The sequence below is a fragment of the Porites lutea genome, chromosome 2, assembly GCF_958299795.1.
Source record: "Porites lutea chromosome 2, jaPorLute2.1, whole genome shotgun sequence".
Lineage (NCBI taxonomy): Eukaryota > Metazoa > Cnidaria > Anthozoa > Scleractinia > Poritidae > Porites > Porites lutea.
In genome coordinates, this window is record NC_133202.1 from 2,632,220 (window position 1) to 2,693,167 (window position 60,948).

Here is a 60,948-nt window from a genome sequence, read left to right on the forward strand (position 1 = left end):
CCAGTTTTTGTGGAACTTGTCGCGAAATCGAATCAGAAACGGCATTGGGAGCTTTACGGAGAGGCAAACAATATTGAAGAGGCTCTCAGTTTCCTTGAGGAGGAAGGAGTTGAAATAAACAGGGGAAGAGAAGACGAAAAAGGAGGACACAAAAAAGCAAAAGACGTTGAAGTTGGTATGGAAGTTGCCACGCCTGAGACCTCCAGACGGGGTATAGAACATAAATAATTTAATATTTCCGTGGTTATTTTCCTGTCTGTAAACAAATCGGAAATTATCTCTTCTTATTTTTTTTGCCCTCTATTCGTTTCAATGTATAGAAGTTAAATTTGGAGGAAAATTTGTACTTATACTTTTATTGAACTTTTGAATGGGTGCCAGCCTGAGTCAGATGGTTAGATCGTTATAGCTTGTTTCTCGGGACGAGCATTGTCTCTCATCCGTACCGCCCTAATTTTGCTTGTTTTCTTTCCTTTGGCCAAGAGTCTTCACTGATTTTGTTGGTCAGTTTGATGGATGACACAAGGTGGTGAGCGGAGGGGGAAGGGAAACCTTACAAAGCGTAAAACTGCAATTCAAACCCTTTCTTTTTAATATAACAAACAACAGAGAATGGTACCCCCTTTATAATTCTAAAAGCGTTTCCGGTTGATAGCTGAGCTACAAATAGACAAAATCTAAAGAGAAAAAAACACATTTCTATTTATTATTGACAAAAAATTTATATATAAATGTAAAGGTAGACGAGAGAAAAAAACATAAGCCTTTACAAAAAGGTACAAAGATTAAAGTTAACAGTGCAAAGCTACTTTGAAACTCTAGAATCGGATGGCCATTTATGTTTTATCCAATTCAATTATAGATAAACAATACGCTTCCAGGTGACTCATTTTTCCTATCCCTAGCAGTTCTTTCGCTTCAGAAGTGCAAAATTCATATTTAATTGTGGTCTTAACTTTTATTTTTCACAGAGGTCTGTCCTATTTGTCTTCATCAAAAATCAAAGCCACGAAGTCTGAATTGCAAACACAGTTTTTGTTCAGAATGCATTCAAGCTGCTTTAAAAGCGTGTAACAAGTGCCCGGTATGTCAACAGCCTCAAGGTATCATTCAAGGGAACCAGCCTTGTGGACAGATGACATTTCATGCTGGTCGTTTCAGTGTTCCAGGCTATGAAGGTAAAATTCCAAACCGAGAAAAAACAACTCTACGCACTTCTATAGCTATTACTACATTTCTGTTCAGCGTAAAATTAAAAACAACAACAACAAGAAGACAACCGCATCTAAAGTTGCTAAAATTGGTTCTGGACGTGGCAAATGCATGTCCTCGTGTATTTAATAATATACGTGATATGCATTGCCAATGTAGGTACTGTTTCAAATGTACCACAGATGACCACGTATACTTCAATTCTGCTGCTTATTCTCATTCGGTGTCAATTTATATTCTAATGCTGCCATTATATGAAACTTTTGTAGGCTATGACACAATCGTCATCGATTATCAGTTTCCTTCGGGATTACAAGGTCCAGAACATCCAAATCCTGGTCGGAATTATGAGGGCACTTCACGTACTGCTTATCTTCTGGACAATCGTTAAGGACGAGAGGTGCTTCAGCTTCTGAGGAGAGCCTTTGACGCTCGACTGGTGTTTACAATCGGTACCTCAAATACAACAGGACGTTCAAATCAAGTGATATGGAATGATATTCATCACAAGACTAGCATATTTGGGGGTCCTCTCGGGTAAGGAGAAAATCTGGATAAGCAACATATATAGTCCATACATCTCCCAATGTCAGGGAATCCCGGAAAATTTTGCTTATGGATTCCGGAAATGTGGGTTTTGGAATCCGGAATACAGCTCAAGGAATCCGGAATCCCATTAACAATTGGATCCGGAATCCAATTCTACTGACAAATACTGGAATATAGTACCTGGAATCCGGAGTCCCCAAAGGGGAATCCAGAATTCAAGACTGTAATGGATTCCATTACATGGGGCGACATATATGCTTTCCTGGTATGTCTCGTACTAGTCCCTTGTGGGCCAATTTAGCCTCACGTCAAGCAGACTTGCAGACTTACACTATATACTACGAGTATACCACTGCAAGGTTCTGTAACTATAAGTGAAGCAAAGGTTTTGCAAAATAAATATCGCGATTATAGAATCGAACCTTAATTAAGGGAGTCTTTCTTTGTGGGTTACTCGTTATTACTGTGATAATAATTACAATAATACAGTTGTTTATTTGTTTTGCTTTTACCTAGTGTCCAGTATCAGGGGCGGATCCAGGATTTTTTTTAAGAGGGGTTGCACTCGTCTCTTGCTCTAGTTCAACACCAATAAACCACATAGTTCTTTTTTTTTGCAGAATACTAGTTGTATTAGAAAAACGCATCTCAGGGGGGGGGGGGGGGGGGGGGTGCGCACCCCCTGCACCCTCTCCCTAGATCCGCCCCCTGAGTATCCTTGTATCCTTTTATCTACCTATTCATCCATCCATCCATCACTCCCTCTCTGCTTCCTTGTCATTTATTGATGCATCAGTTCGTCCGTCGCTTTATTTAGTTTTTCTTGAATTCATTCATCCATGCATCCAACCATGTTTTGTACTGTCCTACTAGTACCTTATTACTAACAGGAATTGTGTTAGCTTAATGCAGTCCTCTTTACCCATTAAGTTAATGTGATTTTGTCTTTGTTTAAGGTTTGGCTATCCCGATCCACACTATTTTCGAAGGGTCAAAGAAGAATTGGCTGCTAAAGGAATCCAATGAATGATGAGGTTCTACATGCGGTGTAATCTTCACTGTTATTTTCAATTTTTTTCCATTAAGATGGAGTTTCAGAAATGACGAAATCGTGCATTGAACATGAGAAAGAAGCTACTATTAGGAAAATTTATGTCGAAACACAAACAGTATTTCCTCGTGCATGTGGCCAGTTTAAAATGGTTATAACGTTAACTAGATCAAGCTTTAAATCACGAAAGAAGGACTGTAATTACTCAAACAATTCTCGAAGAAAGATACTAACAGAATGGTCGATGAGAAGGTTTTGTCGATTTCACAGTACATATGCCAGTTAGTGGTCATGGTCGGTACGTTCATTGTCGTTTTCTGTTTTATTTTATCTTTCTTTTGATAAGCTCAGAAGCTTGTTAATAAAGAAGATAGCAGTTAGCTTGTTTTCAATTTCCATAGTTTTACATTTTTGCCTCTTGCTGCTAGTTATCGCTGGCGACAGGAACTTACCTACTATAATCAGGTCAGTGAACAAGAAAACATTTCGGATGAGTGTCAGTTTGATATGTTAAAGTTCTTCCAATCATCAACTTGTAGACAAAAAGAATTAAAACTGAAATGCTTTTTAAGCTTTCAACTCTGAATTCAAATCTCGCACTAACCCTGGTTTATCTTAACCCAGCTTTGAACAACTCGGCCCAGGGCCGTGTTATTCAAGGCAAGATATAATCCAGGATTCACGCAAAATTAAAACACAGATCTGAACGCCTGCAAGGAAAATCCAGGTTAATAATTTTTGCCAACAATTCCTTGTTTGGATGCTCTAAAATGACAAGTTAAAATAAACAGAAAACTGATCTGGAATAAAATTTTGCACGCCCTCAGTGGCTAGCAAGTATCGGCCGTCAAAGCAACTGGGCCCAGGAGACCATGCAGCTGCTGCTAGATAGACTGCTGTCAGTTGTCAATTACCTGAAAAAGACATTACCTTGATTTGTGTTTTTGCATGGCATGGAGTGCTGTATCATTTTGTTGTTAGTCATATAGCAAGAGATCATCGTTCTTTTTCGCTCTAGATAAACTACTGTTCATAAATTTCCTTTGATAGTTAAAATTCGCTTAAGATAAATCAGGTATGATCAAGTACGGCTTGCAATGCTTATGTCATATTATTGTAAACAGAAAATTAAAATAGGTATGTGTGATGGATAAAAGGCTTTCTTTCTTTACGTTCGTATGTTCTCGGACCTTGAATGGTGACTCGGTCCACCACACCCTTGAAAAAAAAAAACATATTTACCGTGTCCTAAACAGGGTGTATAATTTTGTGCGAGTCAGTGTCCTAATTATGAACGGGGTATTGCCAGCAGGATTGATATCATTTGCTTGATAAGATTTGTTTGTACTCCAAGTATACAATGCAGTCGTAAATGGCTTTAAAACAAGACAGCGTGCATTTTGCCTTTCTCATAAGGTATGAGCTATTGTCCTTAACTGTAGCATGTGTTTCAAGAATTTTTTTTTGTCTTAAAGAGGGTCAGGTTTTCAAACCGAGAGAGAAATTGTGTTTCAAACCTATACCCAAATATTGGTCGAGTACCCCCCCCCCCCCCACCCCCCACACACACCCCTCGGGATAACAATGGATAAAAAACGGAGTTTGACTAACAATGACGAAACCGTCTAAACGCGCCGGCCTGCGTGAGAGGCTATAGTAGGCAGTATAGTAGGCTAGACTAGCTACAAAACCAAGTATTCAGTCCCTTTTTGTGTGACCATTTTTAAACAGTGACTTCAGAATTCACTGGGTGCTTACTAGTTTCTTTTGAAATCACTTTTGCCCTACAGAAGTGTAAGGCTTTTATTATACAATTTTGTTCATTCTCCAGCGTAGGTCGAGAAAAAACATGTGAAGGGAGAAAGGGGAGAAAGTACCCATGAAGTTCCTTAAGACTGTCTGTTGCATACCGTTGAACTAGCAATATTAATTAATTAACTCATTTCCCGATTTTAATACGTGAGAGGAACCTGGGGACAAGCTGTAAAGTTACACATGGAACTTCCGCTAATTCTCGGAAAGATCGTTGTTTCTTTAATTTGTATCCCCACACTTCGCACCGGTTTTCACTTGGCAAAGATGGCGCAAAGTAAGATATTTATCCCGTATAATGTTAAAGTAAAATGCTTGGAGGAGTATGACAAAGTTAACAGCAAAAAGTGCTGAACTGCCGCAAGTATCTTGTGAAACGCCTGTCAGTAGAAGTTTCGGTTTTGGTAATGGGGAGTCCGGTTGTCTGCATGTGTTACTACCTTGACACTTTGACTTATGATTATGAAACAGGCTGCGAGTCCCTCGTCTCATCGGTGAAAGTGGGAAATGAACGTCTTTTCAAGAAATACAGCCAGTTACCGATTCCTTTCATTTAAGAAACTTAAGGAGAGGAAGGAAGACCCATGCTAGCTATAACCTAGCTAACATTTATTTTATCGTCTATCTTCAATCCGGCGTTGTATCATATTTTTCCACAGAGAGCTGTCCTATTTGTCTTGATCCTATGTCACGTCCAAGAAGTTTAAAGTGCAAGCACAGTTTTTGTCCAGAGTGTATCCAAACTGCTTTAAATGTGTGCAACAGGTGCCCGGTCTGTCAACAGCCTCAAGGTGTTATCACAGGAAACCAGCCTCGTGGACAGATGACTTTCTATACTGATCGTAACGGCGTTCCAGGCTACGAAGGTAAAACTCTTTAGAGCCAGAATTTAAGCAATAAATTTGCATAGCTGCTAGCCAGGTTAGTGAAAACGAGAGCGAAACTGAGTAGCGTCTTTGCAAATTTCTTGGAACAAAGGAAAGTTTTTACATATTAAGAAAAAGGTGCCTAACATAGCGGCCTTTTTATTTTTTTGCAACAGCATTATGGCCGGCCGCTTTGACAGTTCCATGTTTGGATGCTCTAAAATGATAAATTAAAATAAACGGAAAACTGATTTAGAACAGGAACCTGGGATAAAATTTTGCACGCCCTCAGTGACTAGCGATTAAATCGGCCGTCAAAGCAACTGGGCCCAGGAGACAAGCCGCTGATAGATAGGCTGCCACCTGTGACGTGATGTTTAAACGCTCTATTGAATGTAACATTTGCAGGCTACGGGAAAATCGTCATCAGTTATCAGTTTCCCTCTGGAGTACAAGGCTCGGAACATCCAAACCCTGGTCAGCATTACCAAGGCACATCACGCACTGCTTATCTCCCAGACAATCATGAAGGGCGACAGGTGCTGCAGTTTTTGAGGAGAGCGTTTGATGCTCGACTGGTGTTTACAGTGGGTACATCAAATACAACAGGGCTTTCAAATCAAGTGATATGGAATGATATTCATCACAAGACCAGCATATCTGGAGGTCCTTATGGGTAAGGAATTAATTATAGGTTCGCTTAGTGCCATTCAAGGCACCCTTTAGTAATTTTGTATCAAAAGACTTAAAATTACCCATATCTTGTTATTTTCGACTACTGTGTTCAATGTTAAGTGACTCAAGTCTTGTGAACATATTCAGTTCACAGAAAAGAAATCGTGCTTATTATAAAATCGCCCAGTCACTAGGACAAGTATTCAACTAAATGATGCTCGCCTAAAACTGGGATGAAGAAGGATCTGGATTTGATTCACAGTTCAATAATAGAGCTGTAATTTGTCCATTCATCTATTCTTGCTTCCTACTGTCTCCTTGTCTAACTATTGTGTTCGATTAACACTGAGAGGAACTAATCCCCATTTCAGTTCAACACCGATAGACTGAAGCAACCGTTTTAAGTCTCAGATTCATAATTGCGAATTTGTATTTTCAAGGTTTGGATATCCCGATCCAGGCTACCTACAGAGAGTCAAAGAAGAGTTGGCTGCAAAAGGAATTCGATGAATGCGTCATCTTCAGTCTTGTACTACAACCACATGCAATGTGCAATGTGCTATTTAGACCGTTTTGAGATGTTATACAGTACACACCTCCTTTTGAAGCTGTTGAAACAGGAATTATAACAATCAACATTCCCTTTTGCTTTTTAGTTGGTTTAATATTTACCATTAGAATGCAAAAAAGAAACTGATTCAATAAATGATTCGCCAAAAGAAACGTAAAAGACATGCATGTAGGAGTAGAAGATTCTGTAGAGTACTTCATACTTTCAATGTATTATAGGACATCAGTTTTCAGCGTAAGGCAAAACAAACAAACAAACACAATAAAAACAAAATATTCCTGCGGCACTAAAAGCTGTGGGAGATGACTTTAGACGTTGTTGACCATCAGTTTACATGGTCTACATGGGGAAACTATTTGGTCCATGGTTTTTCGGTAACATGCGATAAATTTTTGAAATTGGCGCGTTTGATATTCGCAATCTGTTCAATTGACTGTATATAGTGAAACCTGGGAGGGCACAGGGGCAGAGTCAAATGTCCTAGAATAGAATTAGAAATTGTATGAAGGTTGCAGCACTTTTTGCGACTACGGTGAAAGTTCAGGAGTCTGTAATATAGAGGTGTACTCTTTACCAGAAAACGTTCATCTTATTCACAGTCGTTATACATAGTACAAGGATTAAGAATTAAGCCTGTGTCGGGATTAGCCTTCCACGCAGACGTTCTTACGGGTTCGTCACGCAATCATTCCTCTCCCACGAACGTTCGTGGGGTAGGAACGCGTGACGAACCCCTAAGAACGTTTGCGTGGGAGGCTAGTGTGGGATATAGAGTGGTTTTCGTTTGAGTGTCGTAAAACCAAAACCAAAGTAATTACTCTGGCCAATCACAAAGGACACAGACAATACATTGAACCAATCAAAACTCGAAGTAATTACATGTGGCTGACGCAAAGCGCGGGTAAATGCGTGCGAGCGCGTCACAATTGGCTTTGGTTTTACTTCTGATTGGATGAAAAGGTGGCGCGAATCTTTTAAGCCAATCGCATCGTGTAGAAAGTGCAAAACCAATTACTTTTCGACACTCAAATGAAAACCGCTCTAATGAGTGGAGTATTGACTCTTCCCTCCCTTGGATATTTGCCATGTATGTTATTCACTATGAGGGGCGGATCTGGATTGATTGGGGGAGTCCAAAATTTGGATCAGAAAGGACTGTTAAACTTTTTTGTGGAAAATTACTTCGACAGAGACGACCACGTGTTTCTCTATCTGTGAACACTAGTCGCCGTTGGTGCGGGGAATGCTTTGCGAGCAGAGGCGAACAGATCATACTGGAGGGTACTCAACAACAATTAGATTTTGGAATATCCTTGGAATTTAGTTTAGTGGGAAAATGCAACGCGCGTTTCATTAAAAAGATCAGCCAGTTAAAAAGTGATATACGATCCTGTCGATGTAAGGACACCCCGGACCCTCCTCCTGGATCTGCCACTGGTATTTTGCAAGTATATCAAAACAAAATAAACAGGTAAAGCAGTCACGGGCTGATTGATCAAGAGCTATTGAGGATAGCGCATGATTCGTGCTTACTCAGTGTTTATTGAGGAGGACCTGGGATCGAGAACCAGATTAATTGGGCGGATGGTCCACTTGGTAGTCACTTGAAGGGATAGACGAGAGGGCCCTTCCTCGATCCTGAGACTGGGACCAAGTTTTACGATCGCCGAGTTTAATCGCCGAGTAAATCTTCGCTTCTGCATCGATCACCGCATCGCAATAGCCAAAAAATGGCGCGTAAAGGAGTCAGAATGAATACTCGCGGGCGTATTCAAAAAGGTGCGATGTGATTTATTTTGTTTCTTTTTTTTTCGTCTAAAATATACTTAACATTGACTTATTCGTACTTCGAAAAATAATATATAGATTTAGCCAGGGCTAAAAGCGAAGCTCCCATTAATAAATTTATATTTTAAATCAAACAATAAACTTGTAATCCACAAATCAGTTAACTTAAGGGCACATTCAGGTGACTTTTGAGGGAAAGGATAAGTTATTTTAGAGTGAAACATCTTACATCGAGTTGATAGCCTAAATATATGTACACCCAAAAAATAGCAAATATCTTCTATCACATTCAAGAGCCATAATGGCTCTTGATCACAGTAGATTAGGCCTCGAAAACAAATTCTTGGAAAACAAATCAGGCCGCATTTTTTTGCGTTCGACAGGTTTACTTTACAAATTCTTGCCAACAAATCTGAGGGTGTGTAAACCAACTTTTTATACTTTTTATACATCACATCTGAGGTGAAACAGTACTTTTTATCATACAGACCTCGGACAGAATACGGCATTTCACAATTTTTCAATGTTCAGGACGATCAATCGTGGGCTTTTAGCGAAACCGTTCAAAAAATTTCCAAAATGACCCATGCGGCCAGCCGGTTCTCATTTTTAGTGCGAGCTGTCAGTGTGGTCGAGTGTTTGAATGAACTTTAATGGAGATACGCTTCAACATAATAACGAATTTATTATCATTATTTTTTGTTATTTAATGGTTCCAGTCATAACGATGTGTAATCTTATAAAGCGTTTGATACGCGCAACATTTCTAAGTACTCCTGCAAGCGATGTTCATGAACGATGAAAACAAAAACCACGGACAAGCGATTAAAATTGCAAGAGAGACTACTAACAATCAATAAGAGAAATATAATTCGGTAAAACATTTACAGAGACTGAAATTTTCATTCACGAAGACAAGTATTAAAGTGTCTCTAAAAATCCTGAGTGTTTAAGCTTAAAGCTTAAGCTTAAGTTTATTTTGTTTTACTTTCAGCCGGCCTCCCGGTGTTTGTTTTTGTTCAAAGATGAACTCCTCGAAACAAGAAAATCACTCAAAAGGTTTTCTTTCTACAGCCAAATTTATAACTAAATATTCTTCGGAACGTTTTTTTTCTATTTGCCGTGAGAAAATATATATGAAGGCCTTTTAAAGTTCTGTAAGCTTATATCAAACCTGATACTAGATCAGATCATTGACTCAAATCTCAACAAACGTGCAAAACCTTGTCGCATAAACTGTGCTCGACTTCATGAAATTAGATATAACAAAAACAAACATCAAATACAATAATTACTCAGGCTTACCATTCGAGATTCAGTTCCTGAAAGATATCAAGGAAGGCCATAGTTGCTTGAGACTTTTAAACCCTCTTACGCATTGAGCAAGGTGAAAGACGAAAGCGATGCCATCCGAAATCAGATTACCCAATTTTGACAAGCGACGCTTTTCTTAACCAAAAACCCAATAAACAAACCAGCCATGGATAACAGAAGACTCTTGATAGCAGCTGTATTTCATTTTGTACATCCAGTGGAAAAAGATTTAGACAGTTAAAAACATCACAAGTTGACACAAAACTCTGTCAGCTTTTGCTGTCAAAGTAAACAACTTTCAAGATGCTGCATAAATTTTCCGCATGAACTCACCTGTCACATTTTGCCCAATCAGAAGACAAAAATTGGACGTAGAGCGTGACCAACGCGTGACCATGGTAAGAAAAGGTCTTCCCCGCCTTTATGTTTAAAAAAGTGGCTGAATTTTTGCGTCTGACGTCAGTTTGAAATCAAAATCTTGACAGTGCGGGGCCATAGTGACATAAACACAACATATTTCATATGAATCATTGGAAAAACTAGACTTGAGCCTGCGATCATTTGAAACTGGTAATTGTCAGCGGATAACTTCAAAAAAGTACTCGACCTCGATGGGTCGACACTTGAGCCCGCGGTACGGTCAGGTGATACTGGTCAGCGGATATCCTGTTTTGACAGCTGTCAATTGATCACAATATTGATGTGCAATTAGTTTTCTATTGGGCTCCCAAACTAGCTAGAAAGTGTGAGAGTAAACATTGGTTTCCCTGTGGTGCGGACGGACGGTCGGGCGTACGGTCACGTGATTACCAAATTTTCTCGGATGGGTAGATTATCACATTTCCTTAGCTATGGGGCTCCGTCCACGCGCGCGCTTCGCGCGCGGGTGGAGCTCCGCTAAAACAGATGGATTTGAGACTTATGACAAGGTGCTGTTGAAATAAACGAATATACCCCCTCAAAGCCAAAAATGGAAATTATTTTTGTCTTCCTTATCTCTAAGCAGACTAGGGTTCCCTGACCTATCCCTACAAGGGATAGACGACAAGTACCTCTCCGGGATTGGACGGGCGGTCCTGTACTCTGAAAAACATTAACCAAACGCGTCCGAAAGAGCGGGAAAAATAAAATCCAAACAAGAGTAGGCGTACTGCAGTAGCTGTTTAGGGACTTGTCAGAAATTAGCAGCGGGGGAGGGGGGTGGAAATTTTAAATTTGGGTTCGGAAATGAGGTGACCCATCCCTGCAATCGGAGTGAAATATGCTAACCCTCCCCTTGACCTTGGCCTAAAATATCATGACCCTCCCCCTCTTGTATAAATTATAAAATCTAGGGCTTGCAATACACTAGGGTGAGTCAGTAGGTATTATGAAAGCTCAAAATATATTTCTAATCTGTTCTTTGTAATGCCATATACATAGATTTTACATGACATCATTAAGAGTCCCACTCTGATTCTGACAGCTGATCACTCGACTGTCCTATTTCTCCCAAGTTTTTTTACAAAATAAAGAACTTCTTTTTTCTTCTGTGGGTGAACCTCTACATGATCAGGGACACATATTTGCATGACCCTCCCCCTTTTAACAGCCCATTTTTCATGACTCCTCCCTTTTCGGTAGTCTCAAAAAGTTGTGACTCTCCCTCTGTTTCAACCCCCTTCCCCCCCTGCTAATTCAGGGGCAGATCTAGGGGGAGGGTGCAGGGGGTGCGCCCCCCCCCCCGAGATGACCTGCGGTTTTCTAATACAAGTGGTATTCTGCAAAAAAAAAACTATGTGCTTTATTGGTGTTGAAGTAGAGCAAGAGACGAGTGCTCCCCCTCATAAAAAAAATCCTGGATCCGCTACTGTAATTTCTGACTAGTCCCTTAGACATGTCTTCTGAAAACAGACCTGGAAGTTTTTTGTTCGTACCAGATGTAAAATCAGCATGAGTTGGATACGACAACAAGTTTTGTTATGTACAATATATATAACAACGGTTTAGGCAAAGTTAAGCTTAAATGTACGGTCAGTGTATTCTGTGACTTTACTAATTATTGGTTTGTGTACGCCAAAATGGAATATCCGGATGCAGAATATTGCACGTGGCACAGAAGAACCCTTTTTTTGGGGGGGGGGGGGGGAGGGGGGAACAAACAAAAAAATTCCTGGCAATACCATAATAGGTTTTTGAATACAAAACAAACTATCAGAATAATAATGATGATAATAACAACAATGTTAATTGAATAATGCATTAAATGAACAATAAACTTAATATCCAAATAAAAGACAAAAAAATGGAAGAAAGGTTCGAATAAGAAACAGAAATATCTTGACAAAAGAGGTTGTGATTGTAGGTGCCCTGGGCCAAAAAAATGTTGTGCAGCCATATAAAATTCAAAGGGACGAGGAAAGTTGCCTTCACTCTTCATGCCTCCTGCCTGCTGAAAATGGCTACAGGACATTGATAAAATCTATACCAGGGTCAGTTCAGAGCAGAAACATAAACTTACAGAAAAAGATGAACTGTGAAAGTTTATATATATGTACAATATTATATTAAGATTAGGCCTTGCTTTGTTCCACAAAATGAGCAAATGAAGGGGAAGAAGGTGTTTTTTGAAGATCCTCAGTCTGTAACCTCCCAATCAAGGATCAAATATGATGGAATTCCATTCATCATAACAGGAAAACGAGTATATAATTGCCATCAGGGCATTGACAGACATGCAGCAGATAAAGAAAGAAGGAATACTTCCAAGGTTATTTTCACTTTTTTTCAGTTAAGGAACTGGTCATTATTTATGTAGGGGGGGAGGGGGAGGGAAAAAAGAAGGTGGGCTCAAGGCTGTTTTAGATTGGCTAGAGGGGGGCTAATTTTTTTCAACAATTAATAGGGGGGGGTCATGATTTTTTAGGTTTTGCAAGGGGTCTTGTCTGTGCTTTTGCAAATGGGATTACTTTTACGAAATAAATTAACTTCAAAGATGCAGGTGGTGACGATGGACAACCCAGTTAGAAGAATATTGTCAAAAACTTCGTTGCTTTAATATTTCACACTTTAATAAAAAGACAAATCCAGATCAGCCTGTTTACAAAGGCAACATAGCTAAAATTAGGAATCAGAAAGTTCAAAAGCAGAAGGGCTACAATGACTATGCACTCTTTGCTATAACCTTTGCCACCACTCTATGCCATGGTGGTGACCCCACCATCAAGAGATATGACCAGAGAGCCATGCGCCCGCACCTTGTTGATTGCCTGGAGTCTTCAAGGATGACCGAGTTCCCACCAACTGATGATACAGTTGAGCTTGTTCATCCTGTGGTAGGCAAAAATGCACCTATTCACTGCACATGCCGATTTCCTAACAACAACGCTGCTTATGTCAATTGTTGTGGATGCTGTGAGTGGTACCATCCAGATTTTGCTAATATCCCTGAATCTGCATTCCATCCAACAACAAAATAGTTGTGCTTTGAATGCAACCAGAAAAACACAAACACTTAAACTCATGTGATATCAAAACAAGTCTTCCTGTTGTGAGCAAAACCTTTACCCTTTTTACGGTAGATGAAGCAATTTTTTCAGGAAACCTTATATTACATTAATATAAAATAATAATTACACCTGTAACAAAGTATTGATTAGGTTATTGTGGCTGTACTAGAAATATTGTGTAAATTTAAAACTTGACATACATTGAAAGCTTCTTTCTCTGGTTTGATCAGTTCAATAAACAGCAGAGACAGAACTTTTTTTCTCAGCTGTTATGAAAAAAAAAAAAAAAACTTAGAGATGGAAAAATTGCCAATTTTTATAACTTCCAAGGATCTAAGGAAGAAATTGGATGTGAATTTTAAGCCTTAAGAGAATCTCTTTTCTTTGATGAATCCTTTCAGAGAAAAAAAATTGTTTATTTATGACAAACAATGAGTCACATGCTGTGGCTAATGAATAGTCAAGCCAGAAAAAACAAAATTAATACAAGGTAATGCAAAAAGAAACCATCACAACTTGGCATACTAACAGATTGTTGTATCCCTCCTTTTGTTAGTGGCACTGGTGATTCTTAGTTATTTTGAATAACTTTTGTATGTGAGTTCTATCAATCATGTGTTGGATGGTTTCATGTATATAGGCGAGCAATGAGCAAAACACCCATGTCCATTATACTTCTACAATGTAAACCATTGAATAAAAGGTTTACTATCCAACTAAATAAAATCACATCATGTTTGCTTTGTCCAGTCCTTGCATGCTGTTGTGTGCGGTCATTGTGTGTACTTTGTCCTCCTTCAAAGGCAGAAAAAAATTGGGCTATCACATTTAATAGCCACACCCTCTTCCCGGTTGACAACATATAATAAACTTCCTTCTTACTCCTGAGGAATTCTGTTAGACTGCATTCACCCGGGAGACTTTCTTAAGATATGAATTTTCCCCTGAGGAACTTATTGAACAGTACTTTTTTTCCTAATAAAATTCCATGAATTCTTTGTTTACCCTGAATAACTCCAATGTTTAAGACTATTCCTCAAGGATTTCCAAAACTATTACAACATACCCCCTAGAGAATTTCATTGATCTTTGCTCACTTCCTTAACCAAAGGGGAGTGCTGATATCAATTATGCAATAGTCCATTTCAAACTGGGATTGTACATTGCAATACAGAATTTGCACATTCTCTTGGTAGTCACTTAGTATAGTGTAATGGCATAAGATTGGAATAACAGGTAATTTTGTCAAAGAAGAGGGGTCCCGGCCAACACTGGCAAAAATAAATAAGAATAAGCTTAAAAATAATAATAATTAAGTAATAATCCATTGTATGGGCCTTGTGACCTCTGAATAGGAATTCACTTAACAATCTTTTATCCTGCAAGAACAGCTTCATGTCTTTTTTATTATTGTTATCATATTTTTAAGCAAAAGAAAAAACGTTGAAACTGGAGGTACCTTTCATCTATGTGACGTGAACATAGATCACAGGGCCCATTGTCAATTAATTGCGAAGCTTGATCAGCAATCACTATGAATCGAATTTTCTACGAATTCAGTAGAACTGCAAACGACCAAGCAGCGTTTTAAAACTCACCTTAATTCAACTCGAGGGAAGAGATAATTGTAGCCTCTGCACACATACTGAATATCAAAAGAGCTCATGAAGTTTAAAATTGTTTACGTACCCCTCACGTACGAAGATCCATTCGGAAAAATCTTCGGCGATCGTATAACTCGGTCCCAGTCTCAGGATCGAGGAAGGGCCCTCTCGTCTATCCCTTCAAGTGACCCCCGGTCCACTTCCGCTCCCTTCCGCTATAATTCCGAGAATCCTTGTTTTCTGTATGGCTGCCGTTCTCACCGACGTAACCGTCCACCTTTCGAAGTAATGGCGCAAAGTAAGAGCTTTTTCGATGATGTCAAAAAAGAATTGGAATGTCCCGTTTGCCAGGAAAATTTTAGTCAAATAAATGAACCAAAAATACTGAAATGTCTCCACACCTTCTGCAAGACTTGTCTGGAAGCTTGGGTACGGCAGCATCGTGAAGGACAGTTGAGTTGTCCGACATGTCGTCAAATCACCGAATGTCCTAATAGCAACATTAACAGCCTGCCATCCAACCTTTTTTACAAACAGATGGTTGAAATAGTGGAGGCTTACAGCGGCCAAGGGGAAGAAGATTCGTCTCACTGTGGATCCTGCGACGAAAAGAAACCTTTGAAATATTACTGCTTTGAATGCAATGGCTTTATGTGTGATGAATGCGTCGGCATCCACAAGAAAGGGAAAATTTTCAGTGGCCACCATGTAAAAGATGTCAGAAATTTCCAGTCCTGCGATGTGCAAGATTATGCTCGTAGGGCAAACTATTGTACTGTACATATAGACGAAATGAGGTTTTACTGCGAAAATTGCAATAGGTGTATTTGCCGTGACTGCGCCATTTTGGAACATCAAGATCACAACAAGATTTCGCTTGACCAGGGACTTGAAAACATTAAGTCTGAAATTGGCAGCAGAGTTCATGAAGCTCAGGAAAACGGGTCTCGTTTGAGAAGTTACAAAGTCTCTCTGGAGAAAAGAAGAATGAAAGTAAACGGGAGTATCGAAGAAGCGACAAAAGAAGTGAAGCGAGTCGCTGAACTCTGCATATCATTAATACGCCAGCACGAAACAAGTGTGACCGAACAATTAATCAAACAGGAAAAAGCCTTTAAATATGCATTTGACAATCAAATGACCATGTTAGACGGGAAACTGCTGGAAATAGACAGCACCTTAGCCTTTTCAGAGGAGATTCTTTCTCGAAATAACTTACCGGAAATTTTAAACGTTAAAGCAGTACTTGAAGGGAAGCTGAGAGAACTCTCTGTTACCTTGCAACCTTCGGAAGCTATGCAGAAACTGGGTTACTCAGAGGTCAAGTACATGCAAAATGATGTCTTTCTAAAAGACGCACCGGGAAAGTTAGTCACAAGCGACACTGAGCCTTTATTATCAGTTGCAGAAGGCAAGAATCTCACAGAGGGGTTTGTAGGCGCGCATGGCACTTTTACAGTTAGTACAAAGAATGCACAAGGTCAAACAAGTTACTGCGCGATAGATGAAGTCAGTGCCAAAATCATTTCTTTGTCAGGGCAAGAGAGACTGGAGGCAGTTGTGACAGACTTAAAGGATGGCCGTTATTCAGTCTCGTACTTCCCCATAACTCCTGGAAAGTTTACTGTGTCAGTCGAAGTAGCAGAGAATCCGATCATGGGCAGTCCATTTACTTTAGATGTGAAAAATAAACCGGACATCAGGAAACCAGGTTAAGTTCTTTACTTCAAAATCAAGATTATTCCATTAAAAAGAGGAAAAAGATCATTAAATTTTTATTACGAGCGAAGGACAAAAGACTTATTTTGTTCCAGATAACTTTTTCAGACACAATCTCTAGTCAATGATATATTTATGTGAAGCAATTTACATTTCTATATGTTCACTTCGACGAATACACGGGTTGAACTATTGACTGTGCGAATATCCTGATCGTTTTTCAAAAATTTGCCTATAGATGTTTAAACTAAAAAGAAACAGGGTTGGGCTCAACTTCGTGTGTTAACAAAGTTTTAAGTACCACAGAAAAGTAATTAAAATCTCAAGGCTTCCATTCGTGGCTGAAAGTTACTGGCCTGCTTTTCTCAGTAATTCTATCAAATTTATATGCTTTATCGTTGTAGAAAACCTTGATTTTACCGCTGAGATGTTTCAGATAGACCCGAAAGGTGAAGTCTTGGCTATGCCACACGATATAGATCTCAGAGACACTGATTCAGAAGCAAATTGGAAAGGTAAAAAACCGAGCTCAGCTAGCTGGAAGAAGAGGGAAATGAAAAAGATGAGAAAAGAAAAAAAGGAAAGGAAGAAAGAAAGGTACGGAAAAAAGCTATGGCTGTGATGTGTTTTTACGATTGGTTAAAACTATCAAGTCCGATGGTACAAAATGTTATTCACGTTAAAAGTATTAACTCTAACTTTGAGAGAGAGGCTTTTTCCGAATATCAGTGACCAAAGTCATGCGGGTAACTATATCTACACACACTAATTTTATTTTTTATTTTATTATTTTGCCACACATAATGAATTACAACCGGAATAAAAATGATAATAAATAGGTTAATTAACATTAAATTTAAAATTTGTACATTACTTGGGAGGAGTGACTGTGGCGAGGAAATCTCCGAGAAGCCGAGCTTATGAGGAGTAGAGATTTCCCCCCCGGAAAACCCTACATCTGGTTACGATACATCGATGACGTTTTCATGGTGTGGACGGGGACCGAGCTTGAGCTGCTGGAGTTTTTGAATTATATCAATGAAGCCCATGACACGATTAAGTTCACTTTGGACTGGTCTAGAGAGAGGATTAATTACCTGGATGTTCAGGTAATAAATAACAATGGAAGAATAGAGACTGATTTGTACATAAAGCCGACGGATAAACATCAGTATCTGTACCACACTTCGTGTCATCCCCGGATGTGTAAGGAAAGCATACCGTATGCCCAGGCTTTGAGACTTCGAAGAATATGTTCTAGGCTGGATTGGTTTAATCACAGGGCTGCTGATCTATGTAGGTTTCTTGTAGCCAGGGGATATAAAAAAGCATTTGTTTTGAAGCAAATTAGGAGAGCGAGATTGAAAACAAGAGAGGAAACATTGGCACCACGCCCTAGGAATGCTACTAACAGAGTGCCAATGGTAGTGACATACCATCCAAGTCTTCCTAACATTGGTAGTATCCTACGAGAACTTCAGCCGCTCTTGCATTGCTCAGAAAAATGCAGGAAAGCCATCAAAGACGTACCCTTCATGGCATTTCGAAGACCCAAGAGCCTGGGGGACTACTTAGTACACGCTAAACTTAGGCCGTCAACGCGTCTGGAGCGGAGCTCCAAGGGGACAGTGGTGTGTGGTAACAGACGATGCCAGGTCTGTAAGTACCTGGAACCGGGAGAAAGGTTTACCTCTTACAGAACTGGAAAGAGCTATACAATTAACTACGAACTGGACTGTAATAGTAGTAATGTTGTCTACTTGCTGTCCTGTAAGGTTTGTCATGCGCAGTACGTTGGGTCAACAACAACAAAATTTAGGCTTAGGTTTAACAATCATAAGGCCCGTTTTAGAGCGCATTCAGGGCTTTCTTTTGAGGGTAGAAACAAGGATGATCTTTTGTATAGACATTTTTTTGGCCCGGGACACCATGGTCTTGAGGATGTCAGTATACAGTTAATTGACAGAGTGTCCGGGGAAGAATCAGCTCTCCGGGATAAAGAAGGCCAGTGGGCCTATAGGTTGAACTGTATTCAGCCTCAGGGCTTGAATATAAGCGACTTTTTTTACAGCCAGAATAGGTCGACTAGGTCTCGCGTCCGGTAACAGCGCGCGCGTGTTTATCTTTCTTTGTAGCGCGTGCAAGTTTTCAAATTTGTTCGTTATCATGTTATAATGGTGTGTGATGCTTGTAACGGCCATTCACCCTGATGAAGGCCGTTTAACACGGCCGAAATATAGGTGAGAGACGAAAAACATATTGTTTTACTCTTCACTTGTGGTACTGTATATATATATATATATATATATATATATATATAAAATTGTCCCAAGCATCTCTCTCCCCCGTCCTCATAAACACAAATATATCTTAATCACAAATGAAGACAGAAAACAGTTTCCTTTCAATCCACCTATATTTCGATCACATTCAGTGATCTTCTTCAGGGTGACTAACTAGCCGTTAACGTACAAAACTTTTAAATTGCTGAATTACGAAGGTAACGCGCGCGCATCACAACTGAAATGACTGTTATTTTAAACGTCTAACGGAAAATGTCATAGATGACACTATCATCTCCTGCGCGCGCCCGCGCCCGCGTGTCCATTTTTATGGACAAACTAGAAAGACAGTTGATTTCAAACGCTTTAATAAAACCCCATACTTGGTGGCGGTATATTGATGATATTTTTATAATTTGGACAGCAGGGGAGGAAAGTCTTAAAGATTTTATTAATTATCTAAATGGTGCGCATAGAACGATCAAGTTTACATCAAAATGGTCCTATCAAGAAGTTGAATTCTTAGATGTTAAAGTCGTGAATGAATCGGGAAAACTGGAGACGGATGTTTACATCAAACCCACCGATAGCCATCAGTATCTCCACCGGGTGTCGTGTCATCCGAACTCTTGCAAGAAAGGGATTCCCTATGTACAAGCATTACGTTTGAGGAGGATTTGTTCCAAGGAGACTTTCTTTGAAAGCAGAGCGCGGGATTTGTGTAGTTTTTTAGAAGAAAGGGGATATGAGAAGAATGTCATACAACAACAAGTGGATAGAGCGAGACAAACACCTAGAGATGAAGCATTGAGGGATAAACCAAGAAAGGAAAATACCAGGATTCCCTTCACAGTGACGTACCACCCGGGTCTGCCTAACATCGGAGGCATGTTGAGGAACCTACATCCGGTTCTTCACTCTTCGCAGAGATGCCGGGATGCCATTAAAGAGGTGCCAATGGTTGCTTTCAGAAGACCGAAATGCCTCTCCGACTTCTTGGTTCGAGCAAAGTTTAGGAGTGCCGCTAAGGAAGAGGTAACAGGAACATTAAAGTGTGGTAGTAATCGGTGCCAAATTTGTACTTTTCTGTGTGTGGGGAGAACTTTCCGCAGCAAAACCAATGGGAAGGAATTCCGTATTAATTACAACTTAAATTGTAACTCTAAAAACGTGGTTTATCTTATTACTTGTAAGGTATGTGGCATTCAATATGTTGGATCCACTACCACTACTTTTCGGTCTAGGTTCAATAATCACAGAAGTAGGATCAATGCCCATCTCAAGTTGTCTTCTGAAAATAAGAGGAATGACGATTTTCTTTACCAGCATTTTCATAGTTCGGGACACTTAGGATTAAGCCATTTAACTATACAGTTAATAGACAGAGCCATGGGAGAGAGGGAGTTGAGGAAGAAGGAGGGACAGTGGATGTATAGATTGGGAACGCTGCGCCCTCAAGGACTTAATGAAGATGATGGTTTTTACGCCCAGAACCGCAAGACGCGCGCGGGCGCGCGCAGGAGATGATAGTGTCATCTATGACATTTTCCGTTAGACGTTTAAAATAACAGTCATTTCAGTTGTGATGCGCGCGCGTTACCTTCGTAATTCAGCAATTTAAAAGTTTTGTACGTTAACGGCTAGTTAGTCACCCTGAATGTGATCGAAATATAGGTGGATTGAAAGGAAACTGTTTTCTGTCTTCATTTGTGATTAAGATATATATATATATATATATATATATATATATATATATATATCCTTTAAAATACCTATAGCAACATTGGGGATCATTAATATTCCTAAGATTGACCCGTATTTTTTGTGTAAAGTATTTTCACTTAGAACAAATATTCCACATGTTGATCCCGCTCAAAATATTCGAATAGTGCAAGCACACTTCACCTTTTTTAGTTTTAAAAATATTTTTGAGAAAGTAAATTTATGAGAATGAATCTCTTGCTTTATATTTATAGGTCTAGCTGCATTGGACAGGTTAAACAAATATTCCAATGTTAAACCCGGTTTTCTTTCTGCCGGTAACTTATTCTCAATTAGATTACTTTTGCATTACTATGTTCGTTAAAAATGAAAAAAATCGAATCGTGAAAGCGCACTCTTTAATCTTAGATTTTTTCATGAAATTATCGTTCGGCATCAATATTGAATAAATGTTCATTTTATTTTGTTAAAGGTTGGGATATCCTGATTCAGATTAAAGGCCGGAATTGGTTGCTAATGCATGGAATACTGTGACTGCAACAAGGAGGAACCATTGGAGAGCATTAATTTATTGATTTATTTTTTCTCAAGGATATTTTAAAAAAAGTCAAAGGAAAGTAGAATATGAGTTGTCGTTCAGTTTCTAACATTGGTTATGTACATAAAAACTGACATAAAAAATAGACTGTATTCAAAGTCCATGTATATCCACAAGAGAGATTGCCTGCAAGTATGTGAAGCAGTTTTCATATCAAAAATACTGTTCACAGTGCAGCCGATTCAATTATGTCTTCTTGTCATTCAATTACTCTATCTCATTAAGATTCAATTATGTCTTCCTACCATTCGATTTTGTCTGCTTGTTATTGCCCCCGCAGGGATTTTGCCCAGAGGCGAAATCCCGCGTAGGCACTCTAGTAACTCGCGCGTATATTAAGGACAGTACTTACAGTTCAAATATACAGTCAGTATACTAGAAAAAATCTCGATTTGCTCGAACTGGGGCCGCGAGGAATCGGTAGGTAATGATGACGTTTCTATTGTTTGCGCCCGCAAGTACGAAATGGTTAGGATGACGTAAAGACAGAAAATCCCAAAGGGACCGCTCAGGTAGATTTTCTGACATTTATTGTGCAGTCATACTTCGATACTCTTTTGCGTTACGCAGTGACATTCTGCGGAGCAGTTGTTTTGAAAGTTATGGACCAAAAGACACTCGTTAAGCGCAGGGGAGGTTATAAGGTGCGTTTAACTGTGTATATATAAGTTTAAATCTTTGATTTATATTGGAAACCTTGCCAGACACTCTTTCTCTCTCTTTGACCGGAATAAGACTCAGCCCCAAACAAGCAAGACGAGTGAACAACGGCTAGCTTATCACTAGCAGATTGATGGACATTGACAGAAACTCGCCGACAATCAAATTCTGTGCTGACTTATTCCCTGCTCACAGATGTTCTTCCGTTATAAAGTTTCAAATAAGACTAGAATGCGCTAGCGTGAATCGATCAAACGTCCTTTTAATTTCTAAGACTTACTTTCCGGCAAATAAAATGAACTGAATGTAAAAAGGGAAAGAGAAATAGCGAAAAATTCAACTTCTAATTAAATCTTTTCTTATGGTTTAGAATAAACTATTCTCGAAACTGAGAATGTTTTGATTAAAGCTGTGTAAATCGAGCTGAAACTGTGCATGGAACCTTGCGTTTCCTGTATTTATCTCACCTATTGTATGGAATATGTGTGAAAATCTTCTTTATGAATCGGTATATTTCAAGGAGCTACACAACCAGCAAGAATACTATTGACCGACAATATACAGAACGGGGGCAGCTGTAGTGTCAACTATTACTAGTGACTAGCGCGTATATTAAGGAATGTACTTACAGTTTAAATATACAGTCAGTGTGCCAGAAAAAATCTCGATTTGCTTGAACAGGGGCCGCGAGGAATCGGTAGGTAATATTGACGTTTCTATTGTTCGCGCCCGCAAGTACGAGATGGTTAGGATGACGTAAAGACAGAAAACCCGGAAGGGACCGCTTTGGTAGATTTTGTGACGTTTATTGTACAGTCTTACTTCGATACTCTTTTGCGTTACGTGTTATCAGTGACATTCTGTGGAGCGGTCGTTTTGAAAGTTATGGACCAAAAGACACTCGTTTAGCGCACATAAAGTTATAAGGTGCGTATAACTGTGTATATATAAACACTTGGAGAGTTCGCCAGACATGAGTTCACAAATCTTTGATTGGAAACCTTGCCAGACACTCTTTCTCTTGGCCTCCCACGCAGACGTTCTCAGTATAGGGGGTTCGTCCCGCGTTCCTGCCCCACGAATGTCTGCTGACTTGAGCGGAATAAAAATAGACTAATAACAGCAGACTTCCAGATCTAGGAAGTGCACTTTGGTAATTTCGCGCTTGACTTTATAGCTCAGTCCAGAAAGATCAGAAGGGTCACATGAAAGGTGAAGACCCTTACAGTTTTAAAACAAACTACTCTGTTACGGTAACTCAATAGCGTTCGTACTAGTGGCCACCCTCAGAATCTCGCTGAATAAAATTACCTCGGAGGTTAAATTTGCTGAACGGAAGTCGGCTTTACTACAAAACAATAACGTGTGAAAAAAAATTCTGCCATTTGTTCAGTCTTACAAGGTAACCCCGCCGTTGCATCACCCAAAGAACTAAGAACGTCTGCGTGGGAGGCTATCTTTCTCTCTCTTTGACCGGAATAAGACTCAGCCCCAAACAAGCAAGACGAGTGGATCAACGGCTAGCTTATCACTAGCAGAACGATGGACGATTATAGAAATTCGCCGATAATCAAATTCTGTGCTGACTTATTCCCTGCTCACAGATGTCCTTCCGCTAAAAAGTTTAAAATAAGACTAGAATGCGCGAGCGTGAATATGATCAAACGTCCTTAATTTTTAAGGCTTACTTTCCGGCAAATAAAATGAACTGAATGTGAAAAGTGAAAGAGGAATAGCGAAAAATTCAACTTCCTATTAAATCTTTTCTTATGGTTCAGAATAAACTATTCTCGAAACTGAGAGTGTTTTTATCAAAGCTGTGTAAATCGAACTGAAACTGTGCATGGAACCTTGCGTTTCTTGTTTTTATCTCACCTATCGTATGGAATATGTGTGAAAGTCTTCACTGTGAATCGGTATATTTCGAAGAGCTACACAACGACCGAGAATACTATTGACCGACAATATACAGAGCGGGGGCAGCTGAAGTGTCAACTATTACAAGTCATTTAATTATCACATTTTGTCATTAAAATTGGCCTGTTTGTTAACTGTTTGTCATTTATTCAATGGCCTGATTCACACAGGCAGATGAACGTGTAAGTCCAGGTTTCCTTTGGTTTAAAACTTTTTTGGGGCCCACTTGAGGAAGCACTTGGTCGAAATCGCTTGAAGGGTTGACGGGAACTAACTTTACCGGCAGATGCGCCCCGACTGTAAAACGGAAAAAGACGCGCCATTTCTCGTAATTCTCCCCTCAGGGGCACCCAACGAGAATATAGTTCAAAACCACTTAAACATAGCATTATTCAAAGTATTTTAGTATTTAAACGGTAGATATAGGCATATTTTTATCCCCTAAAAATGTTTCATCTGTTCGGATTTCCTAGCTAAAAGTCTAGTGATCCGAAAATTATGGGGATCAAAACTTACCTTTTCGAAAATTTCAGCCAGAAAAAAGGCTCCCGAAAATTCTAGGTGACCTTATTAGGGTAAAAATCCGTTAAAAATAGGCAATTATACCATTTTTAGATGTTCGAAAATCCTAGAAGAGGCAGGCACGCTAGAAATTTTACAACAAATGTTTCGAAAATTCTAGATATCAAATCGTCTTCCGAACAGATATTCTTCCGAAAATTCTCGTTGGGTGCCCCTGTCCCCTTTCACTGAGTGGCAGGAACTTGAACTGAACCTACAGATCGATGCGCTGGAAGCTGCTGCAGATGATCTGTCGACGTGCGTGGTGACGTCAGGATATCCACCGCTTCATTCAACAACGTTAATGCTCGTTGATAATTTTCTCCTTTTCCGTCGGAATCGCTCACATCTTGAATTTCCTTCGACGCCATTTTCAAACTTCATGCAAGAAAGGCGCAAAGAAGCCTGCGCGAAGACGTCAGTCAGTCATCAGCGGTGCATTTGCGGACTCATGTACAAGCGGTCAATCGATATTGAATCGATATTGAATAATTGAATCGCAACAATGCAAGCCATAATTCAATGAAGTTCATAAAGTAAGAAATTGCATGACAAACAGTTATAATCAGAAATGACTAAATGACCAGGGATAATTTAATGACAAAAAGTAGTAATTGAATGACAAGAAGACATAATTGAAAGACAAACGGACATAATTGAATGACAAGAAGACTTAATTGAATCTTGATGAGATATAATATTTAAATGACAAGAAGATATAATTGAAAGATAAACGGACATAATTGAATGACAAGTTGTAATTGAATAACAAACAGACATAATTGAATCTGCACAGTGAATATAATTTTTGATATGAAAACTGCTTCGTAGAAGCAAGCTCTCCGCCCCAAGAAGCAAGCTCTCCACCCCTTGTTTTCGCGTCTCCTCCCGCGTGCTTCTTGCACGTCATCTTTTTACGATATCCCCCAAATGGAGAGCTTGCTCACAGCGTACGAGGGAGAAGCTTCCTTGCAGACAAAACAAAGACATCCTACGACCCGAATGTTCAAAAAAACAAATGCGAAACTGCTATGTGCTTCGCCTGTGGTTCGGTGATAAGGCGATTTTGGGAAGTACTTAATGGTAAATATTCCCAAATTCTAGGGATTAATTGGCCCTATTACATAGCACTAACTAGAAGTAATTATTCCTCATGTTGGATGAGGAAGGATGTTAATTTTGACGCGTTTTTCTTGAGTCAGAGGCCTATGTCTCTTGTGGAGGACTTAACTATCGCTGGTTTGTAATTATATCTTGTTACACTTTTAACTTAGAAGCAGTAGGACTGAGGTTTTAATTTTTGCAATACACCGTTCAGATTTACGTTTGCTAGTGAGGTGGTAGATGAAGGTGTTGGACAAAACTTCAAAAATTAAAGGAGATCGTAAGTGTGATCCTTAATTGTTGTACTTAAGCGTTCTGCATTCTAATAAGTTGTCGTGAAGCGACCTTACGACTAATGCATTCTAGGACCCTGTTTACATGGAGTGGGGGACCCCGGTTTAGTGGGGTAGGTTTCTTTTGCCTGTTTGTGTCCCCCAGAGCGTGAAAACAAAAGAAACCAACCCACTATACCGGGGTCCCCCACTCCATGTAAACAGGGCCTTAGTCTTATAGACAAAATGAATACTCTGGTTTTGGATAGTCATGTGTGGAAACTCCACTCTTTGTAGGTTTCTTTTGCCTGTTTGTGTCCCCCAGAGCGTGAAAACAAAAGAAACCAACCCACTATACCGGGGTCCCCCACTCCATGTAAACAGGGCCTTAGTCTTGTAGACAAAATGAATACTCTGGTTTTGGATAGTCATGTGTGGAAACTCCACTCTTTGTAATAATTAAATGTATATTACATATTAAGGCATTCAACAAAATTTACTCCTGTTACAATATTTTGATTTACTACTAGGTTTTTGATTAATGCTCCTGTTCTGACATGAAGTGTTTTAGAATTTGATGAGTAAATATATAATTTATATAATTTTTAGCCCTTATAGATTTTCTGTGTAACCAACAAATGCTAACAGCTAGTGATTCTGGGTATGATAATAAAATGAGTTCATCATGATCACTCACTACTACTCGTCAAGATGTTGCTGAACAACTTTTGCCGCTCGTTCCAAAAATAAATGACATCAGCATACGAGGATAAACCTTCACTTTACTTTAATCATGATAAGAGAGAGTTTGAAAGAAACTGTGGTACATTGACGTTGGGAGATCCTCGGAGGTGGGAGCACTCAACAGAGTTATATACGCGGTAGGCTACGCCCCGAGGTCCAACCCTAACACTTGTTTTAAGCCACAAATGTAAAAAACCCTTTAAATGTTATCAAGTCGCATACGGCCTTGATAGCATTTGAGTGGTTCTATTACATTTGTGGTCAATTAATTACATTTGTGGCTTCATTACCCTTTTACCCTTTTATATACCATTTTGCGGACAGTAAAGGTACCCCTCTTGTATACATTCTAGTGACAGATTTCCTTATTAAAACGGCGAGCAGACGTCTCAGAGCCCGTTCCTTGAGGCTTCGCCGCTCGCCCTTTGTTCTCCATTTACAGTCTCAAAAGAAAAATAAGTGACTGCTCGCGGTCTAAGGAAAACACTCTCGCTGTTAGAAGTTGGATTGGGAGAGTGTGGGGGTAGATTAAGTAGCGCATGGTGCGATACTGCAGATCAAACCTCCGAAACAAACTGTTCTTTGCAAACACAAACAAACGAACACAGTCAGCGAATAATGGTTTAATACAAAAAAAAAAGCCTAGTATACTGGCAGCAAAGCTTTGAAGCTACGATATTGAATTGGCACTGTGCTACTAATATTTACTTACTGCCCGCTGTGCCCGATGGCATGAAGGGCAGCAATGGAGGTGCTCCACCCCTGTCTGTTCTGGGCAAGCTTGCGGATGGTATCCTTTACGATAACTCTGGAAGCCCATTACATCCATGCTGTTTTCGACTAATAACCATACACATGTATTGTAAATAAAGGTCCGTACTTTTGGGTACATGATGGGTCATCAGGGCAAGACGCGTACGTTAGGAAATTCTAAAGTTTGTGGGAAAAAAATCAAAGTATTCTATATTGGAACAGTTTTTGTTTAGACTCCACATCTTAACAAAGAATAAATTTGGAAACTTTAGCCGTTATTTCAACAGTTTGATTATTAAGTTTTTAACGTCAAGCCAAATTAATTTAGAATGAGGGGCAAGATGAAAATCAAACTTTGTCAAAAAGAAAATCTTTTAAAAGAGGCTTTCTACAAACACAGATTTAGGTGGTCATTCCTCCGATTAGATAAACGTTAGGGTTTGCAAAACCCTAGGAAGGATCTAGGAAGTCTGCAGAGATCTCCCCCTCATTTCTTGCTCTATTGATGAACCTTTTTACACTCAAGATGGTAAATCAAATTTATTATACTTTTACATTTATTCTACCATCTTCAAAGTTTATTATTTAGAAGTGAAGGCTTAGGCCAAACACTTCTAATCTTCCCTTTTTGATCCACGTTTTTTTGGCGATCCCTCAGCCTTACTCACTGACCAAGAACATATGGCTCTTGCACTGAGTTATTAATAATTGTTTATTAATAATTCTCCTTAACCATTCTTTAGAACAACAGTGCCCTCCACTGAAAGTAGCAGTACAAGTGCCCTAAGCATCAAAGTGCTAGTAAAACATAGCACTGAGCTGCTACGTTAAGTGTATTAGAACTATTGAGTAATAGGTATCCTAATGTTTGTATTTTTACCCTAGGATCAATTCTACATCTTAATTATTTCACACGAAAAATTCATGCAAAAATGTTTAGATATGGCTACTTGCATAAATCTATTTTTAACCTGAATATTTGTTACCATTAGAACGAGTAATTGGTAAAGCTATTCGTCACTTAGGCCTAGACCAAAGGTCAGAACTGTTCATCAGACGAACCAAACTTAGTGAGTTAAGTTAATGAAAAAGTTCGACGTTTGGTTCAGTTAAGTTCGTCTGAATGAGTTGCGATCGTCCAACACATTGATTCTATCCCCATCCATCTACTTTAGACGGATAGAACGTCTGAAGGTCGTCTCTGGGACACTCGTCGATCTTCACAGGCGACAAACTAAACTGATAAGTTAAAAATATGTATGATAATGTTTATTAAGCGTCGTTCAGGATATTATTTCTTTTAAAAATTACTTCTTGGGCTGATTCAGTTGATTCGGTTCGAAGCGTCCTAAGTTCGACGTCTGACCCAACAAACCATCTTAAGTTAATATATGTCGACCTAAATTAGAGTTTGGTTCGTCTCATAAAAAATTCGACGTCTAGCCAAGGCCTTAGGAGAGGAACTACAAAGGATGATAAAACAAATCACAAACTTTTCTAAATATAGCTGAAAGAATATAGTTTTTTTTCCATTTAGCCTTTTTTACCTCTTAAAGCGAGACCCACCCGTCAAGCACAGATTTATCCAGGGCAAAAAGCAAAGCTCCTGTTGCTTGTAGTTTACTCAAACAAAAAATAAAATGGTGTAATGCTAAAAGGCGACGGTAACGATAACGGCAAAAAAGTCAGTAGGTCTAATTAACAAAAAAAATTAAAACAATTTTTTCACGTGCAGCACACTTTGTACAAAAATTTACTGTCAACTTTTTGTCCTCATTTTCCCGCCAAAAACCGTTAAAATCAAAAAAGTAAAACAAGGAAAACATCCGAAATGGTACAAATCTGTACCATCCTGCAAAGTTTCAGATCAAACGGATAAAAACCGGCCGTTTTTGATGTTTTTTTCCGAGAGTGGATGGACGAAGAAATGTTGTTCCAAAAATATTTAGCACTTGTACTTGGAGAAAATGGTTTGTACGGGAAGATTCAAGAACTAGAGGAACTACGTGTATGATAAGTATGCTGCTCAGAGCGTAAGGTTAGAGAAAAACTATGACCTTTATAATGATTTAGTACTCATAAAACAACTCTACAGAGTACTTCTTACGTAGGTTTCAAATTCATCTCCTTCCTCCCCACCCCCCTCCCCTCTTTTAGATTTTCTTCTTAGCTGACAAAAAACGTGACCATCTTGATTAGTGGCCACTGACCACTCGATTCGTGTTTTTACAGTTACTTTCTCTCTGGAGAAAGAAACCTCTATCGAGATGCAGAGATGAGAAGTTGTCTCACGTTGCCATGGTAGCAAAATTTCTGGATCCATGACTACTGCTGGATCTCAACAAATCGTGCTCCTGCAAACATGGCTAAAAAACGAAAATATTGAGATGTATGACTTTCCTGTGCATGATTGCACTCAGGAAAAAAGAGAGTAGCCATACTTTTCTTCCATCGATCGACAATGCAAATGGCCATCTCTGTCAAGAAAGATTGTTGAGATCCAGTACTTTTGCCACCGTGGTAATGTGATGACTTCACACTTCTCCTTTCTATTTTTAATAGCCTTTGCAAACACACCTGCTATTGTTTTTAGTGCCAAGAACAAGGTTTGACCTCCTTGCTGTCGTCAAGGGGAAAATCTAGCTGAAAATATACATGCAGGGTTGCCGTGAAAATGGCCTGCCCTTGGTCACACGAATACATTAAGCTCCAGTTAATATTCGTTGCACTAGACCACATAGCCCTTTTTACTTTGAAGCATCACTGAGTGGAGGTTCCTAATGACATGGTTGTCTTAATGACGGTAAGTTAGTTTATGAACGAACATACGGTTCTTGTGGTCGCTGCAGAAAGAGTGATCTTACGCAAAACACGAAACTCGCAGATTTTTAAAAATCTAATCCTAAAGGTTGCAAGCAATTTAGAAATTTAAAGCGGCAAGAAATGATTTACCTCTGTAATAACTACTCCGATATATTTCAGTTGCATTTCGTAACTGTTTCCCTGGACACTTTCGTCGACCAATCTCACTGGAAAGTGATTAAGTATTCCGGATAACACTGCCAGTCGTAGAAAACTACAAAGATCCCAGGATTAGTGACGTTGTCAACAACGGTATCGTAAGTGTCGGTGACGTTATTAGCATTCTTTACTGGGGGAGTCAGGATACCTTGTCTTCCCACTGTGTACTCACCAACTAAGACCTTTACCAGGTACATGTATCTGAACCCATTAGTGTCTGGCGGGGAGTAGGTAGATCTTGCTGAGTAGGAGGCATTCAAGGCAAAGTACACACCATTTCCAAAACAAGCAGCTGAGAAAGTTAGGAATTCAAAGAGAATAATCCAAAAATTACTTAGTTACGAATGGACGGATTAATGGATTGGTAAAGCTCAGATTAATTTCATATTTCATTTGATAATTAGACTTAGGTCAGCTACTTTACAATTATTATATTATCTGTTATGACTGCCCGCCCGCCTCGTCTAGCTTTTGCTATTCGCGGGTGGAGATGGCAAAATGATGTGCATGAAATAAAGTATAGTGTGTGTGATGAGCTATAATATAATCTAAGGTGCATGAGCGAGTACAAGGGGAAGATGAATGGAAGTTTGAAGCCAACCCCAAAAAGGTTTTTTCCTTTTTGTATTTGTTCGAATTGACAAAACGAGAAAAATCAATACAAAATGTATTGGGATGAGGATATTAGTTTAGCGATTTCTTGAACAAGCTACAGGTTTTGGGATTTCTCTTTTTGGACTCTTTTCAATATTTTCTGTTTCCTTAAGGCCGGTATTACGCGTACAAAAATATAATGTTTACGACGAGGAGAAGAATTCGGCTGATTAGGAGAGAGAGAGAGAGAGAAAAAAAAACAATCTTAACATCCAAATAATTTATATTAATTAGACTTACCGTTTTCTCCACAAAAACTTCTGTTGAAACCCTTGTGGTTTATTAGCTGGCACTTCTGGCCTTTGGTGCCATGGAACAGATTCATTTCGTTGCTTCCTCGGCCTCCTGCTTTGTCCATCGTCTGCTTGTACACTATATATGCGCCATAAAGTGCCGGATTTTGCACACGCTCTATCTTTAAGATGTTGTTGGGGCAGGTTTTGTGGAACTGATTGCTAACTTTCTTGTATTCTTCAGCGTTCGCAACAGAATCCAGCTGAACAAGATGCACAGTTTCTTCCCGCCCGCTGGAATCGGTTTGCTGGGGAGTCCAATAAGGTGGAAACTCGACATCTAGAAAAAAAATGATAAACTCATTACGTTATTGCCGGTGACCAGAGGAGTCTGCTTCCCTACTATGCCTTCAAGTTGTTATTACACATGATTGGTACTTATGTGACCAGCATTCGTTTGGACGTCCACTAAAAATGAATGGAATACATAGAAAGCAATCTGGTAACGTTTAGAACTTTTCTCATTCGTGATCTGATCACGCTTCTGTTACAAAATGTACGCAAAGCACAACGTTGGAGCAAGAGCTTTGGCATCAGTCTCGCCACGCATTCCCTAACCTTTGGTTATTACTAGTTACAAACTGTCTCACTGAGTTAGACGCCTTTCTGACATGTTTTTAACAAACGTTTTACAACTTTAATGGGTTTGTTAAAAAGCGGAACCAGTCAAAACGTGTAATATTTTAAAGACGAGCATTTCATTTAAACGGTGTCTCTAAAAGTCATTTATGCTACATAACTCGTCTTAGAAGCAACGGGGATGGAATCCATGAAGGTGTTATACAAAACGAGCAAGAAAACATATCACTAAGACGTCAAGAACTTTGACAAAAGGCAATGGAAGCGTTATTTAAACTCACTGATAGTGCGCATGCAGTCATTGTACCTTTGCGAAGGTCAATTCTTTTAACACCAGTGGCAATGCCTTCTTCGTCTTCCATTGTCATTGTATCAAATTTGACTGTGTAGTTTTCTTCATCCATCTGAATTTCAATTTTTGACTTATTCTTTTGAAAAGCCAGTTCAATTTGAGCATTCAGGTTTCCATCATAGTCCTCAAATGTCCCATCTTCTTCATATTTCCACTGTATGTCTTTCGACAACATTTCAGCGTGGTTTCGTTCGTGTTTGTCTTTTTCAACTTCGTGAAGAAGTTCCAAGATTTCTCCAAATACCTGGAGAACATCTTCATACTGGCCATCTATCACAATTCGCTCCACCTCCTTCTCCACGGTTAACTGTACACTGTATCGAAGCTCCAAAGTGTGAAGTTTACGCAAATGTCCCGGTGTTAAATTTGAAATTTCTTCGTTGTCGATCACCTTTTGCTTGCATTTTTCTTTCATAAGCTCATTGATTGCTTTCAATGCTTCTTGAACATCCTCTTTACAGCCAGCAACAACTTCTAAGTATATATCTCTGTTATCCAGTTCCTGGGGACGTACTGTCAAGGTAGTGTCGTCCTCGCTACTTCCAAAACCAAAAGCATTAGCCACCGTTTTTAGCCACCGCCATTTAGCAGGCTCCTGGGATGGTTTCACACCAGATGCCTCCTCCATGGCCGATCGAATATCCTTAAGCATGCTCTCTTGGAATACTGTCATCTTGATGAGTTGCAACGACGTTAATTTTTGTTTGCTCAGTTCCTGGATAGCGGACAACACTGCATGGGCGCAGGCTTTTGCAGACATCCCAATGTTGCCAGTGCCAATAGCTGGGAATGAAATCGACGAAATGCTATTATTCTCAGCTTCTTCAAGACATTGCAACACGGACTGTTTCATCCCGTCAGGGGTTTGGTCAGCTGGGATGATATGGTAAAGGTATCTTGCCTTTAGTTTACCGGCTTTCGTAACAACAACTGAGCCTGGGGTCTGACGGCCATGCCTTGAGCACTCCTTCGTTATAGAATCTCCTCCTGCACGCAAAATTGCGGCGCCTGTTCCACTGGAAGCTATGTTTAAATCACAGTTAGAAATAACAGCTATTGCCTCCGTGGTCTCTTTGGTGATGTCCCCAGCCTGCACTTGAAAGCACAAGGGTCCAACATCTAATTGATCCGGTCTCCGTTCATTCATCGGGGAGAACGTCAACGAACTAGCTGACAATGCAGTAACCTCTCTACCTTTTCTAGGTTTTGAAGCGGCACTTGCCTCAGCTGAACTTGGACCGATGGCTTGTCTTGTTAATTCCGCCGTTTTGAAGGCCTGGATAGTTGGGGCATCTTTATGGAACAATACAAACCTGACGTCCCTCAATGAGGTTTTGGGGTTCTTTTGGTCGTAGGAAACCACCTCATCAAAATATAGGTCGGCTACTTGGTCTCTAGGAAACTGAAGGACGCCTGTTCCAATGGCGGCAAACGCTATGGACGTCATTTTCTTCTTGTCTGCTTCCTGTAAACACTTCTTAATGATGGTCCTAAGTGACTGAAGCAGGAAACAATTTCAAACACTTAGATGGAAATGTACCGCTTATGTCACATGAAAATATGGGGGCAATTAAGATAAGACCATCTTCACCTTCCACAGCTGGAAACGCATATCATAACGTGAGAGCTGAATAGACCTATTAGCTTGAGATGTTTTTTTTAAAACCCGACGGATGATGACTTCATAAGTTCTAAAAGGAATTGGTTCCTCTTATTTACTGATAAAAATAAATATAATCTGCATGCTCTAACATATAATGCCGTATGTGTAATCTGAATCATGAGCAAACAAACTACCCAGGAAATCTTAAATGGCCTATTTAGAAAGAATACGAAAACGATATTTAGTCTTCCATAGATACGTTTACGAATCAAGATATTAAAACTAATGGTAATAATAATAATATGATAAAATAAACTTTATAGAGGAAGCTCGCGACACATTAAGAGCGGCTTTCCGTAAATATCGACCCACGGTAGGCACAAGTTCAAAATTTGATTTCGCTCATTTTTGGTTCATCGATAACCCTTAATGAGTAATGAAACATGCTGTAGTTAGTTTTCCCAAATAACGTGTTCTTTTGTTAAAATTCGAGAAAACTCATTTTGCCCGTTCGGAGCTCAAAATCCACTTCCGGTAGAGCGAAATTTTACACAAATCTCATTGACTCGTACGTCAAACCAGGACGATTTCGCAGCCTTTGAAAAACACGAATAGTTTTTATGACCCTTTCTCTCTAATAAGACGATACATTTGTGAAAGCTGTAATAAATTTGTGGCCAAAAAGGTATTGTTAAAAATAGGCCATATTGACAATTTCTACCGTTCAAAATTAAAGGAATAAAATAATGCAAATTTTTGCAATGCGCTATAACTTAAAATTTCGCAAATTGACTCCCTACGGCTTGACTAGGCCCCAATGTATCAGAAAATCGAAACAAACCTCTGGGCAAACGATTTTAAGTAGCCCGCAAGACCTCGAGTTCAACCCCAATTTTGCGAAAAATCGCGACATTCCAGGGGTTACTAAAATAGCGTTACACGGACCGTCACACTAGTCATTTACCGACAAATACGCTTTAGACAATCTACTTAAAGGCAGATTAAAAGCCTATTAGAATTTAAGTCTTTCAGTAAACCTATTATTCTCATCGATTGCAGCATTTTCTTCAGATACAACATATAGCGTCCCAGAGATAGCGTCACACACTTTCATGTTCAGTTTCCATCGAAAAATGGAATATAAACAGAAAAAAATCTAAAAACTAACGCTGTTTACTGAATGAATTTTTGCATTGCGAGATATTTACCGGATTAAATCATCGCCAAACAATACCATTTAGTTTATAAAAACTAATGGAATTTATATAGCGCTTATACATCGCTCTTCTAAGCGCTTTACAATGTAAAAAAGGACATAAGAATATCATTACGTACAAGCTTACATATAACTCTACTGTACACATCTTAAAAAGGAAAGAAAAACAAAACAAATAAAAACAAAACAAAACAAACACACAAACAAACAAATATGACGAAACTAAATGTCGTATACCCTTTTAAAAAGAAACGTTTTCAACTTAGATTTAAAAAGATTAACATCAGAACAAGCGCGAATTTCAAAGGGGAGCTTGTTCCATAGTCGGGGGGAAGCAACGGAAAACGCTCGCTGGCCATAAGTTTTCATGTTAAAATTTGGTTCTTCAAGGCGTAAATGATCCCTTGATGACCGTAATGTATTAATAATAATAATATATAGCATATAGCAGGGAAAAAGACATTTCAGAGGGTACCATAGACGTCTAAGTTTCATGGACTAATGCTACGGAGGACGAAGAAAGTCCTCAAGTCCGTTTTTGCTTTTTAGCTGTTCCCATTCGTTCGTTACAAGATTCTTCTGAGGTTTAGTATTATACTCTACTTTGCTTCCCTATTTTTATTGTCGTTGTTTCTTTTTTTTTTTTTTTTGCGGAAAAGACGATGCTCTCTTTCCAAACGTTGTTGAAAGGAACTTTCCGCCTTATAACCTGTTATCTGCAGTTGAGACCACAAAACAGCCCGGACTTTTTGCGTAAGCCAAGAACGCGGAATAGTCGAACGAATGGTCTGGAGCAGGCGGGGAGCGGGGGGGAGAGGTGAGTGCGACTGGGAAGAGAAGCGAAAAATACGTCCAAAAATACGATAGAAACTGACAAAGACAAAATAAAAGAAAGAAAACAACAAAGAAAAAAAATGACAGTTTCACAGTCTAAAAGCAGTTGAAAGTTAGTACCACCAAATCTGTTCCTGCTGATCAATGACAAAGCGCCAAAAGTGCTCGACGCTCAAGTTCAATATATATCATAAGTTGCAAATGAAGGAATGTACGTAGTTAACCTGTAACAGGCCTTCAGAGAGTTGGGACAAAGCAAAGAAAAGTGAGCTAGAAAAAATGGCCAAGGGGCGGGGTTAGGGAGAGAGGGCTAAAGATCCACCTAACCTCTCCCTCTTACTCTCTTGTACGTTTGTGTTCGTCTGTTCCCCATTTCGCGCCACTGTCCACCATCCACTGTCCACTACACCTGGAACAGGCTACTTTATGGTGGGCCACTGAGAGTTTTTTCCAATACCGATGCAAGGATCTATAGATGTCCATTTAGGAGCATTTGACATTTTAAAAGCTCATAGTCACGCTGCAACTATTCCTGCTTTGGCATGTGTAAAACGCCACTTTTCTGTTTTGCTATAGAGGAAAGTTTTTGGCGATTTGTTTTTGCCCATGGTGTTTTATCGTCGATCGAAACGAGTTAAGATATTTTCTGAATCGTTCGTTACAAAGTATCTTTATAGGCGTGATCGAGATACATCGAAACGTACATGTATACTTATAGTTACATACTTGAAAGAGAAAAATCGCAAGAAAAAAGAAAGTTTTCTGATTAGTTAATATTGGTTGTCCCCGTCTTACATTTAATGTATTTATGCCTTTGGACGGATGGTTGAATTAATAAAACACACCACTGTACTTGTTAAAGTCTGTTTCCTTTGGGCTCGGTCGTCGACGTCTTGCCGACGTCGCTCAAAAAAGCCGACTTTTGGGCAATCCTGCGTTATATATTGTATCCAAACAAAGTGACTCTTCTAAATAAGACAGGTGTATAGATTGTATGCTGGAATTTGGCATGTGATCAGCGCTGAATAGAATGTTTAAAGTGTATCTGTAGTTAACACCGCTGGCGTGACGGGCCGTGTAACGCTATTTTTAACCACTGGAATGTCGCGATTTTCGCAAAATTAGGGTTGAACTCGAGGTCTTGCGGGCTACTTAAAATCGTTTGCCCAGAGATTTATTTCTATTTTCTGATAGATTGGGGCTTAGTCAAGCCGTAGAAAGTCAATTTGCGAAATTCTAAGTTATAGCGCATTGTAAAAATTTGCATTATTTTATCCCTATAATTTTAAACAGTCGAAATTGTTAAGATAGCCTCTTTTTAACAATACCTTTTTGGCCACAAAATTATTGCAGCTTTCACAAATTTATCGTCTTATAAGAGAGAAAGGGTCATAAAAACTGTTCGTGTTTTTCAAAGGCTGCCAAATCGTCGTGGTTTGACGTACGAGTCAATGAAATTTGTGTAAAATTTCGTTTTACCGGAAGTGGAATTTGAGCTCCGAACGGGCAAAATGAGTTTTCTCGAATTTTCACAAAAGAACAAGTTATTTGAGAAAACTAACTACAGCATGTTTCATTACTCATTAAGGGTTATCGATGAGCCAAAAATGAGCGAAATTCGAATTTTGAACTTGTGCCACAAAAGGTCGATTTTGGTCGATATTTACAGACAGTCGCTCTTAAGTGGTTTTCAGGGAGGTCCTCTGACTAAGATTAAAAATTATTAAAACTACTAATAACAATCAAATCTAAAAAGCTAAAGGTTATAAAGTTAAAAGGCTAAAAAGGCTAGGCGACTGAAAAAATACAATCAGACTAAAATCTCTCCAAGGGTTAACGACTAAAAAGATGAAATGCAATGAAAATTTTACGAACTACAAAATTTCTCTCTTGAGAACTTTTTCAAGTCCCGCTTAAAAATTAAAGGCACGGGTTGGGGAGAGTTGTCCAGCAACTAATGTATCTATAGTAACTCGTTCTCTTTCATTGCCATTTATGTGAATACAGCAACAATCAACAGAATAGTATCGCTTATTGTTAATGATGATACCTCTTTCCCTCTTCCATCATTCCAGTGAGAGCAAACGGCAAATATAACAGCTCGGCAATTCAGATTTCCCGTTTGACTTAACAAGGCGATGTCACCCTCAGAAACCGGACCGTTATTGGTACACTGTTGCTGAAGGCACTGACCAGCAGCTACACTCAGGGCTCGAGCACATGGATTGTTGCTTAAATTCAGATCCTGGCCTGCTGTTCCGACTAAAATGTCAGCCTATAAAAGAAAACACATACATCGTCGTTGCCTTAGAAACTAATGTATCACATTAGGTGGTGATTGATGAACTATTTTTTGTTAATAAATTCTTGTTACTATGCGTTAAATGTTTTACCAAGATTCTTTCATGAATTCAGTCTTAAAAAAGAGTCATCCTTCCCCCAAAGCGCTAAAATATGAAGAGCTATATTGAATTCCCTTTAAACTCAGGCAGTTGAATCTACTTACTGACGTCGGACAGTGTAAACTAAAAATTCGATTAAATAGAACAACAAATTGCATTTCAACTTGTAAAACTCTACTTTCAAGATCTAAAAAATTGGAGCCCTGAAGCTGTCGACTGTACCTCAAGTACGCAGTAATGACCTGGAATTATCTGTAGTCATTAAAATTGTTGATTAAATTTCTCTGTACCTTTTCCTTGGCGAGGTCACCAACTTTTACTGCTATGTTAATGCATCGCGTGGTTTGAAAAACAGATTTCTTCTTCGGCTTTCCTTTAGTTCCACTGCTGCTACTCTTTATACGGGAACTTGAATCCTTACTAGGCTTCTCATTGTCGACGAACGTGGTTTTTCCTGAAAATCGCTTTCTCATTTCTTGCACGAAGGCCTTCACTGTTGCCTCATCATTGTTAACAAGATGAATCTCTGTTAGTTGGCAGGAGGGGTTTGTTGCACAAAAGTCAAAGACAGCATCCAAGATAACGTCGGTACAGACGTCAAGAGGCATGCTGTACACACCAGAACTGACTGCTGGAATGGCGATTGATCGAGAGGTTTTGGCTGTCTTAAGACAATTTGTAATGGCGTACCTCAACAACTTTTTTTTCTTTTCTTTTTTTTCTTGGCTTTCCCAAGAGTCCCACCTTGGTCCAACCGTGTGTATGACTTTATCACACGGTAGTGTTCCAGCGGTGGTTATCATTGTTTGTCCCTCTAAAAGTTTGCCTTTGTCTTGAATATACTCGTTGCATTGACTTTGAATCTCTTGACCACCCGCTGTTACAATGGCGCGAGCAAGACCTCCCACGTGCTGTAACTCACTGTTGGCTGCGTTCACTATGGCATCCACACGTTGCCTCGTTATGTCCCCATTGAAAACCGAAACCTTTTTCCCCTCCATCGTCAGATAGCTGCACATGAACTTTGCACTTGACATTCCATAATCGACGTTTCTCGTATTCTCTATATCCGTAAATGACATTTCTTGCTCGTTCCTTTCTGAAGTGAGAATAAGACAGTTGCTGCTTTTTTCGATAGCTCGCAGTGATTTGGAACCTTTTTCTTGCAAAATGAATTTCTTCATTCCTGGTTTGTCAATGTAGATGGAATCTTTCTGAACGGCTTTTTCAATTTCTTTGAGCTTTTCAAAGCATCGGTCTAGTCCTTCTTCCGTTCCAGAAACTTCAATCCCCTCACAGTCAGGGGAAGCTCTCAAATCAACGCAACAACTGGCAAGGTCTTTCTTGATTTTGTCAAGCTTAAATTCCCACTTTTCAAAGATAAAACGAGCTTTTCCTTGGTCAATAAGAAAAGTGTCATGTAAAATGGTGTTCTCGTCAAGGAACTGTTTAACACGATCAAAGCAAAGCTGTACGTCTTCTGCGATTCCACATACCCATAGAGTACTGGCATAGTGGTCTGCGAAAACTCCAATCTTTTTCGTGGAGGTCAGGTTTGACAGGAAAGCTTTCCACTGATGACTTTCGAGAACTAATGTATTTTCATCAGTTAACTTGAGACTACGTTCCTGGATTACATTCTGTAGCACTCTCCCAGCATCTCTCACACTGTTAGACCCAGCCCCTACCACAAGAACCTCGTTTGAGCTTTTTTTGTGATCGTAAATAAAGAGTGCTTGGATCCCCTTTTCTTTTAATAGGCCCGTCATGAAGTCTGAGACTGGGGCGTTCTTTAAAACAGCTATGACGTTCGCGGGAAGTTCGAGGGTTTCTTCTGTCACATTCGAACTAAACTTATAGATCTCCAACTGAACCTCCTGAAGCACGCTTCTAGGCCCCTTTAAATGCAATTTGGTGACTTTCAGATCAATAGATATGGTTAAATGTTGGTGTTCGTTTTGAAGTCTTCCGTCAATGTCGCACATTTTTAACAATGCCAGTCGTGACTCCGGAATATCTGTCATTTCTACCTCTACTATTGACTTCATAAGCTCTGTATCTTTGTGAGCGGCGCCGATTGACTGTTTGAGTTTAATCTCTTCTTCAGCCACGTACTTTTCCCTGCCAATAATCTGCACACATCGGCTTTGTTTATTGAATGATACTCCAAAGTGAGAAGACCCTCCTTGTGTTAGATTCACTTCATTTTGCTTCTTCCATCGTCGAACCATTTCATCAAACAGTTCAGCTCCAATGGGGACTTCTACTTTCTTGAAACTATTTAAAAATGTTTCCAAGGCACTCACCCTTTTCTGCCACGATTGAAGAGATTCTTTCTTCTTCTTCTCTGATGGAAAAATCGTGATGGTAGAACTTTGAGAGTCATCTGAAAATTCAACCAGTACCTTCTGTTCTTCAAGCACTGCTTGTAATTCTCGTTGGTGGTACTTGTTGACATAATCATACACTTCTGCTTCAAAAGCAATATCGGTTTTGTTTGTTGATGAATTCTCCAGAAAAGGATAGTAGGGTTTTACGTCCAACTGTTGTCGTTCAAGGACATGGCCTCTTTTGATAACGGTCTCGACGCCTGAATCCAAAAAGAAAAAAAAACTATTAAAGAAGTGACGACATTAAATACGATTGTAAAAAACTTAGCTTTATACTTCTTCCAGTTTAAGCTGTCACAGTATTCATGCTCAGTGCAAAATTATAGTCGGACATGTACACTTCGAAAAAGACTCAGCATGCCTCACTTTTCTTCATCGAAATTTAATGTTTTCCCGAGAGAATAACCATTTTTCCTTCCACTCATCGTGCAACTTACAGAGAACATTTCTCAAAAGAGGATCGAGGAGGAGAAGGAAGATGAGATGGGACAAAGTCTTTCTTCTATCCACACGGTGGCCCGCCTTCATCCTCCTCCGGTAAAAAAAATTCCCGCCGTCATCTAAAAACAGCTTCCACAATGTTTTCAGTCAGTTCTAATTTTCTAGTTAGTTCTACTCACTGGATGGATTCTCAAAATACACCAAGACTTGGTCTTTTTCTAATCTTTCCACAAGGCTGACAGGCCCCCCTCCACTCCTTCTCATGTTTTCAAAGTAAAGAGCTATGGTTTCATCTGATGTTTCCTTTCTAAGTCCGTTGACATGAATGCAAGAACATACGGGCACGCGGTCCAATCGAACATTCTTCCCCTCCAGCCCTCTTCGGTCTTTGGTGACTTTTTCAAAAAGAACAACGAAGTCTGAAACAGAAACAGGACATAATATTTGTCGTCTAACAGTAGAGCAGTAGAAAAATATGTCCAGAAAATATGTTTTTTCCGAGAGAAACGTATGCGTACGCTTGAGCTGAGCGGTCACGTTCATAAACTCTCCGCGAACTGTTGCGCGAATCTCTCCGCGAATCTGTTTAGATTGTGACGCAATGACCGGAGAGAAGACTAAATAGCTAAGACAGAAAAACCAATCCTTAAGAAATGAACTTAGCGAACTAAATGTAACAATACAAAAACTGACGGACTCAACTTGAAGGCAAAGAAAACAGGCATGGAGATGGCGAAGAAGTTGCAAGTACAAACGACGCGGACTTGTCGTGTGACAAAAAGAAGTCAGTATAATTTTATTAGTGACCAGTATGACACGCCAGTAGTAAGGGATAATGTTGGTTTTTATCATAATTCATCAGATAATTATTATTTTTTTTGTGGCCTTAAGTATTCCTTTTTTGATTTAATGTGCAACCATATTAATTAATATATTTTTTGTCTCTCTGTTTTGCAAAACTGTTACCTTGGTAATAACTTTTTCTCAAACTCTTTCTTTCGGAAATCTGTAATAGTTAGAACTTGCGAGACTGACCTGCGTTGATTAGTTAGGCTACCTGCAGGTCAGTCGGATTGTTTGTAAAAGTTGTAAATATATTAATAGTAAATAAACTTGAAAACTTGAAATAATCTTGTAATGTCAATTATTCTGTGCCAACTGATTGTAACTGGCTCCAAAAAGTTTGCAGTTAGTAGAATTAGTGGAATTACACGTATCGTGGGTATCCTACTAAAACCCTTTACACAACCATTCCAAGTCGCTGCCCAGAAAATCATGTCAGTGAGTCCGCGTATCCTTTTACGTGCTCTTGTGGCTCGTTAATTATTAATAAAGAATTTGTTTACAATTTTTACAGTAAATTAAGCCTAAAAAGCTTCAATTTATGAAAAAATCGATTAACTACTCTCAAACTGCATGCATAGATCAAGGATAACATTGTGGTTTCAAAAGAAGGTATGCCCTTAAAACTTTGCAGCAGAAATTGTACAACTTCACGAGTGGGCAAATACACACAAAATCAGAAGTACAAGCAAATATTAAGACACTGAAAAAGCGCTAACTTTCTTTTGGATAAATACATTTTTGATCGTTCACAAAAGAACAACAACAAAATATATGAATATGTATTATTACCTGGTTCAGCATCAAAAACGGCCATTGCGTTGTTGTTGCAGCCCATGTACACCTCGGTCACGTCTACTTTGCTGAACTTCTCTAAATACAACCACAGAGAGTCTTTCGTAGTCTTCTCGTTAAGTCCTTGAACATGGACTTTTAGTGGGTCCAGTGGGACTTTTTTCTTTGGAGGCTGATTTATCACTTTAAGAGGTTTCTTATCAATGGTATGTGGGCCCTCAAGAAGCCGCTTTAAATCTGCAATCATGAAAATACATAGTCTGCTACACAGCCGGTTTTAGTGTCGTCACGCAACGCTCCTCCCCACAATGGGGAGGAGCGTTGCGTGACGACACTAAAAACGGCTGTGTAGCAGACTAGAAAATACATAGTGCATTGTCCATATCCATATCTCAACACCATGAGATTTGTTCATTCTGGGGGAATGAGGGTGGGAGGGGGAGTAATCTTTAGAGCCAAAGCGATTTGGGTATAATTATTTTTATATATTATATTTATTGACCCGATTTATGTCTAATACCATTTAATACTGGTAATTAGTTTCTCAACCTATTCTTCCCCTACCTTTTACTTCAGCAAACGTAATCGCAACATCTCCCTCATCATTATAATCCATGTTGAGAACTTCGCCTCCCCCGGATCTCCTTGCATTCTCGAAGTAGTTCAGCAGGGCGTCTTCCGAAGGTAAATCTCCGCTTACAACAATGGTAATACTCGCTTCATCATCAGATTCTGGTTGCTCAGCGTTTAGAACCAGGTTTTGTTCTTCTTCCGCGAACAAAGTAACGTCAAGTGATAGGTCATTCACTTTGTGGGGAGAATTGTCTTTTGTTCTCGCCGCATCTGAAATAAGACAATTTTCACAGTGCACTGAAGGAGAAAACGTCAGTGTTGCAGTACATAAAGTCTGCTTCGATTTATTCATTCATATTTATTCATTTATTCTTCGATTTTTTTTAATTTCACTTTTTCATCTTTTGTTTATTAGGGTTTTAGACATACCTTCAGGAGATTCAAAAGTAATAAAGCATTCCCGTAAATCGCGATCAATGTCAATACTACGGACGGGACCTCCTTTGGATCGTTTTGTGCTCTCGAAGTACATTGTCAACAGATCTTCTGATATATCTTCCGATAGGCCTGTAACTTTAACTGTGCACTGTGATGGTGGACATCCTTCACGTTGCGTTGTCAATTCTTGCACTGGCCAAGCCTCAGCACCTTTTTGTTTTTCTCCCTTTTCGTTGGTCAACTGGCTTTTTCCATGTGGGGACTGCTGAGAGTAAAGGAAAACAACACTGAGAAAGGTTTTGTGTCACACTCTGGATCAACCATGCTTTGTTTTAGTGACACACGTTAAGTCACATAGTTATATTATATTGAGTGTTTGATGCAATAGGGTTAGTACCGATCAGGCTCTATCCCAGACTACAACCACGTCTAGGAAAATTAAATCAGAATGCGATTATGGCTTTTAAGAATACTGGCTACTATATGCTTCGTTTTTGAATATCTTTCCTTCTCAAACGCTGTTTTAGATTTCAGGCCGGTTTTACAGAAATTGCGCATCGGACAAACTTTAAGGTTTACCCACATTTGACTCTCTGTCACGTGAATCTTCCTCTTGATCGTTTGTCAACGTATCTTCCCTTTCATCTTCAGGACAGGATTCAATTTCCTCTGATAGAAGTGATACGATCAAAGGGTGGCCCTTAAGGCGATGCTTTCGCTTTCCAACAACCCTTGAGGCAGCTAACGAAAATAAAAATGCAAAAATTATATTAAAGTAGTGCTGTGTAGACCTCCCGCCCCTTCTTTGACTTGAAACAGGACTTCGGCCGTAGCTGAAGGACCGACTTATTACCAGACCTAATAATTTTTTAATTCAATGTCTTCCTAAGCAGTTTTGATAGAAGACTCTCAGTTAACGCAAACGATAAAGAATTAAGTGCTTTGAATCCTCGAAATTCTCTTTTGAGAACCAATTTCTCTTAGCCTCTTAGAACGTCGCGTTAAGAGGTTTCAAGACAGACGAGCCTTTTCCAAAAAATATGAAGATCTTTCACACCGTACTGTCGTCCAATTCTGTCTGTAATCATACTCGTGATTGAAAACAAATCGGACGACTGTGGATTTTATACTTCTAATTATAGCTTGCAACGCGAGTATAAATAAGAGCTCCGCATCTCATTTCTCCCAGTTCGCGTAAGAATCCATTCGCTCTGTTACCCGATTCTTGTTTTATAGACCTTTGTCACGGTTTTCGACGCCATCTTGACGAGTAGGCAAACGCGGGAGAAATTACAGTGTTTGTATGAGAATCTAATGTCGAATAATTTCCGTAGAAGTGCTGTTCTTAAAAAAAATATGATTTGTAAACTAAAGCTTCACTCTTAAGGATTCTCCTGAAAAAATGTGAGGGCGTTACATGCACTAGAAGACCTAGAACCACTTTTTAAAATTTTCTATACATTTGTCTGTAAGAAAGTCCCGGGAAAATTACAGACAAATATATGGAAAATCTATAGCAAGCCTCTGGAGAAATTTAAGCACAGGTACGCCCCCAAAATGTTTTCGGACAATCCTTTGCTTTGTAGCTTTAGTTTACAATTGATATTTTTTTCAGAACAGCCGTTTTACGGAAATTATTCGACATTAGATTCTCATACAAACACTGTAATTTCTGAAGATTTGCTTTGTATTATTCAGTTTTTATTTTGTGTTCTGCGTTCTTTCCCTCGCGATCGCTAACTTAATCTTCCTTCGATTCCCGTAAAGTTAGTTCATCACTTTTGTTGCATTTATGCTTTATTTGGTCAATCTGTTCGGCGTGTTTAATTTTACACTGTTTACAGTGGTGTTATTTCCTCGGTCCCTGTAGATTTTGAATCATGATTACGTTTCTGTAATTTGGTACGCGTGTTTTGCCTCGCCAGCCTCGCCAGCCTCGCGGCCTCCAGTTCTGCTGGTTTACTCCCTTGTCCCATTGTATTTGCTCCCTTGTCATGTGTGGAGTTTTCCTAGTTGTTTTTCTATTCTCTTACTTAATGAGTGCTATTCGTTCCTCGCCTTTTCTTCCGTCATTTCAAATGTTTTTCTTCCTGCGCTTCCATGGTAGCCTGAAAGGGTGTCTAATGCCCTAGTCGGATTACTGACGCTCAGGCTGCCATCCCTTGGGTGGGTTTTTCGTCGCGTCTTCTCTGCGCTTAGGTTTTCCTTTTTACCTTGGACCTTTATCTCAGGTTTATTTGCTTGTTACCGCTCAAGGGCTGGCAGCCTATTCATTTTTTACCACGCAGTCCTTTTGCTATTCAGCAAGTATCAGAAGTCTAGTTGTTTCAGTGTTGGAGAACTGGGTTTTCTCTTCTTTGAGTTTTGGGACCCGGTTTTGAGTTTTGGCAAGTGTCTGGGTTCTTTAGGACGTATCTAACATTCACCTTCCTGGTGCGGTTCCATAGTCTCCGTCACGTCAGCGAGCATGAAAGGGACTGTCGCGAATAGTATGCTATTCGTGCCAGTCCGAGTATAAATAAGAACTCCGCATCTCATTTCTCCCAGTTCGCCTAAGAATCCTTTGGCTGCTGGCAGCCGTGAATTGTTTGTCTCTACCTTTCACGTTTGCCTCCTTATGACGCCGCGCTTCTCTTTTCCCTCTCTTACTTCCCTCTCCTTTCCACTTCCAACTCACTCAGCGTGGTTCCATTTCTTCGTCTCTTATTCAGCGAGCGTGAAAGGGACTGTCGCGAATAGCATATGTTTCGAGATATGTGAAGTTCCTGTTTGCACACAGGTCGTTTTGCGTAAAATTTAGTGGTCTTTGAAGCGAACTTTGAATCCTCGAAAAATCATATTAAAGTCCGCGAATATTCAACCTTAGGAAGTCTTATAACTTTTCAAGGAAAAAAAAAAAGATTTATTGCGCGCCGAAGAAGCCTTCCGAATAATTTTGCTTCAAAGACACACTTTTGCGGCGTTAATATTTTTTCTTGGCGGCAGGCAATAAAAAAATCCAGCGGGTAAATGCGACAGCTATACGCGTATGATGCAAATAATGAAAATGAATCCACCCGACGATTGGTTGAAGACGAGATGAGCACGGAACACGGCTATAGGATTCTCTGTTCTGTATCACTCGTTCGCTCGAAAACAATTCATTCTCTGTTCTGCATTACGTCATAAAAGTTTTTACAGTACCTTATGTTACATCGATTCGAGATTCATTCTGCCTTTGAACTTTTATTAATTTCGCGCACGGCTTTATATTAGGCTGCCGCATCGCAAGACGCGAGGCTGCTCGCTGGCAATCAGACCGAATTGGACTCCACTCATTGCAATTATTTACAGACTTAAGAAGAATAAATGAAATTATTATAATTTTTTGATCACGTCCGCTGCTCCTGCTCGTGGTAGTCATGCATGATCAGCACCTTCCGAGTAAACTGTTAAGTACTCTACAGTACGTACTATATATGTCTGACTCACCGTGTCGATAACACCTGATAACAGTAGACGTCGCGCTACTGCTGTGCCGAACTCAATTGATCGAATTTAATTCGACTATAGCACGGCAGTAGCACGATGTTTGAAACCTACCGATCTCATGATCAATTCATTAATCTGAGTTCACTAAACCGCTCTATATTTTTCAGTTTTGCTTTCCGTAACAGCTGTTTTTATTCGACTGAGTTAAATTCGACGTCTGAAACGTCTTGTTAGTCAGAGTAGTGTTGAAGCCAGGCCATTTTAGAAAGGCAGGAGCGCGACGTTTGAAACAGATGAGTGCTGATTGGCGAACCTTCCTATAGTTCACGGTCTGCTTCACTTCCTTCTATTAGTTTCGATTTCAAGGTGTCGAAATTACCTATTCCAAAATATCTGAAATATATCTCGTCTCACTTGTTTGGTCGATTATTTCTGTCTGACGTTGTTTCACTTAAACAGGCCGACATTTAATCATACAATCAAAGCAAAAATTTGACGAGTAAGCCAAGGTAAAGGTACTTCCACTTCTGTTAAGTTATATTCATTTGATTTATTAACGAGTATGTCCCTATGTATACCTACTTTTGTCACCCTTAAATGTATCTAACGAGGAACTGTTAGTACCTAGCAGTCAGAGGAGATGGAAAGACCTTTGCTCACAGGACAGAAACTTTATCAGAGCAGCCAAAGCTATTTCTTGTGTAAAACTTCTAATTATCAAGCGCAGCTTGTTGACGTAGTATGGAGCAACGGTTTAGTTCAGTCTAGTTATCGCTGGTGCCTCTCTTTTTGCGAACCAAACGAATGACTTATGAAATGATACCTAACCTTCGCCATATAAAGTTAATATAACATACCTTGCACCTCTTCGAAGGTAAGGAATGCTTGTCCACCCTCGATTTCGATTTTCTTCACGTCACCACCTCCGGAATCCCTGACAGACTGAAAGTATATCGTAAGATCATTTTCCGTTGTACCTTTTGGCAATCCAGTGACAAGAATGCGCGAACTCTCCATGGTCTTTTCCGTTTGGATCAGGGAGAAGCAAGGAACATATTTAATTTCAGACCCCTCGATCCTCACGAAACTGACGGAAATGTAAATGCTGCTTGTTAGGGGGTTTTTAGTGCCCTAAAAGTTGAATTGTGATTGGTTGATAAGATTATGGGAGATCACTCATTGGTTATCTTTGTTCTCCCACAGCTGGTTCTTTTCCGAGAAATGTTGTCACATAGGCAGTCTAGTTCCAAGAAACCACGTCACAAGAATTTTATTTAAATTCACTTTTTGAACGTTCATGCTATAATTTCCTTCTATTGCATTATCTTTGGGCGTGAAAAAGGCAGTTTGATATGTAACTTTCTGAACTTATGTCTTACAATATCAATTACTCTTTTTTTAAAAAAAGCACAATTTTATAACCGGGGATTCCCCTGTTTCTTTCAAAAGATAATTTATGCAATGACGTTCTCGCGTTTCATTCTACCTTCTTAACGACGCTTTAAAACTACGAATCAGTCTGACGAACTCCAACGTCAATAGTTTTTACCCACTACTGAGCGTTATGGCGTGCTCTCGCTTGAGTCGTGGGAAGGTAAGTAAAGACGACATTTTGAAGAGTATCGTAGTATCGAACATTCCTCCGGGGACCAAAGAAGAGGCACTTGTGATTCATTTTCAACAGCGCAAACATGGCGGCGGCGATGTGTCATCGATATCTCTCGCAGAAAACGGAAACAGCGCTATTGTAACATTTGAAGATGCGGAAAGTAAGATGTGAACGAATTATTTATTTATTTTTTTTACAAAGTGCAATACATGTATCACTTTAATTCCCGTTCACTGCTGAAAGGTTTCGTTGTTCTACACAAATACTGACACTTAGGCCAACAATACAACTTACCCTCAAACACGATTAACACCCATTAAGACATGCACGTCTTTATGATGTGCCTAAAAATGTCTGAGGAAATCTTCCTACCAGTATTCTGCTCATAGTGGAATATTTTTAAATTGTAGAAGTACTCTGTTACGTGACTTGCATGGATATGATTTCTTGTCAGTTGTGTGACGCAGTAATGGTTCTTGTGACACACCCAGAATTTGGTTAGACCAGTGCGTGAGATTACTGTTTATTTCAGCTGCATTAATTCTTAGACTTCAGTTACCGATACTAATTAATGAACACGTTTTTCTTTTTTGTGTATTTTTATAGCTGTAGAAGCAGTTCTCAAAACAGAACATAGGATTGAAGGAGGTGTGCTTAACATTAGTCAATATCAAGAGAAAAAAACTGTCGGTGGTGAAGTAAGTTAAAGTAACGCTTGGAATCCGTGCATCTTGTCTCAACAAATGAGTTGCATACCTGCCAACCTCCGGAGATCTTAAATCTGGAGAATCTCTATTTTGCACTACACCCCCCCCCCACCCCCTAATGTCAAACAGCACCAACACCCCCACCCCCCCTCCACGCGCCAACAAATTGCCTTAGGACATTATATGACTTCTTACATGAAGAACATGGAATCAAAATGCGCTTTCATCATTGTAATAACGAACTAATCTTTGTCATTGACTAAACATGTGCAAAAATGTCCCAGAAACTGTACAATGAATACAAAAAGTTCGAATTTTGTGAAAATGGACTAAATTTTAAACTAAAGCACAGAAATGCTCAAAAGTCCATTTTATCCGGGAGATTTGGTGCTCTAACCGGGAGACCGAGAGATTTGATGGAAAACTTGAAGACTCCCGGGAAAACCGGGAGAGTTGGCAGGTATGGAGTTGGGTGGGGTACTCCCTCATTTAATGGTAACCATTTTATGCCCTTGTTTGGGTACAGCTTTTTAACCTTTGTAGTCTGAAATAACGTATGCTTTGGTCTGAAGTTTTTTTACAGTCTAAAAGAGAAACAAATGTTTATTATTATTTGCCTCTTGAGAAGAGAGCGTTTCTCAAATATTGATGTTAACTGAAACACTTAAATCTAGGCAGCTGGGTTCATGTGTCAGAGTGTACATGCCTCATTCAACCCTCTGCTTTGAAGTCAGCAAGGTGTTGGATTTTGGGTCGGGTCCAAAATATCTAAAAGAAAGGGTCAGGAAAATCGCATAATTTGCTCTGGAATTGCTGATACGATTTCTTGAAGCATGCTGCACACACACCCCCAGGGACAGACTTACTAAGAAAAGCGTCTCTTCAGCCAACCCACAATGTCACTACTCATGCTCCCCACTTGAAACAATGTTCTGCTTTCCCTGAACCTTCCTAAATTTACAGCATGAATATTGTTGTGGTCAATACTCTACCATTCATTTGTGCTTCTTGACCCTTGGCAACTATGCCTTGACTTGCCTGTTTCTTTTTTATAATGTTGTCAAAATACTGCTGGTCATCTTTATCCCTTTATGATTAAGATAATGTCTTTCCTTAGGTTTTCACCCGCCTATTTTAATGGTCTTCTAAGCATTGTTCCTTTGAAGTATTGTGCAGTGATTGGAATTTTTTTCTTTCTTTTACAATTTGTAAGGTTTTTTCAAAAGTTACGGCAACTCTGGATCCCAATGAGTTGAACATTTCGCCACACGAGGTTGCACAGCTTCTGGACAAAATCAAAGCGAAGATAGGTACCGGTATGTCCTTTGAGTATAAAGAGCGATACTTTTTGATTCATGGATCACTAAGGGTGATCAATGACTGTCAATCACTCCTTCAAAAGTATTTAATGCCAAATGAGAACATTTCTGATAAACTAGGCAACTGTTCGTTAAACGTCGAGGATGTTTCAGCAGGGAAGGAAAGAGCAATCAACAAAACTATGACATCGAATACGTCTGATGGTGAGAACGCTGGTGTTATTATAGCGACGCCAGTTTACGACGTCGCTGAGGAAAAAGATCTTTACAGTGGGAAAATCGACACAGAAGAAACCGAAGGAGTTGCCCATCCTGTGATATCTGACATACAGACGTTTAACACTGATCCATTAGCTGTGAGCTTCATAAGACAGTTTTATACGAAACAGGTACAGGATATCAGCAAGGATTGCCTCGTCTCCTTTGAGATTGTGAATTCTGACACCCAAGTTACACTGAAACCTACACAAGAGTGTGATCCGGTTAGGTACAATGAAGCTTGTAGTAAATTTGTTATGGTTCTCAATTCAGCCTCACAGGGTATGTCTACTTGGGAGTTGGATTTAAAGGGCAAGGATAAAGAAGTGGCTGTTTCTTTGATCCAATACCTCTCGTCAGAGTTCCCAGTTATATTGGGTCAGCTGCAAGAAAACGGTCCTTTCGTTGTTTATGGAGATACTGCATCGGTCGAGCAAGTGAAATTGAATTTAGAAGAGAGAATGCACGAACAGACTGTTGGTGGTGATGTGCTCTTTGAAGCTCAGCAAATGGCCTTGGCAGGGCCAGGAAGCGTTTCCATAGTAACATATTCCTATCGCACGGAGGGTGGTGTCAACATTTCCTTACGTTATGGAGACATAACGAGTGAGAATGTTGATGCAATCGTTAACCCTGCAAACGAGTTTCTGCAGCATATAGCTGGCCTTGCAGGGTCTATTGTCAAGAAAGGTGGCCCTGATATTCAGAGCGAATCGGATGAATTGAGAAAACGGCGAGGTAGGCCACTGAGCTTGGGTGAAGCAGTCTATACCAAGGCCGGGAATTTGCCTTGCAAGTATGTCATACATGCTGTGGGTCCGGAATGGGAAAAGCAATCTAAAAAGAAAACCATAAATCTGCTTCACACGGCGTGCGTCGAGAGTCTTAAACTGGCATCTAAGCTGTGCTTATCTTCCATCGCTTTACCTGCCATTAGCTCTGGACTGTTTGGTGTCCCAATAGACCTGTGTGCCTCGTCTATGCTTAACGGAGTGGAACAGTACCTGGAGCAGTTAAAAAAGACTAAATTGCAGAAAAAAGAAGACGCTGAGAAAGCAGATGTGAAAGGAACAAAAGCAGAGAAAAAGAAAACTGGAAAGGAAACAATGAAGAAAGCTTCAGAGCAGAAAACTGGGGGTGTAAAGGAACAAGAAGGTACAACGTTAGTAGACATTCGTTTCGTACTTATTGATGCTGATGCAATGGATGTCTTCGAAAAAGAGTGTGTTAAAAGGTTTAGTGAAAAGCAAACAAATCCAAGCAGTGACGATGAAAGTCTTTAGTGCACAATTGTACCAAAGTGTTGGAAAACTTGGAAAGAAGTTGTAAACGCGCCTTTTTTTCCCGTGCGAAATAATTCCCAAGAATTCTCGGTAACAAAGTAAATCTCAAGAATTCCTAGTACTTCTTGAAAATTTTTGAGAAAGCTTGCAACTTTATAAAATTCGCGAAATTCCACGGAATTTCCGAATTTCAGTCACTGTGGCTCTCTATAAGAATTTCACACCTTCTGGGACTTCTCGGGTGTTCCCAAGAATTCTCGAGAATAATGTGTGTTTCAATTTGACAAGGGAATTCGAAATACAATTCTTGAGAATTCTCAGGAATTTTTGGGAGTTATAGTCTCGCTGACGCTAATACGCGCCCTATACACCGTATTCACAAATGGCGGACACGCGGGAAAAAACTGGTGCCTAGTCATGAAAGCGAGGCGTTGGAGGATAAACAAAAATTGCAAATGAAGACTTTCAGTGAACTTGCAGAGTGTTTAGCACGGATTCCACCTAAAATAACTTTGTACGGACTTCTTTTTAAATACAGTTACGTGGGACGTCTTCTGCTTTTAATGTTTAGTAGTGATTGCTGTTTGCAATCAAAAGGGACGCGTATATCTTCAAGGAAACAGGATGAATTTGTAGGTTTCCGGAGCATCAGAAGTTCGACAAGTGGACGATGGCTGGAGAAAAGCGGCAAACGTGTTGGCCCAAACTTCACACTGAAACCGAATACGAAAGCCAGATCACTACAATTCTGTAAAACAGAAATAAAAATAGATATTGGTGGCGAGAAAAAGAGAAATAAGGGACGGATATATGGCCTACTTGTCAACGGAAGAGACCTCCGCTATTACACAAAACAGGTCGAGTCGAGAGTGGGTGAAAGATTTATTCACGAGGCTCATTCATTCATGTCAGTGTCATTTTATACATATCTATGTATCTATGTATGTCTGTACTTACAACTTCCTTTAGATCATATTAATTCCGTCGCTTTGGAGTGAATTGTTAGAGGTACGTTTTCAGAGCTTAGCAAAAATCTCATGATTTCTTTGTCATTGCGAACTAATGAAAACTAATTTTATCAAAATTAGAAGCTGTAGTGTGTGAATCTTACGGCTTGCTATTTGCCTGGTCTCCTTTAGGGCATTATCTCAGAGAGTTCTTGGTAAAAAAGTGGTATAAACCTTACATTTTACTAGGTTAAACTTTTAAGGCAATGTTTGTGTCAGGACTGAACACGGCAAGCTTCTGTTTCGAATAATTAAATTCGAGTCTGGATCCGTCAGACCATCATTTTATTTATTCATGTATTCTTCAACTCTAAAATATTATGGAACATAAAGTTAAAACTCTTAACAGCCAAAGATAAGAAATACGAAATTACTCGCTGAAATGATATGTGGCCGGCTTACCGAGTCTGCCGAGTAAGTAGTTGAAATTTTGAGCGTATTCCACTCGATCACTCCTGCATTTATACTAAAAAAATAGTTCTAATTGATGTCCTTCATCGATAAAAACCAGAGAATAACGTCCTGGCAAACAAAAATCAAAAATAACTTCATCGAAACCTCAGTCACCTCTTCTTTCCTGTCTTCCTTTTTTCCATCTCGACTTGAACTGTTTTGTTCAACGGCAGACATCTCTTGCGTTAACAAGTAGGCCATATATCTGTCGCTTATTTCTTTTTTTCCTGTCGCCAAGATTTGTTTATATTTCTGTTTCACCGAATTGCAGCGAGCTGGCTTTTGTACTCGGTTTCAATGTGAAGTTTGGGCAAAAATGTTTGCCGCTTTTCTCCAGCCATCGTCCACTTGTCGAACTTCTGATGCTTCGGAAACCTACAAAATCATCCTGTTTCCTTGAAGATATACGCGTCCCTTTTGATTGCAAACAGCAAATCACGACTAAACGTTAAAAGCAGAAGACATCCCACGTAATTGTATTTAAAAAGAAGTCTGTACAAAGTTATTTTAGGTGGAATCCGTGCTAAACGCTCTGCAAGTTCACTGAAAGTCTTCATTTGCAATTTTTGTTTATCCTCCAACGCCTCGCTTTCATGACTAGGCACCAGTTTTTTCCCGCGTGTCCGCCATTTGTGAATACGGTGTATAGATACTTATTTCCAGTGAGGGTAACCCTGATGCTAGGGTTACCCAGCCAGACGGGCACTCGAGCACTCGCGCATTTCTTCTTTTTTTAGACGTGTTTACAAGGCAGGTAGGGATACCCTAGCGCTAGGGTAACCCTACCTGAGCGCTAGGGTTTCCATAGCAAGAGGGTTTTCCTACCTGCCCTGTAAACGCTCTGCAAGGGATAACTCGTCACTGACTCGTCTACCCGGGACAACTTTCCTCCGTGATGCGTGACCTGAGTAATCTTCATGACAATTTGAACGGAATTTTCCAATTTCTGAGCTAAATTATAAACATCTGAACAATGCAAGGTAATTTCTCTATATGATGATAATATTTTCCCGTTTTCTCGTGAATTTCGTGTTTTCCTCAGAGAACTTCAAGTTTTATCTCAAATCTTAGACGTTATGAAGAATGTCACGCATTACGAAACACATCTGTATATCTGGTAAAGTTGAGCCGGTTGATAGGATAACCCTACCTGTGAAAGTTGCTTGTAAACCAGAACTAACTTCAACCCTAGCACAAAGTTCTGAAAGTTACCCTCCCACCATGTAAATTCGTATTAAAATAATTAATCATCATGTTTTTGACATAATATATGCGCAGTTAACCGTGTAGATCAGAACCCCAGAACCGCCATGATCATTTAGGTCAGTATCGAGATGTAAAAGAGGTGTCTGACTTATAAAAAACGATACTGTTTGCAAGCCAGGATCTCACCTCAGTATTGTTGCATGCAAATCAGCGCTCAAACAATTCTGCCTTATCGCTATCCTCACTCCATGCATGTGTTTATAAAATGGATTTCGGGCCGTATTCGTGTAACACAGTGTCCACAGTTCAAACACGCGTGACTACCGTTGCGATAGAGCGCTGCGGTCACGTGTGTGTCTAGTTAAAAATTTTACCGGTCGCAGTAGCGAGCGCCTCGAAAGGGTTCAGCTACGCTGATTACTATTACGCTATAAAAATACAGTATATATGTCACCTCTGCGGACTGTCTGCACACGCAGATTATGTTTTCATCCCGAAACAAAATGTTCAGATTGACTTCTAGCAGTTACTGGACCTTACAGCGACAGTAGCTGCTAACAAATGTGAGGTTTGCGTCCAATCAATTGTAAGTAGGGCACTAAACATTCCTGTTTTAGTATAATTTGTAATGGCTGAAATGTTTCAGCATTCGCTCGAAATGTGGGTTCAGTTAATATGTCGAAGACTGACAAGGTAACAATTTCATCTCACCCGGTGAAGTGCAACCTCGTGATGACGAGTCGTCAGTGGTTGCGCGTCAGTCGCGTCTTATTTTTGCCCCCTATGGTTTTTTTAAAATTTACGTTTAGAAATAGCGAAATTCAATTCAAGCCTTGTACCCTTCATAGCTATATTACTGGAATAAGACTCCGTTCTTTTGATGAATGTAGTTACGGTTAAATTAATTTCTGACAATTCTTGGGAATTCTTGTGAATTCTCGGGAGCTTGTCAATTTTCCTGTTCTATGGTTATTGTAATTCTGTATGGTCATTGATCTATTGTATCTTCGCTGAACTACTCCGACTGGAAAATGATCACAAAACTGTACCTACGAGAAAAAGAAAACTGGACTAACAGGCCCTAAGCCCCAAGATTAACTGGATAAATTTAAACAATGACACTTATGTTGGCTAACTGCAGACAGTAGAGGGATAATATCTAAATAAAATAACATACAAGGATGGAAGTAGCTTGAGCAAACACCCCCTTCCCCCAGTCATTTCCAATACTTCCGCACTCGGTTACTCACCGTAAAGAGTAGTTGCCCCATTGTACACGCCGTACAAACCGTGAGCATTGCAAACAGCCCGTGTTCTGAGCACATACGGAGCAAGCATCTCATTATTACATCAGGGCACAGTGTGTTACGGCTCGTACGCACCTAACGTTCTTTGGGCCCCTGTCAGAAAACCACCTGGGCATACACCCTAACCCAGTCCTAGAATAACACGAACCTGAGAAACTGTTGCTGTTATTCTTCGTTAGCACTCGCTTGAATATCTGGACCTTTTTATTGACATAGTGAAGCGTCTATAATAAGTTACAAACTTTTTTTAACAGACTGGGATTCTGGAGCCCTCAATTTCTATTCGGCCTTAGTCGCAGGGTACATTTTGCATATCTACTCTAGACTTAAAGCCCAAAAATTTCCATGGGCTGCTGTCACAAAGCTAACCTAGACCAGACTATGAGCTAAACTATGAAGCTGAAAAACTCTCATCGTAATTCCCTATTGCACGGTACTAATCAGTTTTCCATTTTGGACCAAATCCTAGCGAGCATTTGAATGCGCAATTTTTTTTTTTGGCTTGCGTAACCATCATGTTGAATTCTAACCCTTCACTCGACCCCGACACATTCTTTAGTCTACTTTAAGGGTAGCTACTTCTATGAGCCATAATCTATCTCATTGATAAAATCAAAAATATGTCAGCCACGGCATTACCAAACGATAAACAACCGGCTTAAGCTCACCCAAAGATACGCTTGGATTGCAGGCTAACCTTTTACACCTTATCCCTAAATAATTGACTTCAAAAAGCTACCCTCCACAGCAGCGGCATACCCGACAGTTCATCATATATGGCAGAGCCGCCATGGGATCGTGCGAAAAGCTTGAATTAAGTGGCCAGTATCCCCCTCACACCGCTACTCACTTGTCTCCAGGTAGCAATATAATATAACTCCCTGCTCCCCACTATTAAACCAGGTTGGGAAAGTCTGTGGAAGGGGCAGTCGCAAAGTGGCCTTGAGTAGGAATATGGTAAATGATCTCTGGCCGTCAAATAGTCCTCCACATTTATGTCAGATAAATACACTGTGTGCTGGCCTTTGTTATGGGTGGGTTAACGTATCCCTGACTGCTCCGATCCAGCGCTCTTAATTTTTTTGTATTGAAAGGTTTCACTAGTCGGTGAAGCGAAACTCTTTCACAAAACATTCTATCAGGTCATGGCTTAGACGTTAACGTATGAATTAAGTCATAACTGTTTGGAACAGAATAACTTTGACAAACATGAAACAACGATCCATATATGAAAATTTGTAGTTGGAGGGCCTAACCGCTATGGATTCGTTAGCGTCTGAGTCATAGTGACATCACGAAAGTTTTCCAAACCTGTGCTCAGGCCTCAAAGAACGAGAGCAGAATCGAAAAAAGCAAAACGGGTTTCGATAACAACGTCGTAACAACTTCTTATATCATCTTTCAAGAAGTGTTGATATCAGAAACCGTGTATTGCTTAACAGAATTACTAGTCAAATAATGCGTTAAGGTTTGCGTGCAGTATCCTAATGTAAGGAGTTTTGGTTTGATAATGCTTTTGCGTACAGGACGCACGTTTTGTTGTTACTTCCTAGTGGGGTACAACCCTTCTTTCCCACGCTTTAAACACGCTCTTAATTTTTAGCTCATTTTTCGTGCTGGAATTCTTGCAAAATTTCTTAATACTTGTGTCGTGGAAATTATTATCTCCGTACGTTTGATGCGGTTGAACCGGCAACTGATATCCCGTTTATAAATATATATTTTTCTCCGGTGCTCAAGTACCGGAAGGTCAAGTCATTCATCTATTTTTTGTTTCTGTTTTCACTAGGCCTTGTTGACCCGTTAAACATATATTTGGTAATTTAGTACTCGCAGGTTTATATTGTTGTAGGCCTGTAGAGAGCAGTGTTTACCAAAAGATTTCAAATAAAATACAGGGAGACTGTAAAGAGATGTTCGGGTCTTTAATCTCTAAACAAAACAAACTAAAGTAAGAAGTGCTACTAGTGTATCTGCATTTTCTTCAATTCATTTTAAAAAATTTCAGACAAGTCCGGTAAAACACGTTACGGGTTTTTGAGGAAATGGAAGCCGGAAATTGGGTTTTCCGTTTGGTCTTGACATCTGTGTGGGTTTTCGATTAGCCCTTGTTTTGTGATGTATTAAATACAAAGACGTCATGTGGCCTTTTCACGTAATGCTATTACTTGGTTAGCTTTTTCAATCTTTCAAAGCCTTTTACTACCTTTTATTTATCTCGACATTTCCTGTCTGATACATATATATTTCTTTATTGTTTATTTGCCATTTATTTATTTGCGTGTATGCTTAATGCACACTTGAATTCAGTTTCACTTTGGCGCCGGTTTCGGAAAGCTTGTGGGAAGCTCGACCCTTGACCCTGTTTGATATTTGGTTAGTTCTCATATAGGAATGTGAGCTTCAAATTATTACGGGTATTCATCATCCACCTTTTTAGCTAACAAAATAACCAAAACGAACAGGAAACCAGAAGAAAAACTAACGAAACGACGGATATTGGTTTTTCTAGAGACAGAAGACCTATGGCCGCCATCTTGGGTTTAATTTTTTTTGTAAGAAACCTCGGAAACGGAGTGAATCTACTTTTGCGCAAAATTAATAAACAGGCGATTAAATGCTTGGCCTAACACGCTAAAATTAAACATTTTGCTTGTTTGTAGCAATTTATGAGTCGTTGAAAGCACTATGCGAGTAACTCGAAGTTTGTCCGCCAGCGGAAAGCGGGTTTGATGGCCTCGTGCCACTTTTCGCTTCCTTTGAACATCATGGCGCACAGTGGCCTCAAAAATAGGTGAACGAGTGAGGCGACTATATCCAGAATACAACCCTCTAATATGTATTTGGTTTTGGGCTGCGGAGGTTGGTTTTTTTTACCTTCGCCTTATTTTATGCAAGGGAATCCGAATTCCTGAATGCGGGAAATCTTTGCTCGTGGAATGGAGAATCCTGGGCTATGGAACCTGGAATACAGCTCACGGAATCTGCAATCCCATTTACGATTTGAATCCAGAATCCATGTTCCATTGACAAAGACTGGAATCCAGTACCTGGACTCCGGAATCCAAGGCCTTTTGTTCATAGGGGTGTAAGTAAAACCCCCAACGGCTTACCGGCTAGCGAAAAACAGCGTAACAAGGTCAGTTTTTTTTGCAACTTTGAAAATTTGCCACGTTTGTGTGTGCTTTTCCGAGTCAATGTGTCTAATTGCCTTTCCTGTCCAGAATAAATAACATTTAGCTCCCGAATCTGGCTAAAATGTTTATCAATCCTGCCCTTTACAGTTCATACCCAGGTTGAATTTGCTTGTATGTCGGTTTCCCGTTGGGGAGCCCCTTTGCTCAGTCACTCCTCTCTGCCCCTCAGAGAGGAGTATTCTCCCCGTTACATACTGTAACGTTGACGAACGGAAGGGTGGTAATTTGAAATGATATCTGTTTTGTTCCTTATCATGCATAATAACATCTTACAGCCGGCTTAAGACCGAAAAACTGTTCGATAGAAATGAAGGCCGACTTGAACTGATGCCATCGGTAGATTCTCTTATAAGATATACTTGCAATAAAATGCTGCGATTCAATATTTTGTTCATCTTGCTTTTACCATCGGCCCAGAACAAACTGAGCTTCTGCATGGCTTCAGCTCTTACCTTCAACTGGACGGAGCTCACTTCTGAGATTTATCCAAATGCAATTATGATAGCTAGACATATGATCAACTCTTCTTTTGCATGACAAGGTAAGAGCTGTGTAGTCCATTCCACAAGGGAATCAGATAGGCCCATGAAGAGGGTACGCATGTCCCCTGTCCAAATTTCACTGAAACCAACTCCTTTCACGCATAGAGGAAGAAGTTACATTATGTCCCTGAATTTGTTACTACCTGTTCTATTAGTTTGCTGTTTTATTCGTCGTTGTCGTACTTTTAACCCATCTCAGTGTCGTTTGTCACCGTTTCATCTGTATGTCGTTATTTCGATGCCACGTCGCTTGTCAAAAATTACCCTAACATAACCTCCTCATAGTTCCATAAAGAGTTGGGTCGTGAGTGACTCTAAAGACCACGAGTTGAAACTTTGAGTTAAGGCTCCATCATGGAAGTTGGACTTGGTGTTTAACCCTTTAACGCCCAAGAGTGACCAACATCAATTTTCTCTCAACATTATCAATACATAATCAACGGAAAGCTTATGAGAATTAATGAAAATAATCACCAAAGACAAAATGCCTTGATTTTTTTTCTAATCATCTCAGCTAATCATTAAAGGGAATCAGAGATCAGTTTTCTTTTTAATGTCATTTATTTCAGTTCGAGAATAAAAATACAGATCCAAAAACCTAAGGACAACCGTTTTGTTTTCTACCTCAAGTGAGTGTCGTCACTTAGACAAATGGCTGAGTAAGGTTATTTGATCTTAAAACGTTTGCCTTGTAAACTGTTCTCAGTGAGTAGACCTTAACACTAGCTCTTGAAAAGTAACTTAAGTAAGGGGTTATAGCAACTTCTAAGCTACGCCCGTGGGATTAGAAAATACGCAATGATACTTACTTATTCTTTGGACCACCCATTTACTCTCAGTTGGCCACAAATGCAACTCTAACGAAATTGAAACGTTGTTAGTTACTGAAGAGC

The 60,948-nt window shown here is 39.6% G+C and overlaps 5 protein-coding genes across 7 annotated transcripts in view; 4 read left to right on the forward strand and 1 right to left on the reverse strand.

The window, feature by feature from the left end:
* Positions 1 to 4,172, forward strand: part of LOC140927396 (transcription intermediary factor 1-beta-like) — a 7,505-nt gene extending 3,333 nt beyond the window's left edge. Inside the window, exons 3-5 of the mRNA XM_073377040.1 lie at positions 972 to 1,178; positions 1,482 to 1,749; positions 2,718 to 4,172. Coding sequence (XP_073233141.1) covers positions 972 to 1,178; positions 1,482 to 1,603 — 329 coding nt within the window. The 3' untranslated portion in view covers positions 1,604 to 1,749; positions 2,718 to 4,172. The remainder of the gene's footprint in view (positions 1 to 971; positions 1,179 to 1,481; positions 1,750 to 2,717) is intronic.
* Positions 4,173 to 4,825: 653 nt separating this feature from the next.
* Positions 4,826 to 6,866, forward strand: LOC140927402 (probable E3 ubiquitin-protein ligase DTX3). Its single transcript, XM_073377044.1, has 4 exons — positions 4,826 to 4,901; positions 5,284 to 5,490; positions 5,899 to 6,166; positions 6,606 to 6,866. Exons 1-4 carry the CDS (start codon positions 4,892 to 4,894, stop codon positions 6,673 to 6,675), a joined length of 555 nt encoding a protein of 184 aa, XP_073233145.1. The 5' UTR covers positions 4,826 to 4,891; the 3' UTR covers positions 6,676 to 6,866.
* An 8,352-nt stretch (positions 6,867 to 15,218) lies between these two features.
* Positions 15,219 to 21,437, forward strand: LOC140927399 (E3 ubiquitin-protein ligase TRIM71-like). The gene is made up of 3 exons (XM_073377041.1): positions 15,219 to 16,641; positions 17,054 to 17,246; positions 21,126 to 21,437. Exons 1-3 carry the CDS (start codon positions 15,219 to 15,221, stop codon positions 21,148 to 21,150), a joined length of 1,641 nt encoding a protein of 546 aa, XP_073233142.1. The 3' UTR covers positions 21,151 to 21,437.
* A 6,760-nt stretch (positions 21,438 to 28,197) lies between these two features.
* Positions 28,198 to 48,226, reverse strand: LOC140927394 (protein mono-ADP-ribosyltransferase PARP14-like). 3 transcript variants are annotated; one of them, XM_073377036.1, is made up of 11 exons: positions 48,025 to 48,226; positions 44,280 to 44,437; positions 43,688 to 43,958; positions 43,250 to 43,528; positions 42,683 to 42,922; positions 41,227 to 41,466; positions 38,507 to 40,806; positions 37,865 to 38,089; positions 32,117 to 33,659; positions 31,178 to 31,510; positions 28,198 to 30,575 (listed from the first exon to the last, which is right to left on the reverse strand). In XM_073377036.1, exons 1-11 carry the CDS (start codon positions 48,182 to 48,184, stop codon positions 30,289 to 30,291), a joined length of 6,036 nt encoding a protein of 2,011 aa, XP_073233137.1. In that variant the 5' UTR covers positions 48,185 to 48,226; the 3' UTR covers positions 28,198 to 30,288. The 3 variants fall into 3 exon arrangements, with proteins under 3 accessions (XP_073233137.1, XP_073233138.1, XP_073233139.1); XM_073377037.1 differs by lacking the exon at positions 41,227 to 41,466; XM_073377038.1 differs by lacking the exon at positions 28,198 to 30,575 and having other exon boundaries at positions 31,209 to 31,510; positions 32,091 to 33,659.
* Positions 48,227 to 48,679: 453 nt separating this feature from the next.
* Positions 48,680 to 52,885, forward strand: LOC140927405 (uncharacterized). Its single transcript, XM_073377046.1, has 3 exons — positions 48,680 to 48,936; positions 49,383 to 49,474; positions 50,697 to 52,885. Exons 1-3 carry the CDS (start codon positions 48,732 to 48,734, stop codon positions 52,341 to 52,343), a joined length of 1,944 nt encoding a protein of 647 aa, XP_073233147.1. The 5' UTR covers positions 48,680 to 48,731; the 3' UTR covers positions 52,344 to 52,885.
* The last annotated feature ends 8,063 nt before the right edge of the window (positions 52,886 to 60,948 follow it).

Bases quoted from the DNA above. Each gene is read 5' to 3' on its own strand.
- LOC140927402 (XM_073377044.1), top strand. The intron at 5,491-5,898 runs GTAAAACTCTTT...TAACATTTGCAG, and splicing joins CGGCGTTCCAGGCTACGAAG to GCTACGGGAAAATCGTCATC. The intron at 6,167-6,605 runs GTAAGGAATTAA...TGTATTTTCAAG, and splicing joins ATATCTGGAGGTCCTTATGG to GTTTGGATATCCCGATCCAG.
- LOC140927399 (XM_073377041.1), top strand. From the start codon at position 15,219: ATGGCGCAAAGTAAGAGCTTTTTCGATGATGTCAAAAAAGAATTGGAA. The intron at 16,642-17,053 runs GTTAAGTTCTTT...TTATCGTTGTAG, and splicing joins ACCGGACATCAGGAAACCAG to AAAACCTTGATTTTACCGCT. The intron at 17,247-21,125 runs GTACGGAAAAAA...ATTTTGTTAAAG, and splicing joins AAGGAAAGGAAGAAAGAAAG to GTTGGGATATCCTGATTCAG.
- LOC140927394 (XM_073377036.1), bottom strand. From the start codon at position 48,184: ATGGAGAGTTCGCGCATTCTTGTCACTGGATTGCCAAAAGGTACAACG. The intron at 44,438-48,024 runs GTATGTTATATT...TATTTTCGTTAG, and splicing joins TACCTTCGAAGAGGTGCAAG to CTGCCTCAAGGGTTGTTGGA. The intron at 43,529-43,687 runs GTATGTCTAAAA...GTCTTATTTCAG, and splicing joins TACTTTTGAATCTCCTGAAG to ATGCGGCGAGAACAAAAGAC.
- LOC140927405 (XM_073377046.1), top strand. From the start codon at position 48,732: ATGGCGTGCTCTCGCTTGAGTCGTGGGAAGGTAAGTAAAGACGACATT. The intron at 48,937-49,382 runs GTAAGATGTGAA...GTATTTTTATAG, and splicing joins AACATTTGAAGATGCGGAAA to CTGTAGAAGCAGTTCTCAAA. The intron at 49,475-50,696 runs GTAAGTTAAAGT...ACAATTTGTAAG, and splicing joins AAAAAACTGTCGGTGGTGAA to GTTTTTTCAAAAGTTACGGC.